The sequence below is a fragment of the Leptonotus elevatus genome, chromosome 6 (genome assembly GCF_054856555.1).
Source record: "Leptonotus elevatus isolate MCC_2025b chromosome 6, RoL_Lele_1.0, whole genome shotgun sequence".
NCBI lineage: Eukaryota > Metazoa > Chordata > Actinopteri > Syngnathiformes > Syngnathidae > Leptonotus > Leptonotus elevatus.
Genome location: NC_141244.1, coordinates 12,007,290 through 12,058,059, shown reverse-complemented (window position 1 = coordinate 12,058,059; position 50,770 = coordinate 12,007,290). Strand labels below are relative to the sequence as shown.

At 36.9% G+C, this 50,770-nt stretch overlaps 2 protein-coding genes across 2 annotated transcripts; both read right to left on the bottom strand.

Moving 5' to 3' along the window:
* Positions 1-748: 748 nt before the first annotated feature.
* On the bottom strand, positions 749-19,339 carry slc6a3 (solute carrier family 6 member 3). Its single transcript, XM_086078312.1, has 16 exons — positions 19,058-19,339; positions 18,222-18,327; positions 15,645-15,855; positions 15,064-15,195; positions 13,054-13,270; positions 11,219-11,357; positions 10,200-10,334; positions 8,799-8,902; positions 7,780-7,904; positions 6,719-6,831; positions 5,895-6,023; positions 5,667-5,766; positions 4,578-4,678; positions 3,575-3,742; positions 3,418-3,489; positions 749-2,381 (listed from the first exon to the last, which is right to left on the bottom strand). The coding sequence occupies exons 2-16, from the start codon at positions 18,276-18,278 to the stop codon at positions 2,358-2,360; spliced, it is 1,827 nt and encodes a 608-aa protein (XP_085934438.1). The 5' UTR covers positions 18,279-18,327; positions 19,058-19,339; the 3' UTR covers positions 749-2,357.
* A 3,059-nt stretch (positions 19,340-22,398) lies between these two features.
* On the bottom strand, positions 22,399-36,465 carry LOC147172043 (lysophosphatidylcholine acyltransferase 1). The gene is made up of 14 exons (XM_086079015.1): positions 36,023-36,465; positions 34,256-34,395; positions 33,364-33,578; positions 31,368-31,480; positions 30,787-30,847; positions 30,528-30,586; positions 29,504-29,538; positions 29,280-29,334; positions 29,071-29,153; positions 27,237-27,362; positions 26,900-27,053; positions 26,631-26,729; positions 26,066-26,207; positions 22,399-25,424 (listed from the first exon to the last, which is right to left on the bottom strand). Exons 1-14 carry the CDS (start codon positions 36,146-36,148, stop codon positions 25,195-25,197), a joined length of 1,638 nt encoding a protein of 545 aa, XP_085935141.1. The 5' UTR covers positions 36,149-36,465; the 3' UTR covers positions 22,399-25,194.
* Between the last annotated feature and the right edge of the window lie 14,305 nt (positions 36,466-50,770).

Here is a 50,770-nt window from a genome sequence, read left to right as displayed (position 1 = left end):
TTGTATGGGGCCTTGTAACAATGACATGAAACTAACGAACAAAAAATATCAAATAATATCAATGAAAATAATAATAATAAGCAGCAGCGTTGTGGTGTGCCCCTTTTCAACAAAGTTAAGTGGAAAAGGTGCACACTTAAAAATGCTGGGTCAACATTTGGACAAAATTTGGATTGATCTGCAACTTGGGTCAACTTGACCCAACTTTTGAGTTGTTTTGTATGAAAACAATCCAACTTTCTGGGTTGTTGTTGTAAAAATAAATAAATAAATAATAATAATAATAATAATAATGGTTATTTTGTATAAAACAACACAGAAAGTTGGGTCAAATCAAGTAGCAGGTCGGTGCAATCTTTGACCAAAATTTGGTCAGAGAGTAAACTGCTGGGTCAAAACCCAATTTTGGTCAAAAAGGTTTGGCTCGGTTATTTTTGAGCCATCATTTTAAAGAGTAAACTGTTGGGTCAAAAATAACAGACCCACAATATTCATGAGGTCATCAAAACCTCTCTGTCAATCAAAAAATTCTGTGTGTGCAGTACACAAAGATAAAATGTCCGACACTGTTCATGTACTGGATGTCTTAAGTATGTGCATGCACACCTGTGCTGTGGTCGTGGAGGGCGGGCAGAAAAAGACAAAATTACAAACAACTAATATTGTTATAAAGTACGTACATGATGACATCGTAAAAGTCATAGAAACTTCACAAGACAAAATACAGCAGCACATGCACGCCGTTCAGGACTTTTGAACCCTTTAATGTCTTGACTGAATGCAGCACAATGTTACACCACAAGTCATTATTGTTGACATACTTGAAACAGGACTCCTTCAGGTTTTGGGTCCGACAAAAGCTTATTTGGATTATACATGGACTGTAATTGTCATTGAGATCCTTAAGGCTAATATGTATCTTCACGGTAACAAAGTAAATACTTTATACATACATATTACATACATACATACATTTTCTACATTGCTTATATTGTGTAGGCTATATATCATAAATAAATACACTTGTCATGTATCATAACTATCATTAAATACAATACCATAAAATCTCCCAACAACACATGAACTCAAAGCTACAATAGGCTATCTATATATAGTTGACCTCATAATACATATCACATCATTCATTTGCAGATTAGCAAAGAGCAGCCATTAAACAGTCTTGAGAGTGCTTTTCGATGAGTACAATTAAAGCTTGATGCTTCTTCTTTTTTTTGTTGTGTGGATTGAAACATAAAACGGTCAAAAATAAAGATGGAATATATTACCCAAGAGAACAAGATAGCTCAGTTAAGGTTAAACCTGGAGTTTTCGAGTCTTTAGTTGTTAAATCAACAGTCTGACTGATTTAGTGCCAATGCACATATAATATTTCATGCTACATTAATGTACATTTTTGTAAGGTTAAGATGACATTTTACTGTGAGTAAGTAAGCCAATTGTAGTCAGTTCTTTCTCAGGACACAATTTGTATTAAACGCCTTACTTATGATGGTGCTGATGTGCCAAACATACTAAATTGGATCTTGACAAGCTCTGCAGCAGTCTGCATCTTATTTAGGCACATAATATGATAACGTCATTTTTGTAAAACTATGTGTTTTATCCCCCTCATAATGTTGCGATTTTATCCTGATAGTTTATTCTCATTTTTCTATTATGTTATGTTAAATAATAGCTACTTTGTGATTCGGTGTTGCCCTAATACTGCTTTTTAACATTGATGATGTTTTATAACTTTACTACTAGTTTGAGTTTAGCTGAGCGTTGATGTTTTTTTCTGTATTTAATGTTAACATTTTTGTAAACTATGTGAAATGAGTTGCAAGTGTTTTAACAATCATTAAAAGAAGAATACATTAATTGATGCAGGCTTGTTGTAGACATGTTTGAATGTTCTAATCAACATTTGGTATGTTACAACCCCAAATTAACAATATTTACTATTTCATCATCATTTGGGGGGGGAAAAAATCGAATGCTTTGTCAGCTTCTTCACCTCACATTTGAGTCATTATACACAATATATGAACTTGAACTATTACATGCAAAGTGAAGATGAGCAACATGCTAAAGTTATGCAGCATCATTTTGAGTATTTCCGAGAAGATGCAGGTGAAACACCACGCACGGTACCAGGTTCAGGTTCACTGATGTCAAACCAAAATGGGTTTACACACAGCTTCACACATGCACAGTTGAAATTAAAATCACACTACGATTTCTGACAAGATTCTTTCTGGCACTTTCAAAATTTCTCGAGCACTCCTCTCATCTCTTCTACATCATATTTCAGACCTTTGCTGTGCATGCATTCATTGAAATGTCCACTTAAGCATTCAGACAACCAGCCAGTGATGAAGCTAAGGGAGGAAACAAAATAAGGCAATTAATTAAACTAACAATATACAACCGACCAATTTATCACTTTTAAGCATGAGAATGTAACTCTGGGGAGAGATTTGTCTCAAAAATATTCACACAAATAAATTTGTGATTTTCACATGTCTTTTCTAGTTTTGTGTGTGCATTGACTATGACTTTTGCTTGCGAGTTGTCTAAAGTGTGTTTGTGGATCGTCGTGCACGCGCATTTATTTTTTAGACAAACATTACACTGTTTCGAGATTCACATGAACAAGCCCTCAATATGTTCACGTGTGTCTAAGGAACGTTCCTCCTCCGTCCACCGGGAGGCAGTGTTTGCTGTCTCCATTGAACGGGAACGAGCCGTTTCTTGTTTAATGTTGGACATTGACAAACAGAAATCGCGCCTTTATCTGACCTTCCATTATGTGTTTATTTTGAGTCAAGAAACAAAATGCGACCTTTGTTTCCCTTGAGCTTGTTTTGCCTTCAAGTGAAAGATACTTTTCTTCTGTTGTTACATTTTCTTCTTCTACGCTACAGAACAGAAGAAGAAGAATGTATTTCGAGTGAAGCCAAAACAAACTTGAGGGAAACAAACTATTTTTTGTTTCCCGATTTGTGCAAAAGAAACACATAATGGAAGGTCAGATAAAGACTCGATTTATGTTTTTCAATGTCCAATTTTAAATGAGAATTGGCTCGTTCCCGTTCAATGGAGACACCAACACTGCCTCCCAGTGGATGGGGGAGGAACGGGCCTTAGACTCATGTGAATATCTTGAGGGCTTGTGTGTGTGAATATCTCGAAACAGTGTGATGTTTGTCTCAAAACGCGACGATCCTCAAGCGCATTTTTGACAACTCGCAAGCAAAAGTCATGGAAAATGCACACACAAAATTTAAAAAAGACATATGAAAATCGCGGATATATTTGTGGATCTGAAAAACACGTGAAAATTATGAATATGTTTGTGTGAATATTTTTTTAGACAAATCTCTCCCCATATATAACAACCAAATCAGTACTTACTGTAAACTGACGAACTTCCCCATTGTCTACCAGATGATGTTCTGTCTCTGGGGTGATGGCATAAGCCAGTCTCTGTTCCAGTAGAAAAGACAAAAATAGTAATTATTCCCCAAACACTACCGAAACTTGACAAGGACGCGAATTGGCTCAGACTTACATCACAGAACTTTCCAGGTAGGCGACAAAGTTTGTAGAAGGCGTAAAGGGGCACCATGGTCATGGAAGAAATGGCCAGGCACCAACCCAGCACGTTAGCCCAAGGAGGAAACATGTAGGTGCCATATTTGGGTGGGTTAAATGTTGCAAAGCTCACTACCACCATAAACTAAGAGATTTTGGGGGGAGAAAACATCAAATAATCAGATAAAATCACATTCCTGAGGACAATGTGAATTGAATGCCAAATCGGGAGTCACGTTCGCTTTAATCAGTGCCAAAGAAGCAGATCTCAGTTTCAAAACGATAGGTCAGCTGAGATAGGCTCTAGCACACCATCACCATCGAAAATGGATGGATGGATATTTAGTCTTTAGGGGGGGCTTGACGTATAAATGGGTGCATCTTCATTTTTGTGCCGGGGTAAGACTAGTCTACGCTGTTTGGGACCGCTTTGTGCCTCTCTGCGGGTGGCATAAAAAAAAACACCCCAAACCAACAACAACAACAACAAACGGGCATCTTGATTTTTAAGCCAGGTCAATTCCAATTTATCGTGTTTGTGTATTTGGTGGATGGACTATGCCTCACTGGGCGATGACACAAGTAGATGACATTTTAGACTCGCAAAAAGTAGGTCTAAATGTTGGCGCAGGCAGACAGATTATGAGCTCCGCGGACATGTGTGATGCGTGCCATTGTTTTGACATCAATATGCGACAATCCCTCTGAATCATTGTAGGAATCTGAATGGATTATTATCATTATCATTTTAAGACTATTCTAAAAGCACCCCCCCCCCCCCAGACTGTGCGACAAAACTCTGTAATTTTGCCTCCACCCATGCACCACTCACTGTACAAAATTACATAGGAATATCCATCCTGTAAATTGCATGTGTCATATTTATTGATTTTTTTTTAATGACTCTTGTGAAAAAAGGTCATTGAAATAAAGCAATAAATGTAATGGCGGCCCAAAACGATGGGATGAGAGATACTCACCAGGAGAAAGCAGGGGCTGATAAATTTCCAGCACAGCCTCCAGTATCTACCTGGCCTCTGACCAATCATCTCCTCGATGTCGTCGCTGAAACGGTCCACCCCTGGAACACAAGTAAACACTCAGAATGCATTCAATTAATTAATTTGTTCAACAAAATCCATTGACTAACAGTGCTAACTCATTTGACCTTTTATTAAAAACTACTGACTTGCCTTCTAAATTCAGGTTTAAAAAAAAAAGTGTCCACAAATTATAAATGGTACATTTCTGAATTGTATACAAAAATACAGTTATAGTCCTAGTTATAATACAATACAGCACAAGTTCACTTTTCAGAGCTTTCCTTCCCAGAAGGCATCTCATGCTGCTGAGGTTTTTATTGAGATGGACACCTGAACGAAAGACCACAGTGGCCAGGGTTGAAAGGTTCTTGTTAAAGCTCAGAGGAAAAGAAGAAAGGGCTCACCGAGGCCGCAGGCTTGATTTATCAGGCCTGCCAAGGTCGAACCCCACCAAAGTGGGCCAATATACAGACCCCTCTGCCTGAGGCCGAGTTAGTATTGAATCCTCCCAATGAGGTGAACGGACATGTGAAAAATAACCCAAGACAGGAGTTCAAGTCGCGCTTCATTCCCGACCTTCAGATTGTTTTTATGATCATTTCGCTTTCAAAATTTTCTGCTGACACGTTCTGGTAAGTGGATAGCGTACGACTTTGCTCTTCATCTTTTCTACATCTCGTTTGCAGTGCATAACTAGCATATTCAAAGTAAGCAGTCAGTATTGATTACAATTTCCCGGATCCTCACGACGACAGTCACAACATGATTATGATCATTTAATAGACAAATTATGCCTCAAGCAGGAGGCACACTGAGGTGGTCGCAGACTGAAGTGGCAAAAACCATTAGTGTGTGTGGACATTTTTGTTTCTTTATACCCGGGCCTAATAGAACTAGGTCACATTGAGTCACAGCACGTCCATACGGACAGATTTCTCATCAGGGCCCTAATATAACATCAACATTGCTCGCCACGATAATATGAATCATCTTTTTGTTTCCTATCGTTCGATCACTTTTTCTCACCATAAAACCACGCAATACCGATAGCTTCAATAAGCACTCCAAACAGAATGGACGTCCCTGCGGCAAAGTGGTCCAACAGAGTAAACACGTACATCCCGCCCTACAGCGACAGAAAAACAAAGACAATGTCACGTTTTAACCCAGTATACAGATTGAAGATCTTAGTTACATAATTACATAACGAGTGGAAATAGCACCACACGCTCTGAGTCTCAGTATGATACTTGCATTTGTAACACACAAGAGAGAGATGAGGAAGGTGGCGGACACAATGAAGAGGGTGAACAGCTCTCTGTGCTTGTGGAGGCATTTGAATTCATCAATCAGACCGGTGATGACAGACTCCATCCCACCCATCTAAAAGGTACAGAAGAAGAGGAGAAATGTCTTTTACACTGCCTCTCAAATGAAATACTAAATTACTGTACATTTAAAACATACATTTAAAAAATCTATGACTATCATATAATTAACATGTCCTGTTCATCTGATTGGTCATGCAGAATGGTGGCTACGTATCCCTTTTAGTGCTGTCCCTATCGAGTATTTTTAGAATCGATTAATCGTTATTCAATCGATTAATCTGATTCATTTTAATTATAATAAAGTGCGTTATAAAAGCTTCCCCCCCCGTCCTGATTACTGTTTATTAACTCATTCAAACCCAAAAACGGGTGACTCACGCCCTCAAGGACCGAATCTTGACACATGTGCTATTAAGTGTGCCAATATGTTTGGCAGGGGCAACGTTCCCATCAAAACAATGTATGGACAGGCATGGCGGCCATGTTATCAGAAGAGAGAGTCCCTTCAAATGTGATGTAAGGATAAAGGTTTGGATCAACTTTAAAACAGTTGCAATTTTTTTTTTCATGCATTTACAATCATTTTGTACTAGGCATTTTTATGCTACAAAAAAACTTTGTACTGTATTTAGGAGTATTTAGGTCATGTATAAAAGTACTTTGATGTTGCATTAAATCAGCTATATGGAACATATATTGTAAAAGGCTGTCAGATGACGTTTTAAAGGAAAGTGACTGTATACTTACAGCACTGTCAATGCCTAATGTCAGGAGCATGATGAAGAAGATGACTGCCCACACTGATGAGCCAGGCAATGTGGCAATGGCTTCTGGGTAAATAACAAACACCAATCCAGCCCCTAAGCAGCAGAAATAAAAACAACATTATAAGTAAATTCACTCTAAAGCCAACATTACGTTTTAGATGTGGTTAAAGGTCGGTATCAAAAAATGCGGTGGTGTCAAACTTTACTATATCTTATTTAGAAGTCATACTCGTCTAGTACAGTATGTTACTTTTCTTGTAAAGAGAAACTACAATGGAAGTAAACAGTATGCAATGGGATTTTAAATAAATACCTCTTTTAGAGCGTCTGTCAACAGTACACAGGCCGTTATTATGTTTATAAAGGTGTAACTTTCAAAACGTTGCTTGTATTGGATCCCATTAGATTGTGCATGCGTACTCACTGTTTGGTATACATTGCATCCAGTGTCACTTCAATATGTAAGATTTGTTGGTAACGTTTATCCATATTACTATTTAAAGAATTTAAATTACTGTACGCTCACGAGTTAATCAGGTTGTCAAACTCATGACATAAAAAGCCATTACATGAAAATAGTGGTATCAGCACCATGGACAGCTCTGACAACCTGTGAATAATTAGCAGAAATAGTGGCAGCCAAATACAAACCCTATTTGTATACATTGCTGAACCTCAGTGAGTTTCTTCTATTATCTAAAAATGGGCATGGATGCACAATTTTTACTGGTTCAGAATCAGCTGTTCACTCTCACAAAAAACAATGCATGAAAATGGTGTCATTAAAAAAAAACATTCCCAGCAAACAATTAAATAATAATAATAAAATAAATAAATACAAAATAAAATAATTAATAAATGATCATTACTTAAAATAAATAAAAAATAAAATAAATATTTTTAAATAAATAATTATCATCAATAATTAAAAATCATCTATTATCTATCTCTAAATTTAAAAAAACAATGTACCAAAAAACTGTGACACTAAAACATCGACTCAAACCGTGAATTTTGTGTATCATTGCAATATTAACATACCGTCTCTCGCGACCGTTTCCAGAGACACATTGTGCTTGTGTGACATGTAACCAAGGAAGGAGAAGACCACAAAGCCAGAGAATAAGCTGGTCAAAGAGTTGATGGAGCAGGTGATGATGGCGTCCCTGCATCATTCAAACCAAATCCGAAGAAGATTGAATATGAAAAGACAGAATGCAGAGTTGATCATTATTAGTCCATCATCACCATCTTGATACAAATGACCAATCAACACATTCACTCCTAATCATTTTCACTGAAGCAATCCCCTTCGCTCCCGGCTGTTTTACTGGATTTTGACTGATTTTGCAACTGATTATGCACAGAATATTGTGTTTTATTGCTATAAAAACATGGAACCTACCAAAAGAAAGATTAGAGTCTCTTCTTTCATCAGGAAAAGTATATTTCTACCTGTTTCCGTTTTGCAGCAATTCGCATTAGAATATAGCTACATTTCATCACTATTCACAAATCTGTTTAAAACAGTGGGGAAAAGAGCTTTTTACAACATGGCCCTGGTCGATCTCTTATTCTCTGTGCCACTTGCTGGCCGTTTGTATAATAAGTACCATTGCTTTAAGAGTTCTCTTCAGTTCAGAGGCTGCATCAAAGCCTTAGCATAACAAAACAAAATAAAAAAAATTTTTTAAACAAAATCATACAATTACGTTTTTGGGACCATGGTAATATTTAAAATAGAACATATTTATACCTTTTTTTGGTACAAATTAGTTAAGTATGTACCTGGTCTGCAAAATGAATGGATTAAGAGTATAAATTATATCCAACATTTTATGGTGAGATTATCAAGATGCTACATCAATACAAAAACACAACATAACACCAAACAACAAACTAAAAAACAAGAACGTTCTAGGAATTATTTTTTAAATAATGGCTGATGCTTATTTTGTGTTACATGACAATATGTGAAACACGAGGCAGGTTTCAAGGAGCTTCAAAGGATTCTGTAACTCACTTGTGTGAGGCAACTCCTCACGCGAGCGTCTCTTTACCTGTAGCAATTGTTGCTGAATTTGTTGTAGCTGGAAAAGGCGATTAGCACACCAAACCCGACTCCCAGCGAGAAACATATCTGCGTGGCGGCATCGATCCAAACCTGCAGGGATGGGTGACAGAAAAGGTGCACTTGTGTGAAGCGGCAAACAAAAGGCACAGGGGAGGAAAGAAGCCAGTATTAGGGATAATTGCAGGAAACTCATTCAACGGCAATAGATGAAAGACGCTTGTGAATACAGGGGTAATTTTGCAAATTACAGCGCCATGCATCTGTCTAATCTAATTCTCAAATTCCCTGCAATGTGTGCGTCTCTTTCTCTTTCTTTCTCACTTCCTCTTTTTTTCTCATATTTGAGTATTTAGTAGCAGATACTTGAAGATGTCATTGGCAATTTTTAATCTTTTTTATTTCTTGCAGATTTTTACTCCTTTCCCACATAAGAACAACATGGAAAAAAATTGGGGGGGATTATCTCATGTTTTTATTTGTTACAGTGGACGCCAGGATAATATGGCTGTAACGTGTTGTAAACTTATGAATGTGTAAACGTGTTGTAAACTTAAAATATGTCATGTCCACTGCAATCATTTATGGGTCCGAAGGGGTTAATTAACTCTATAACCCCAAACGTATGATATTAAATACAAGACATTTTGAGCCCTAAAGATCCTGAAGTATATGGTCTGATACATGCATTGCACAGATAATCCATTAGAGGGCAGTATCACACAGCTGATGGCTTTTTTAGCGACCTTTCAAGATCGATCGCCCAATTGAGAAAGGAGAGACACCTATACTTAATAATAGCGGGAAATGTTCTTTGTGATTTTTGGAAATACTAATATGTTTGAAATGTCTGTTTATTATTATTATATTTTTGACGGTTATAAATGTACAAATGTAAAGCATTGTGACTGGACGTATCAAATATGACACAAATCAAAAGTCATGTGGAAGTTAATTAAAAAAACAATTTTGTTCAAAAGGACCAATAAATACTCTATTTACAAATAATCTGAATTTTCTATCATATGTTTCATAGTTTAGGCTTTATAGGGTTAATTATTTTGTTTTTCGAGTAGTAGGAGTTATTTCATAGTTGCAATTGCGAGGCGATGCCATGTCAAATGTCTCATTATTGTCAACTCCCCAGATTGTAAAAGATGTCTGGACCAAATGTATTCTTTCCATGGCTGTTTATCTATTATTCTACTGTTAGTTTTTATAGAAATACAATTAAGAAAATGAATTACCTTGCACAGCCAAATTTAACAACAAAGCACCAAAACCAATGATTGTATTTTGCAGTCGCAGTTTTTCCCCCAATGCTCCTCTTTTCCCTTTACAGCCAATCTCCCTCCACACTCGGGTTTCCTGCTTTCCACTTGTATCTCACCTTGGCATCACAGAGTTTCAGGAAGTCGACAGACAGGTAGGCCTTAATGCCATCCGTGGCTCCGGGCAGGGTGACTCCTCGGATGAGCAGCACAGTCAAGACTACATAGGGCATGGTGGCTGTGATCCACACAACCTGAGAGGGTCACAGAAGGCAATCGCACACATGCACACACAGAAACGGAGACAGAATAGATGCACATTATAGACACATCAAGATGGCAACAGAAACTACTGTATAGGCATTCAAGCAAGTTCAGTTTAAATTACTCGGTTAAATCCTTCAACCAACTGTACATCTACAGTAGGGGAGACCGAGGCTAGTTGTATCACGGGTAAGTTGTCACATTGCAATTTTCTTGTCCACCAGACGGAGCAACGTAGAAATGGAATACTAGGTTTTTTTTTCCCGTATAAATGGTCAGGGGATGTGTACTGTCTGAGAAGAGAATAGCACATTGTGAGCTGAGATGAGTGCCAGTTATCTGTTTTGCACAACCCAAAGTAAAAAAAAAAAAAATCAACTTCATATATTTTGAAACAGGTGTCATATATAGACAAATTCTAGCAGCAAATCATGTGGACTTGTTAGAGGAGAGATTCAGGCATCTTGTCATGCCTCAATCACTGCTCTGTTTTAAGCTAACTTTAAATTAGAGCACAAATTAGCCAACATGGTAGTTTGGGGCAACTTGTTGGGTTTGTTGTCACATATGCAAAGAATGGTGTGACAACTTACCCATTGGTCGGGCAACATGTCACATGTTCACTCCCTCTCTATTTGATGGCTTAAAACTCTGCACTGACACAAGGATGAAAATGACATGAATACAAAAAATATACCTAAGACTTTGGTCTTTGATCTGGTACACATTTTGTTTATATATGATGTATTGATTCCAAGAAATATATACAATTATAAAAAGTGATACAACTAGCCACAGTCTCCCCTACGTGCAATGTTTGTTGTCCTGCTTTCTTAATGACCACAATCAGAAATGACAGATTTCAATTCCCTACCTTGCCAGACGTCTTGACACCCTTCCACAGACTGAAGTAAAGCAGAACAATGACCACAGCGAGACAGGAAGTCAACTGCCAACGTGGACGACCCAGATTATCGATACCATTGCTGTCCTGAATGTGGAGCACCCCTCGCCTATGGGAAGGAATATTCTGGTAAAAATCAAGTGTATACTGCTGCAAAAAAATGTACACAAAGGAGTTCTTGCACTTAATGCTGGTTTGCTGTTCAGCAGGTTTGTGTCATCCTTGAGTGGTAATATTTGAGCAAGACAGACTTTTGTGCTAGAAAAAAACCAATAACATCTCATTATGTGGTTATTTTGTTGTTTGCTTCAATCTATTTGCAAAATGATGGTCACTGCTTGCTGCAACAATAATTGCCCTGCGGAGACACAAATAAACTTGAACTTTGTTGTTGGGTTAGGATAGTGGATCTTTTATAAATGCATTGAGAAATGTATTATAAAAATGTAATGTATTAAGAGCACATATGTTGCACTTATGCATGTATTTTATAAATGCATTGAGAAATGTATTATAAAAATGTAATGTATTAAGAGCACATATGTTGCACTTATGCATGTATTTTGTCCATATTTAAAATTACATTTTGTCATCTTGTTAGGAAGTGTGTGATCCTATGCATGCAGTGTTGATTTTGACAAGACATTTTAATTTAGTTTTAGTTTTTTGACTGAAATTTACGTTTTTGTCATAATTCAGTCATTTGATAGTATTTTAGTTTTAATCCAACTTTTGTTGACGAAAATAAAGAGCAATTTTACTTCAAGCATACATTTAAACTTTTTACAGAAATTAAACACACCTATTTGTAACTGTAGTTTAACAAGCAAGACACATTTAACACAACAGTGTTTTTATTCAACTTTGTTTCAATGAAACATGTTGAACTGACAATAATATGCCATCTTAAAACTTAGTTTTCACCTAAATAAAAAAAAAAGTGCATAATTGAGTGAGATTAATCTCACAGCTGCTTAACAAACATACACGTGTTTGAACATTAAATAAAGTGCAGTGAACAGTTTCTGAGTGGTTCTTTTCTCCCACCCGCGTTTAATTCTTCCGGCACTTTCGTTTTAGTCATTGACAAAATTGTCAGCCAATTTTAGTTTGTTTAGTTTCAATGAATGGCTTCTATTTAAGTTTCCGTTTCTTTTTCGTCTGAAAATTTTTTTTGTGCTGAAAAATATGACGGAAATTTTTCATCGAGGAAATTATCACTGATCCTATGTGGCCCCCCAAGTAGCACTGATGAAAAATTGTGTTGCCCATCCCAGCATTAGAGCGTGCGGCATGTGTTTATAATAAACAATCAATTCTATGAAATAAAATGAGACATGCCCCTGTGAAGTCCTGGTGATGTTAATGCAATGATTTAGATGAATCCAGATTCGGTTCTGACGGATGACACAAAATGCAGTCCAACTGTCTGCTGGTGGCTCACTGTAAATAGCACACTGCCATTCCAGCTATACTTGATGAAAACCTTCAACTGTCACAACAAAGCAACCCCTTGCTCACTGGAATAGAAGACACCTGGCTCGCACCTGGTCACATGGATTCCAAATGAATATGAATGAGAAACAATATTCACAACATCAACACGAGAGACATCAAACTAAACGACAATATTAAATACTATATAAATTACACCTGGACGACAATGTCAATGAAAATGGATTATTATTAACGTTTCAGTCTTGATCATTAAGGCTTTACAGTATTTATTGTGCTGAAATGTACTATATAGTCAAGTGTATATCCACTGTCACACTGCCGTAAATGCTGAAGTTGAGCCAACTTACTCAAAGTACTCTTGAGCTGGAGTGGCCTTGTAAATGTCACTGATTGTGCCGTTGTCAGCCCAGTCGGAGCAGTTTGGACTGTTCCAAGTGTTGTTGCAGTGCACCCAGGGGAGCTCGGCAGTGAACGAGGAGAAGAGGTAGAAGAGAGCCCAAGAGATGATGACATTATAGTAGAAGCCAACATAGAGGGAAATGAGGATGACTGTGAACCCTACACCTGTGAAACAAAAAAAACAGCCATTCATCACTTAAAGTAAATATTACAACATTTGAAAGTGATATACAAATGAATGTGTATTTATTTATTGAGAATGTAACTATTGCCTAATATCACCCTCATAAGAATTGTGGCTACAATGGTTGTTGCCTTTTACGGTATTTGCGCCACATGCGGCTGTGCCGCCGTGTTCACTGTTTCTCCATCTCCGCTGACATTCATCCTCCCTCCCTTTTCTTCAGATACATTGATCTTGAGAGAAACCGGCTTGTTGATCAGAATAATTACTGCCAATATTGGCATGTGTATGTATGCATTTGAATAATTACTGTTATCCCCCCGCCGAGAGGCAGAGAATGACAGTGTGGGAAGTGTGTGATTAGAACGTCAATGTCTTCTGTGAAACCCTGACAGACAGCACATGTTCACAGACAGGAGGCCCACGCTTGCTTGCATGCACACACACGTTTGTTTTACTATCTTTGTGGGGCCATCTCCCTGACATAATTCATTTCCTAGCCCTTTCCTCTAACCCCAACCAACAAAAATGATTGCTTACCCCTAGTCCTTACCCTAACCTCAACCATAACTCAACTCTAAAACCAAGTCTTGACCCTCAAAAAGAGGTTGAGACTTGTGGGGTCCAGCAAAATGGCCCCACATGGACGGGTGGGCCCCACAACTCTGTGAAATCCTGAAATGTTGGCCTCAGTATGTAACAAAAATAAGACCACACACACACACACTCTCTCTCTCTGTCACACACAAGATGCTTAAACACAACTATGAGCCACCTTCAGCCCGACAAGGACATTACTGAACACAGTATGGATGTCTGGCGGCATGCGGAGAAGCAACAGATGGTCTTAGTGATGGTCTGTCAATTTATTTGCATGTAAACAGACCATCACCTCATATATAAGCAAATTAATTGTATGTATACACATACTTACGCAAAATAGATCAATACATAGATATAAGAAACAAAAGCAAAAAAGTAAAAAGAAAAGAAAAATAATCCAAACAAATTGCATCCTTTGCCTTGCTCATCATTGTTTTGAAAATCACCTGCAGAGATTGTCAGCCACTGGTTGACAAAAGCACTCGGACAATCAGGACATGAGTCTAAAAGCCTAATTTTCATTTGTTTTCCATCTGAGTGCAACCATAACCTGATGTTCTGGGAGGATAAACAATGCCTGTCGACGCTTGACACAGACGAGTGAACAAAAGGAGGACTGGCATGTGAATGGGCAGGCAAGTGGGCAGGCAAGCAGATACATGTGGAGACGAGGGAAGTCAAATAGTTGACAGTGCAGTGGGAAGGTAGATGGACACATGGACAGACGGGAACATTGATGAATTAAGTGGATCAAGCAGGCAAACCATGTACAGTATAATACAAAAAGAAAAGATAATTTTTATATATATATATATATATAAATAAATTAAAAACATTAAAATAAATAAATAAAATATATATAAATAAATAATAAATAATATATATATATATATATATATATATAATGTAAATAAAATAAATAATATAAATACATAAAAAATCATTATTATTATTATTATGTATTTATTTATTATTATGAATATTACAAAGTTTAATGGAAAATTCTCAATTTGATTCAAATTGTTGAATTATTAAATTTTATTTTGACTGTGTCTGTTCAAAATTAGCATTGCCTTTAGAAATTAAACCAAATATCAGCAGTTTTTGATATACCTGTACATGCATTGGATCTAATATGTGTGCGTGTGTGCATGCACCTTTAAAGTCATACCTTTAAATATGGGACATATTTTCCAGACCCCTGCCGCTCCTTCTCTGTTGTACTGTCCCAGAGCCAGTTCCATGTAAAAGAGAGGCATGCCTGCTATCACCATAAAGAACAGGTATGGCACCAAGAAAGCACCTGTACACACAGAGACATGTTTTAGTTATATTTCCAAAACAGACATGTCAACAACGCATGTTTAGAGCAGTTTTAAGCATCCTTCAGAGCAGGGTGTGAGCCTTGACTATGGCTACAGCTTTTAAACCTAATGAGAGCTCTATGTTAAACAGCCATAATTAGTGACCATAATTGTTGGAGCTAATCTATTCAGAGCAGCTGTGGTTGCTTTTTTATCCTTATTTTGATCTCTTGAAAGGCTTGAAAGAATTGCTGAAAAGAAAAAGGAGATGATAGGGGAAACTTCCACCTTCATTTCACCTTTTCCAAATCTCTCTCACTAAAAACGTAGACCATGTCACCCCTTCATTTCCACCTCAGCTATTTTAATAGAGGAAGCTGATTTTATGTCACACCACCAATTCCTCCATATTTCTCCAATTGCACCTAACTTTAAGCTTTAGACTCACCTCCTCCATTTTTGTAGCAGAGGTAAGGGAACCTCCAGACGTTGGCGAGATCCACCGCAAACCCGATCACCGATAGCAGGAAGTCAATTTTCTTTCCCCAGGTTTCCCTTTCCTCCTCACCACTGGGGCTGGTTTGAGACGTGGTGGGAGCCACAAGGGTAGTGGATGTGAACTGGACCCCATTTTGCTCCTTCACAAGGATCAGCTCCACCTGGGAGGTTTCGATTCATGAGTTACTATGTCTGCCCATGTTTGGCTATTTCAGTATCGTTTTCAACATAATCATGATAAACACTGTAAAAAAAAATATATTTTTTTTAAATGTCAAAAATACGGTAATTTTCCAGCAGCTTGGCCGCCAGAAAAAAACTTTTTAAAAAGTACAGTTTTTAACTGCAATTTTAACAGAATTGTATGTAATATAACATATATGACAATAATGTGATCTTTCAAAACATGGCCAACACCTGATGAAAATTTTAAAATTGTAACAGTTTACTGTTAGGGTAATTCATTTATATAGCATTTTCCCACCTTACGAGGCTCTCAAACCGCTTTACATTTTGACTAGTCATTCATGATGACACAGCATTAGGGGTTCAGTATTTTGCTCAAGGATACTTCAACATGTTCACCAAGAGGATCAAATCCACAACCTCAGGGATACCAGACGACCACTATACTCTATCCACACTGCCACTGTTGCTTATAATTTTAGATCTCATGAAATGTATACTTAATAGTGGATGGATGGAAAAAATTATTAATTCACAAAGAAATTATGGTAAAATATATATTTTTTTACTGTTAATTTCTCAGTGTATATATATATATATATATATATATATATATATATTTATATATATATAGAGAGAGAGAGGGACATAGATAGAGACAGAAGAGACCGGGGCTAGTTGTATCAAGGGTAAGTTGTCACATTGCAATTTGCGCCAGAGGGCGCAAGAAAAAAGTGGAATACTAGTTTTCTTCGTATAAATGGTCAGGGGTTGTATACTGTCTGAGAAGAGTTATAGCACATTGTGAGTTATTTGTTTTGTACAACCCAAAGTAAACATTTTCAACTTCATATCTTTTGAAACAGGCGCCGTACATAGACAAATTCTAGCAGCAAATCATGTGGACTCGTTAGAGGAGAGATTAAGGCATTTTGTCATGCCTTAGTCACTGCTCTTTTTTAAGCTAACTTTAAACTAGAGCAAGTATTATCTGACATGGTAGTTTGGGGCAACTTGTCTCAGTCATTTTGGGGTTTGTTGTCACATATGCAAAGAATAGGCCAATGAAAAATGCACTTCTGGCAATTATGTTATGTATGACAGATTGTTCTTCAGATTATGAATCTGAAGAGTGAGGAAATTAGTTTGTTAGGTTTTGTTTCATTGTTTAAAAATTTGATTTTCCAGTTGATGGAACTACAGTATTCGCACATTTCAGGAATGGTCTAAGTTTCTTGATGAACCATCCTTACATTAACCAAAATGTTTTATTTTTTTGAAATTCAATTTAATCTCAAATTTCCAGTTTAAGGGAAGCAAAACAGTCATTTGAGGCTGAGAGCTATTACCTTTATGCTAGCAATTCCTAAGGACTTTAATCTATTTCATAATATTTTATGTTAAAGCTTGCTTGCTCAATGGTACATTTTCAAGATCAATGATAAACAATTTCTCTGGTTGTAAAATCAAACAAACAAAAACAGGAGAACAAGGATAATTGTGTCCTTGTTTTATTAGTTGCAAAATCCAATGTGACATCTTACCCCATATAGTGTGACAACTTACCCATTGGTGGGGTAACATGTCACATGTTCACTCCCTCTATTTGATGGCTTATAACTCTGCGCTGACACAAAGTATGAAAATGACATGAATACAAAAAATATACCCAAGACTTTGGTCTTTCATCTGGTATAGATTTTGTTTATACAGTATATGCTGTATTGATTCCAAATATAAAAATGATACAACTAGCCCTGATCTGGTTTTAAAGTTGAATATTACATTTTATTCCATTAAATAACAGACAAATATTTGTGAAATTACGATACATTTGTGAACGTATTTTAACAATCAATATGCGTATTTCTAATGACGTTTTTTTGTTAAAGAACAGAATTATTGTGTTTTTACAGTTAAAGTGGTTTGACATGTAAAATCAGAGTTTATTTTTGTAAATTACATTTAAAAAAATATATTATATAATTTTATTCTCATGTAAAGAAACCAAAATATAAAAACTACTGCTCAGTGTAATGCAGTGCAGTTCAGCACCACCTCACAAACTTCATGCAGGACATTTTTCTGAACCTTTCTGAATATTTACTGTTATGCCATACATTTTGGTACAGCTGTAATGACATAATTAGATTGTATAGTTGTGCTAATGTACAGTAAAATGTAATGAAAGTAGGTAAACATGATTTATATTAACATTCTCTCACTTTCCACTCAAACTCACATTACGCACTTCATGAACAACAATCATTGAATCATTTCTCTTCCAGTTGAGCACACATTTATAATACGACACAAATGCTGCATGTACGTTTGCACTGACCTCTTTGGGACCCATAGCATTGGAAGGTTTTTTTTCGGGGGCTACGACAGATGACATCAGGCTAATTGAGACTCTATCCTTCAGCTTTCGGTAAAGGCAAATAACCCTGATTATGGAAGAATAGAAAAAATATAAGCAATAAAACATAGCACTATTCTCCTGAAGACCTAAGGTCAACAAAATACACCTATCCATTTTCGAGATGAAACCCTAACCAGTACCCCACCAATACAGCCCAAATATTGTATAATCAGCCTAATGTAATTCACCTTAAACTGTTTAATGCCATTAATATCAAGCATGTTGCTATTTGTTTCTGGCTTTGCACATAAAGAGATCAAGAAGAGAACCGATAGTGATGCAGGAAAAAGACAAGCACGGGAGGGTGTGGGGGTATACGTCTCTCCAAGGCCATCGCTGCACGCTCATTACACTTCACACTTGTTGATCGCCATTTTGATAACAACTAACCTTACTAAGCTCGGCACATCATTCACCTTTGAGATTAAGAGTTTAGCTTTGCTTCACTAAAAATAACTGTGAGTGTAATATTATAAAATAAACTATTACAGGGATTATCACCAGTATAAATCCTCAAATGGTTAGAATTTCTGAAATATACAGTCTTAATTAAATACGTCAACATACGGCAATGTTTTATTTCACCAAAGCAGTTCATTTGAATTTTTTTTTGTTAGTAAACATTTAATCAATATAACAAAAAAACAACCTTTTAATAATACAATAATAAATGTGATTCAATATAAATAAATAATTAATTTGACTTATTATACTACATATGACAACAAGGTAAAAAACAAAAACAAAAATCTCACCGTTGACCCGTATCAAGTGTAAAGCTCCCTCAGTTGACAATTTGGTCTGTCAACTTCCAGTGGTGTTGACGTTCCTCACTTGGCTACAAAAAAAGTAATTGACATATTTACTATAGGTTAGAATTTAGAAACTATTCCAAATGAAACAAACAAAAGTTCAAGAATCCCAGTGACCGATAAGGCTAAAGACAGAAAGTGATGAAAAGAACTGCTAGTGAATGATGAAGTGGTAGCCAGAAGACCGTGTGGTCTGCTGTGGTGATCTGTCTGCAGGACCACTCTTGAAATATGAGGAACAATCAACAACACCCCCACCACCACTCCATCCCTCTGACCCCTCCCATCCTCACCATGCCTTTGTCTATTCCTCCTCTTCACCATCCAAGTCAGTGTACATTTCCTCTCTGATGAGAATCATCCTGTCTCCCTGGAAATTGAGGATGTTAAAACAAAAAATATTCAAGTACTTTCTACTGATGTAATAATTCTTAAACTGTTGGGCAAATTCCACCCTTTCAACAGAAAGGAATCGTTTGCTTTATCACTCCTGTCAAAGACAGCAGTTGGTTTATGAAAAACTCATTGACATTCTTTACATTTAATGTATTTATTGACATTGATTGACATTAAAAAATATGATGGCAGAGGTCCGATTAAAATATGCCAGTCACCAAATTGTAGACTGTATAATGTGGCCATTGGTTATCCTAAATAGTGATAAACGGGCAAAGAAAACAGATCTATAAATATATATATATATATATATATATATAGGAGAATGAGAAGTATTTGGATCATATGTAATGATTTGCTGTAACTAATTCTAAGTTCCAACCAATACTGGCATATTAAAGTATCTTCCAGCCCAAGAAACAGTTTTATGTGATCTTTTCTCTCTTCTAACTCTATCTCAAAATATGTACAAACTTCAATTTCAAAGTGAAGACGTGCAAAATGCATATAAAAACAGAATACAATGACTTTATTCAAATGAATACACTTTTGATAGGCTACATGTTAGTTAATGTACAAACAGGTGACCTCATCATTTTGGCAAATATTCACTCGTGAAATTTATGAATGTCGTGTGTTCCAAAAAGGTGGCGATGTGCAACTTCAGTTACTCAACAATCTGGGGTCTCCGTTGTCGGATTTTGCACGTCATAATGTGCTACATGTTTTCAATGGAAATCAGGTCTGGACTGCAGGCAGGCCAAGTAGGTACTTGCGGTCTTTTACTACAAAGCCACAGTGTTGTAAATGATGCAGAATGGCATTGTCTTGCTGAAATAAGCATGGACATCCCTGAAAAACACATTGCTTGGATGGCAGCATGTTGCTCCAAAACCTGCATGTACCTTTCAGCACCAACACACCTTCACAGATGCTGGCTTTTGAACTTTTCACTGATAGCGATCTGGAAGGTCCTTTTCTTATTTGACAGGGAGGACACAACGCCCATGATTTCCCAAAACTATTTGAATTGTGGACTCGTCAGACCACAGCACTTTGTGCCAGTCCATTTCAGATGAGCTCAGGCTCCAAGAAATGGGCAGCATTAACTTATTATGGACCGTGGATGATGAAATCCCTAGTCCCTAATAAATACCTTGCAACTGTCTTGCACTTTTGGTTCACACAACTGTTCACGAGTGTATTCAATTGAAAGTAGGCTGAAAATGATTTGCAAATAATCCTGTTTTTGTTTACATTTTACGCGACAACCCAACTTCATTGGACTTGAGGTTTGTAACTACGACACAGCTAACCATCTTGCCGACGACAAATATCTTTACATGCAATGACCAGCTGACCTTCATGCAGTCAGTTTTGACACCTCGGCCTCACCCAATTCTGGTTAAACCATAACAAGACAAGAGGCACCAAATAACACAAACAGCCAGCTCCCCACGGACAGATTTATTATCTTTACGTTAAGAATGACAGCCTGTTGCTTGCAAGCCAATCACAATATGATTAATCAGCCACTAAACAGCCACCAAAGCACCCACACACCCTCAAAGTCCAATCATCCATCAAGCCTCAGGTCTCATATCAGAAATCATTGGGTCGATGTAAGCCATGGTGGGTGTATGAGTTTTTTTCCCCCAATGGTTCAGACAACAACTATAATGGAGTGGGTTGTTCTCATAAATGCAACAGCTGTGACCCAGAGAGAGGAAGGGCGGCGGAGGAGGAAAAGAGCAAGACATAAGGTGAAGTAGGACAAGAGAAATAGGAATGGCAGGTGTAATGATGCAGGACAAGAAGTGTTTTCCTATTTTAGTAAATAATGCAATTACATTAATTTACAGCCAAATTTAGCCAAGGCTTACTTTGAAAACAACAATTGGTAGGTAACTACTGTATATAGAACAAATATTTAGTTGCTGACATAAACTCTACATTTAGTTCTCCGCCCCTATCATAACATGTTTTATACACAACCCAGAGGTGTGTATAATGTGGAGAAAGACAAATTTAAGGAATGAGGCCACATTCTTTTTCTATTCAGGCCACTGCCGTCATTTCTAAACAGAACATTGCACCAAAACACAAACTTCCAGATTAGCTGCTGAGAAACCCAGTGGGGGCTCATGAATTTAATGAATACTAACTTGGCAGTTAGTATGCTGGTTAGCGTAACAAAAAAAAATCGTGAAATCTAGTGTTTCTAAACTTTGTGGAGGTACTGAACCCCACTGGTTTCCTATGCACCTTCACTGAACCCTTCTTTATTGAAAAATATACGATTTTTTATTTATTTTTTCAAATTCAAGACATAGTTAACTGGTGAACAAAACGAACAGGGTAGCCTCTGGCTCTCTTCACCTTGAATTCAGTAAGCGTTGTGTTCTTGTGTTCCCCATTCCTCATTCCTTTAGTTTTGCTAGCTAGCTAGCTGTACAAGATTTGCTCAACTTGGCATCGCAAATTATGCAGTTAGGACGCTGATTCCCATCAGTCAACTCAACGACATTTAAATATTTGCTGTTTTCTTAAGATGGAATCCAAGGGGCAGCAAAGACAATGAAAACAGCAGAGGCCCCAGAATTGAACCCTGTGGAACACCATCCGTTAAATACATGTCAATTCATATTACACATATTCGTCCGACCACTTTATTCTTTTGTTCAACAAAGTATGTGAAAGGATTTAAATAATAAAGGAATCATAGGACATACTGTAAGTCGACTACTAAGCGCACCAAATTCCCTGCAGTCAATGATAGCCAAGTGGGGCGTCATCACAAATACCTTGTGTAGAATTCAGTCATATCATCATTCGTCGCACCACAAGCAAATTTCACACAAGCACCCCCTATTAAAAGACAGTTCAAAACAGTTTTCTCTTTTTATTAGAGTCACATCAACAAGTTACATCATAGCAGTCCTTATAGACAAATGCAAAGTAGCTTGCAATAATGACTCCCCATCAAAACGCATTTCTAAAACAAAACGAGTATGAAAAGAGGTGAAGTAAAGCTAAAGAGGAAACAGGTGTTTAGTCCACGAGCAGAGAACCATCAGAAAGACAATATTGCTCTGACAAAAGTACACAGCATCTTTCTTCTTCGGCTCAATGATGGACAAACTGTTTAGCAGGCAGCATAAATACAAGTTATTCAGAGGGTCAGCAAGATGAAAAATGCAGGAATAAGACTGTAAATGTATACAGGTGTAAATACTGACATAACATGTACTCAATAATAGCATTCTCTTCACATCAAAAGTATGATTTAGTAAGTATGAAATAAATAAAAACACAAGGGGTAATTAATGTGATTTCAAACATTAAATTCTTGCCATTGTTTTTCGTATTTCACAGTCATGTCTCCCTCTTCTCTTGACATACAAAATATAGTTTGCATCACATTTACATGGAAATTGTGTAATTAAACACCCGTCAATATGAAATACATTTCCACTGCGCGGTGCAAACATTTCCTATTCATTCAAATCTGTTTGATGTTTCTAAGTTTGCAAAGTCATTCATTCTCATTCATGCTGGAAATGTTCAACAATCCAAGACAACGCATAAAGTTAGTCTAAAAGTTGGATTTTAGGTATGCAAATTACCCAAACTTGGTCTAAAATATAGGGAATGGTGCAGCTTCTTATAAACCTATTGTCACCTACAATGGAGAAACTATTGCTAATAAAAAAAAAACCTAAACAGACATTGCATGCTTTATATGTGAACCTTTACAAAATAAAGAAAACTAAAGTGCAAGCACAAATGCAAACATATTCTAAAGAAATAAAACAAATGTAAAGCAATGCTAAACGTATTGTGATTCAGTATCAACATTTCATTTGAATATGCATACTTTGGAGGATTTTGTGTCTTGTGGCCTGTCATGCGGCGCATACATCACCTCAAGGCCTGACACATTTGTACACTCACAGTAAGTAGTTCAACAAAGGATTACGTCAAAAGGACAAAAATGTAAATTTTTTTGTAAAAAAAGAAAGAAAAAGATTTCAGTTTGCTTGGAGTTGCTTTTGATTGTGACAAGATTGTCTATACATTCTCTTATCAAGCATAACATTTATATTCAAGGCTATCGGTTTCCCTACTAAAACTGCATTTCGGTCGGGAGCAGTCAACTAGCATTAATAGGAAAAAAAGTAACAACAATCTGCAGAGACCATAGGTCGTAATCAGGGCAGTAAAAAAAAAAATCATAAAATAATTCATTTGTATACGTATATCAAAGATTCTCAAAATGCCCCGCATTTGGAATATTCAAAATACATAACAGAACTCCTTAAAAAATAAAAGTGGAACATTGCTTTACTTAAAGCCGTAACAGAAAGACACGCAAGCATGGTCTTCAAACAGTGCTGTAATAATAATAATAATAATACAGGGATTAATAATCTCTCCAAGTTTAACTTTCAACAGTGGTGCTAATATCCCTTTTGTATTTAAAACAAAACAAAACAAAACAAAGGAATACGTACAAAATGAGTTTCCATTTTTGGGCAGTGATCAAAATTAATATCATTGCATCATGCTTTTAGGACTAGCCTCAGGCTGCATGTCATTGTATTGAGAATTTATACAAAAATAAGAACCTTTGCATTGTTTTCCCTTTCCAAGTGATTGAAGCTATGTATGCACTGAATTAAGTAGGAATGGTCAAAAGGTATGGCAATGTAAGGCAGAAAGGGAATTTGGAATGACATGTCTTATAAAATCCACCTAAGCCACCAAAACAACATGTGCTTTCAACAGTCACACCTGAAGTCCCCCCATCCCCCCTTCTCCGTTTTAAAGCCATTACACCACACCAACTGAAAGGGACAGTACAGATATAACAGGTGACATAATCATCAAACACATTTTTGGTCCACATTGTGTCATTTCATCAATGAAAAGACAAACAAATGAAAGTAGGCAGAACAGTACTGCATGATGTCATACGAAGAAAAGACATGCACAAAAGCCAAAGTCAAAAATTATGACATCATACAAGTTTGTCATTTGTGTTACTGAACCCTGAGCTAAATCAAAAATTTTGTATAAATATAATATTTAACAAGCTCATAGCAAAAAGGTAACCAACTCAAGAGACCCGAGTTCACCTCAAATTTGGCTTGAAGCACAAAATTGCTTCAAGTGGTACAATTGTCACTGGTCAACTCGGGTGGACCTTTATGTAAAATACTCCTCAATACTGCACAAAATGCTATGTCCACACACTCTAGCCAAAAGGCAGCTACCATAAAAAAGGGGGGAAAATATACATTTGAAACACATTATTTTCCCAAATGTGTTCCTTTTCATTGTCAAGGCTTTATTTCCTCTTGCTATAAACATGCACAGCCTATTTAAAAATGCAGCTACGGGGAGAAAAAAAAGACAAACATTGCCCCGACCTTTAATAAGTGCCCTTCAAGTATTTATGCATTGTATCTGAAATAACCCCAAAAAAAGTAATAAACAGAAGTCAAACCGCTATCATGTAGAACGTTACTAAAGAAAACTGTCAACATAATACTAGCAAAAAGGTAAACATCTCTTCCCTTTCAGTTAAAAAAAAATGCAACCCACTACACCAAGCATGCGCCACATAACAACCTCTCACCAGGAGAGATGTTTGTTGTTCAACAACCACACTCTTAACTCATTCAATTGTGTTTCTTGAGTCCATGTTTTGTGCTGTCATGATCATTGGGGCTGAAATCAGGGCATATGCCATTAGTTATTTTGGCATTGGCAGTGTCATGCACATTGTGAAAAGACAGTCTTGAATTTGTTTGTTGGTGTTGGCAGGTACCAGTGAGGAGGCCTGAATTTTCAGGGTACAGGTATTCCTCTGCAAAGTCCATGTGTTCTTCCACAAAGCTCCTGAAATTCTCTGTAGACACCACAAGAGGGCGACATGACAAAAGCAGCAGAAAACCTCTTTTAATAAGAAGACTTTGAGGAATTTCATTGCTGTGTACTCCTGTGCTGTGCAATAAAGTAATTTTTATTCATGCATTCATTAATTTACTCACTCATTCCCATAGCCATGATAATATTAACAAAGGCTTAACACAATGCTTTTCTTCTAATAAATAAATACATCATTGTGGGATGCTTTTACTTTTAAACCCAAATTAAGTTGAAATGTATGGAGGACCAAAAAATTTAAATAAATGAACGACTAAATAAATAAATAAATGAATAAAAACGGATATAAAAATTCTAATTCAAAAATTTAATAAAAAAATTCAATATAAATGGAAATAAAAACAACTATCTATATATACAAAAGTAAATATTAAATATCAATCAATAAATAAAAATGCTATTTTTGTATTTATTTTTTCTTTTATATACATAGTTTTTATTTCCATTCATATTCATTTTTTTATTTAATTTGATTTTTAATCTCTATTTTTTTTCTTCTTTTTTCTCTCGTCATTTATTTATTTTTTATTTGGGCAGTTTCAGTCCTCCATACAAATGTTCTATTGTGTTTCATAAATGTAAAAAAAGAGTTGCTTTTCTCACCAAATGTGATCTTTCCTGTGTCTTCGCTGTCAATGGCAGCAAACAAGCAGGATACACTGAGGTGAGTCACTCCCAAAGCGGTCTTCAGAATAATTGCGAATTCTGTTTCTGTGATAGCGCCATCCTCCTCGGCTTCAAACATCTTAAAAATGACATCACAGTATATACAGCACATCATATACTATTAGTTGAATGAACCTACTTGACTTGCTCTATGGTTCTGAGACTAATGGGGAAAAGGAGATTCGGTGCCTATTAAATAAAGTTTATTAGAATTAAGAATATATTTTATTTAAAATATGTTCTGAAAATCTAATGAGGCCCACATTTATAGTGCTTACTCAGCTTTACGATTGATGAAATAGCTGTTCAACTGTAAATGTATATAGGTTAAAGCTTTCATGCAACCACAACAGGAGTTTATTTTTCATCATCAATCTTAAAACATTTAATTAACCCAGTTTTGCAGATTTTTGCTAATTTACACAACAAAGCTCACACTAAATACGATAAACAGTATTCAATTTGGTGCTTAGAAGGGCTAAAAGATTGAAACACAACTTACCTTGAAGGCCAATTTCAGCGTTTCCAGACTTTTAGAAGGTCTGCATACAACAGATAAGGCTATCACATACTCTCTGATATCCACGCTATTATCTTCATGCTGGGAAAGCAAAAGTTATAAAAGACAAAAACAGTCACCATGTTCATCCATGAACTGGTTTCATTGACACAAATGCATTGACATTGCCATTAAAAATTAAGAAACTTTAATTTTTTTTGTCAACCAAATGCATTTTTCAGACTTTAGAGATTAAGACAGAAAATGCTTACCTCATCAAAAAGGGAGAACGTGTCTTGTAACATATCTGAAACGGGCACATCCAAGAACTGAGCAAAGTCATCCAAGGGCAGCTTCTGTCCTTCCAGTTTCCTGGATCTGTTTGCATAATCCTGCAGCACCTTTTCAGGGTTTGGGGGTTTAAGCCTGTAACGGGAAATTAAATTATCATATATAGTGTGCTCAGTAACATTAGGAAACAGAAAACATTTCACGAGTCAGATAGTTGTAGAACTTCATTTCATACACCTTATAGACTAATTTGAGTACTGCTTCTAAATTATTAACTTCAACAACAACGAAGACTACAGTGAGGTTTGATCGACTTACCCTAGTCTCCTGACAAGTTTGGAAAACTCCAACAGGCAGGTGTCAACTGGCAGTCTCAACAGGCCTTCTGCCATGGCGAGCTGGCAGTCCTCAAATGAATAATCTGTGATGGGGACCCCAAGGGCTCTGTGTCCAGGGAGACAATGGCATGTCTTTAGTGTATGGACAACACAAAAATACATTGCAGTCCTTAAGAATCCCCCCCCCCCCTAAAAAAAGCTGTCAAATGGAAAGTTAAGCATAATATGACACTCCCAACAAATAAAAGAAATATGTACACTTTACGAACTATACGAAAGGTCAATGCAATTCACATTCGTTCTCGCAGCTACTAGCTGTCTTCTTCAGCAATGCATGAGCTGCTAATAACACTTTGGGTATGTCAGATGGCTTACGATGTCACTAGCTCAGCACAGGGCCGTAGCTAATCATTTGGGGCCCCGGCCGGGGTAAACAACTAAAACCGACACGGGAAAATATTGTTTCAGGCCTCTTTACAATACACATAACGATACGAAGGCGTCACAATGGATATTGCACATTCATTCATAAAGTTTCCCAATCCATCTGTGAAAGTTGCTTCCATCAAAATGTATGTAATGTAAAACACTTGTGGGCCACTTTAGACTGGGCCACAGTTGAAAGAATAAAAAAACTATACTTCCGGTTAATTGACTAGCCGAGGCTTAAAAATATTTTATTCTGAAAAGTGACCGGATTCTCTCTCGACGCATGCCAAGATGCTAATTATCTCAGTCGTGTACCGCTGATGCTAATCGACAAGTTAGCAAAATGAGAAAAAAAAACTGACATATTTGGAGATTTTCTTTGCAACGAAGGAAAGGCCCAGTGATGAGACAACACAGGAGCCTATGACCGAGAAGAAAAAGAAAAGTGCATGGACTTACAGCTATAGGTGATTCCCACGCATTATGGTGAGTAAGTTACTCATGGACTTTATATTTGTTCTGTGGTGCCTTGTTATGTTATGCCAATATAACATGCCCTCCTTAAATCTATCGATCTCTTAAATGCGCCAGCTTGACACATTTAAGGAGGGCGCTACTAATATAGTTACATAAAAATGTGGCTTCACATTTTTTGTTATATCTACAAATTACCCCAGTTTTTGTGTTGCTCGCATTACCATAGTGATAGTCACCTCACCATAATAAAGCATTGTTCTTACCCTTGTTATAGTGTTTGTGCTGTTAGTACCGGTACATAAAAATACATAGTGGATTTGCGTTTTTTGTTGTAGCCTTTTATTAATCAGCCACCTAAAACAGCCAAGCATCTGCGGCTCTCTAGGACCGAACTTGCCTACCCCTGTACTAAACAAACACAAATGTTAGCTGCTCAAGTGAAGCCAGTTAATGCCTTTTCGATTTAATGCTTTGTCAAAGAAATGCTAAATTTTAAATTGTTTGAATTTGCAGTCACATTAAATATTTATAGACAATAAAACACAGGTTGCTGCTGTGCGAATTGTGGATTTAAATATAACCTGTTGATTACATTAAAAAAAGAAACTCTTTTCTTCATTATACAGCAAAATGTATTTAGTATAAATATTGTTTATCCAAATACAAGACTCTTCTATAGAATTTTCAGGAGGATGGATGGATACCCCCTGCATTGAACCTCTCCGTAACTGATTAAGAAATTAGTAAAACATTAGTCAAATGCTCCTCAGATGAAGTCATTAATAAGTAAAATTGCTCCATAAAGAGGGGCGGGGGATGATTGAGCCATGTAATCTATTACATGTACAGTTCTCTGAGTCGTATTGGATTTTTTACACAACTAAAAAACAAACCATTTCAAAACTTACTTGGCCATGACATGTCTCACATTGATAGCAAAGAGAGCAGGGTTCCTTTTCTCTTCTTCAGAGGGAGTGTAAATGGGAAGAAACTGCAGAAAGAGACACACTTATTTAAATGATTAGGGTAATTTGCCATTCAAAATCCGCCCTCATTATCCCCTGAGATCGTGTACAGCATTACTTCATGAACTATGAGATGCACACATATAACTTACCTCTATTTCAAAGACATTGTGCAGCTGGCATAATGTCAGCCACAAGATCTTAAACCTGGACAGAAAAAAGAAATACAAAATAAACACAATGAAGAAAAATTGACAAAAAATACTTGGTTTGCATGTAGGTGCTGAGGAAATACGCATGTTGCTCCAAGTACCTCAATCATCAAACAAAAGGAGCAAAAACAAGTATTGTACATGGTGAAAGCAAAAATACTTACGCGCCAGGCCCTTGCCATGTCCATGTGATTGTATCCTTCACAAGACAAAATAGACAGGTAAATGAAAGAAACAGTATTTTCTATATAAGAGCATTTTCAGTTGCAGTTTTACAGTTTGCTACAAAGTTCAATACTGTGAACAACATTGATATTGTCACGACTGAATTTTGAAATAGGTTTAAACTTATGCAAAGAACACACGCACACTTCCAAAAGTTGTGAGCTAGTCTTCCAGTATACAATTTAATCATGACTGAGTCAATTAAAAAATAAATAAATCGTAATGCCCAAAATTAGACTGCTTATTGTGCTCTACGCTAATGCTTTGCCCAAAAATGGCCACCAGATGTCTCTAGAATAACACGTTACACAGAACTTCAAAGATTGACACAATTTACTCATCATTAGAGCATTATTGTTTTAAATTGGAAGTGCAAAACCAACAATTGCTAATAGGGACACATTTGTGTATATGTGTGTGTGTACATATACATACATAAATATCACAGATTTGTCACAAATGTGTTAGCATTATTGTTGTAATCTGATCTATGATTGAATGATTTGACTGTTAGAAGTTGTTATAGTGAACTAAAAGACTGCAAGTCGACATGTTAAGTTAAATTTATATTAATTAATGGTTCATTTTGCTTAATTTTAGCATGAGACCAAAACATTTATGTATTATGAATGTGACTGATGTTTATTGGAATATAGATTCGGAAAGTATTCACAGTGCTTCACCTCCCCCCCCCCCTCATTTGTTGCTATAGCCTCATTTTAAAATGGAATGAATTCCTTTTCCCCCTCAAAATATTACACACAACACCACCCACTTTTTAAAAAAAAAACTTTAAAAAATCGTTGTAAATGTATTAAAAATAAAAAAACTAAGAAATTACATGTACATAAGTATTCACAGCTTTTGAATACTTTCCTGATGCACTGAATAGTGTGTTTTTTAAAAACTTTTCAAAATTGTTCAGGCCTACTGCTTACATAATCATGATTTAAAGAATCATACCAGTTTATTTGGGTATCTCATTACAACAGGCTGCACTGGTACCGCTGGGATAAAGGCCCCTACAAGACCAAAATGAATACATGTAAAGGTTTTGGATTACAAACAAAGAACATTCACATTTTAAATATAATTGAAAAACCAAAGTGGACCTCCATTAATACTTTGGTTTTAAACAAAAGTAAAATTTATGACATCATCTGTGCTCACATATAGATACATCTGAAACAAGAATGAAAAAGAAAAATGATGACCCGCTTACCTGGTTTAAAGGTGATTAGGCAGGATCTATTTGTGCAGGTTCCCTCTGGAAATATCATTATCTGCATGAAAGAAATGCAGACATCATAAATAAATAAAAAAAATACCTACATAAAAGCTTGGGTGGCGGGGTGCAGTATCAACGGAAAACAAATATATATAAATGAATGTTGAATTATCCCCCCTTCCATGTTGAAAAGAAAACAAAGGATGGCAACAGACAGCTATTTAATCAGGACACAAACCTTTGAATCAAATCTTACGCTGAAACATTGATGTACAACTTTATTTGTATGACCGTTATGTTACTGTATGATCAAATATAACTTAATAAATTGACCGACTTTGACTTTGGAACCAATGATTCTAAATTATAATCCCAAAGGGAATGATTTTTTTGTTTTGTTTTTAACAAATCAGAAGCCAAACAGAATCAGTGAACAGATTGTGTTCAATTTAGAGGTTTAATTGATGAGTGAAAGCTTTCAAGCTGTCTGAACTGGAGCCTTCATAAGAATGCTCCGTTTAAAACATATCCACAGTGATCATCAATGAACCCCTTTTCGAGGCATGTTCCTTTACCTGTGGCCATTTCCCTCCAGAGTGGGCTCTGCGTTTGATCTCTTCCACAGTCTTCTTTCTTGAATTCTGGTCTGATCGTGATACAAACACTGGCCTGATGTACTTTATCAAAGCTGGGGGGAAAGATAGAGTCAAAGGTGAGAGCACAAAATAGAAAAGGCTCTAGCAACACTCACCTCTTAAGTAGAAGAAAACAGACTAGCACTTTTACAACCGTTTAAAATGCGCTTGTATGATTTCTGCACTGTTGCCAGAAAGGGCTGTATTGGTTCAGTAGATTAATAACTATTTGATTTGAGAAAAAATATGTTTTCATCATGCATAAAACCTGTACCACAACCGTACTGACATGTGACCCAAAAACCGAGGAACAGACCAAATTGTGGGTTACCTATACAGCTGCACCCCTAACATATAATTTGTGCAACAATTATCCATAAAAACTTAAACAATTTACAGGAGGGAACCGTAACCCGATGTAAATCGTTACTAAAACAAGCAGAACAAGGGCAGCATAAGGTGATAAGTGAGGTCATGCAAATAATGTAATTGATTCCAACCGTGATCTGATGGAAAGGGATTACGACTACAACCCTCAGACGCACTTTGTACGCGGCACCGTGGTGTGGTTGATCAAGTCTTAATACCTATTTTGGATTCAACTTGCTGAGTTTGAGCAAAGGGTTCTGGTTCATCCCATACATTTGACAAGCAGAGCAAATTTAGATAGGCAATACAAGATTACATGGACATTTCAGAAAGTGCTGTTTGGTGGTGAAAGGGGCGGGATTTGTATCTTCACACGTTCCTAGGCACAGCATGTTGATATCAATTCCAACCATGCTGTTCTGTAAAAATGTATATGTTAAGTATAAGGGCAATCGCCTGAATTAAAATATCATTAGCACTTATTGGCTTGTATAAACAGTTCTATCATTTTCTGCATAGGATTATGCACAGGACCGTCACAAACCTTTTAATCAATGATCCTATTGACTATTCTATCGATTACTCGGGTAAAATGCAATGTTTATCCCCCGCCGGGTAAAGCTATGTTGGTTTAACAGGTCATACCAAATTATTGGATGTTTTGCTTCCGCAAATTAAATGATTACGGGACATACTGTGACGACACATAAGCTTGTTCAGTACTAAATCCTTCTCTATGGTTAAACTTGTCTTGTCTGAGTTAAAGCTTCTCTTGCTAACTTAGCTTAGCATAGCTTGCTACAAAGTACATCTACATGGCCAAGCGGTGATAAAGTGTGAGTACAAAATTAAGGGCTGCAGCTGCAGATATTAAATATTTTGGTAATCGAAATCAAATATTTGGACAGATTAATATTTATTTTTTGCTTGGTTGAAGAACACATGAATAGAGAAGAGAAAGTAACACAATTCACCTCATGAACGACCATGTGTTTTGTTTTTTAACTAAATTTAAACTTTGCATAGCAATATATTTTCTTCTCTGGAAACAGCCCTAACAACAGCGGAAGACAGTACTCACGTTTCTTACTTTTTATTCCCCCTTGATCTTTGTGATGAATTCTAGTGTACACAATTACAAAGAGAGACTAGCGTTCTTATAAATACGTTCTTTGAGATCAGTCTTACCAAGACCGTACTTGCAGAGTTCAGAAGACTGTACTCTGCGTTCCTGATACTAGAATTATCGAATGTGACTGAGTGCGTCAGTGAGCTGGCCGAACAGGGTTTTGGGTGTTGCAAACATCGATCCAACCACTACCTGAACCGCTAATCCTCACGAGGGTCGTGGGCATGCTGGATGGAGCCTGTCCCAGCTGTCTTTGGGCAGTAGGTGAGGTACAACCTGAACTGGTTGGGGTTTTGAAATTATCAAATATATTTTGTGGCAGAAATGTTTGTGTCAACCAGTATTTGTGGTTGACTTAGCCATTTTCCCCCCTACCCTAATTCTGCATAACCTACAGTATAGGTTTCAAAATCATAAAAATCAGTGATAGTTACTCACTTCCCCACAAGGGTATATCCTTGCTCTCAGCTTTCATGACAATTGAGGCCATTGTCATGGTGACTGGGATGGCATCAAAGTAAGAAGAGTGGGGTGCTAGAGTGAGAATGGGCGCTTCGGCAGGCAACGCCCTCTGCCCTTTAACAGTCATCCAATGGAAGCCACCCGCAAACCACATGACCCGCATGATGATCTTCAAAATGATGTCGACCAGTCTGAAACCAAGAGAATTCAGGTTAAAAGCTTCAGTTACCAGCAACTTACACATGTAGATCAAATGTATGCAACTGCCAACAAGTACAAGTATACAAGGACTATAAAACACTAATGTACAAACATTCAATATGTATTTTTTAATGAAAATGACAAAATGCCCCCCCCCAAAAAAAACATAAAAATAACATAAAATATATCAACTCTAATATGCTAAACCGCTAGTATATATACTATATAGCTCACGTTGTAAACAAAAACTGTGAATAATGTGTAAAAAGGTGCAAAGCAACAAAGCAGCACTAATGCAACTTGAAATAAGATTGCTCACTCAGTTTGGCGATATGGGCCTCAGATATTATGAGTAGGTTACAAGTTCACAGAAGGTGAGAGTGGCTACTCGACGGTCCGCACGCTGTATTGGTTGTCTCACTGCCTAGTAGCGCCACAGTGCATTGCGTTTTGATCAATACAACTTAAAACAAAAAATTGCCCTACATCATATTTTTGTGTTTATTTGCAATACGTAATTGATGAGGTAACTCAGTATGATTTCTCTCAATGATGCAGATTATACAATCTCATAGACCATTTTGCAGTTGTGCCAACCATAATGTCAAAATCCGCTGCGTGACCACTGACCAGTACTTCAAACACTCATTCACAACAGGGCACCCACCTCCTCCAGAGGCACTGGGGTTCAACAGCAGTCTCAGAGCGTCCCGCTGAGGCCAGAAATGCAAAAGGCCAAGCCAGCAGCATCATAAATGCAGCTATGAGTAGACGGATGGGGAATAGCGTGACTGTCATAACTGCCATCTGTAAACAAAGAGAGAAAAAATATGGATAAATAAAACATAACCACTGCATTCAAGCATTCAAAATAAGCAGGCCCAATGTATTCTTAGCTAATTAACTGTAATAACTGAGGAAGTGGCTATTTTGCTGTGACTGGCAACTCGCCTTCTAATGCTATTTTGCTGTGAACTGCGCAAGAACAAGTGTGAACTCTGCGCTAGTGAATATGCCCCGTGAGTGTGACGTCTCGGGTTTGATACCCGCTTTATTGGCAATTGAGTTTAAGTCACAAGTCAAAATGGAGGTCTTGGTGAAATGAAGCTCTCCGCTCATTGAAACGCATTGTGGAACGTGTGAATGGTTTGGACCGAGTACAGCCGTCGATCGCAGTGAGCAAAAATGGGCTAAATGTCCATATGAATGTACTCACTTTATTAAACAAAAATATGTTCTCAGTGCTATCACGTGTTACAATAATGCGCACAGGTCTGTACATGACCGCCCAGGTCCATAGCAAAAATACTCTGAAAGGCAAACCGAAAAGTGACCCATCGTCATCACAGAACAAAGAGGCACCACCATAATACCATTTTTACAACAATTTCTTGAAAACAGCCTATGTTGTGGGGGTTATGGTTAGGCAGGTAAGGCCGATAGCAGCCAAATGAAAACTTCTTGAAAAGACACAGAAGGGGGTAAAGTGAGGCAGGAACCACGCCCAGTCCGGCGATTGAACTATCAGAGCCATTCACGGCAAAATAGTGCTAGCAGGAAGAATTGCCGATCACGGCAAAATATCTACTGTCATAACTTACAATGTTATGTTATTTAGTGTTAGTGATACCCCAAATATTATTCTCCTATTTGGTGGCGATGCATTTTTGAGGTTGCATTTGATTGGTCAGAGTCACAATTATTTATTGCACGTCTTTGCGACACGTCGTAATATTAATTTCACAAGGAAGATTCCAGAATGGATCACACTAAAAAACTTTTATACTGCTGTCTCAAAGTTGAGCAGTTTACTTGAGCAGCGTGACATTTGACATACTATCTTTCTCTCTGAACCTAAATGTGTGAAAACTGTCAAATGTACTTCACGTGTTGAATGGGATGTGCGGAAGCAACAATGTGGGAATAACGATATAACGGTCTACAATAGCGTATAAAACGACATTCTCTAAAGTAAATAATCGATCATACTCTGAGTTCATCTCTTAATGTAACAAAAACTAACAATTGTGTTTCAAGTAACCAAAACATTAGTTTAAAAGCAACAAGCTAGGCCCATCATTGGGGGCTGGCCACGCTCTTTAAATCGTGACATTTTCCCATGCTTTAAGATTCCTTGAACGAGCTTGTTTTATGTTTATTAGCCACTTCTCTACAGCACGATGCTAACAGAGTATTGTTAAAATGGCTAATTTGTTAAGATTATTTAAAAGCTGGCAAATATAGCAGATGAGAGAATGCACCCTTTAGGCAGCTAATGTTAGCCAACTGGCTCGTACTCGCACAGCTGACTGGTATACATGCAGAAAAAAAAGAAAACAAACGTCATTAATAGTAGTGACAGCCTTGCCGCATTATTTACCACAAAAAGTCATAAGAGTCCATTGAAACAAATGTACGCATGCATAATCGTTACCTTAGCTTTTTCAATTGGGGTGAATTTCAAGACATGTACAAAAGGGTTTCTGAACGGAGGCGCTTGGTCCATCTTCTTCCCATCACCCTCCATCGCACATTGTTGTCTCTGAGTCCGTAACCTCATCCCGACAAGTATATGTCGAGGCTACTCTATGTATTAAAACACAAACGTGATAATGATTCCAAATAGAGTCTTTCCACGCGCAACGCAGTTTTCGCCCAATCGGTATCTTGCTCGGCGGCTAATTACGGCGACAGTGCGTGGTTATTAACGCTATCTCCTTTTTATCGGGCACCATGGAGGGATAATGGTTAGCTCAAGGATTAGGCGGAGTTATTTGAAGTAGCCTTTATCTTTACGGCTAGACGCCTTCTCGCAAAGCAATCCGCTAGCTCGGGATGCTAACGGAGCCACGATTCCGCTGCCCTGTCTTTGCGCATGCGCACAAAACGCATCCAACCACAATTAAGGATGGAGACAACATAAATACTGTATTCGAGTATCAAATTAAAGCATATTTGTGCTCGTTTGTTTACGTGTATTAAATCACAAAATATAATAAATTCATTGAGACTGGTATTGGTATTTCTTATTTGATTATCCAGTGCACCGTCTGTAGCCTATGTTATAATGCTGCTTGCTCAGTTGAAAAGGCAGCTCCCCAGTATTTTTGAGACAATTTTGGCTCCACGCACGTTAATTAATTTTACAATCCACAGTTTAAACACTATATATATATATATATATATATATATATATATATATATATATATATATATATATATATATATATATATATATATGTATATATATATATGTGTGTGTGTGGGTGTGAGTGTGTGTGTGTGTGTGTGTGTGTGATGTGAATGTGAATGTATTTATTTGGTTTGCGATGGTGCGTTTCTGTAAATAACTGTATATGGGAGGCAATAAAGGACCATAAAGTTTTTGTCATTTTAATTGACGGTCGGCTACATCCCACGACCATAATGTGAACATCGAATGTAATGTTTTTTCTCTTGTCTCCATGTAAGTAATGAGCCATGTAAGTAACTAATCCTTTGCTTCCCTCTCGTGGCAATAACCTCTCTTTACATAAGTACTGTAATACAGGCAAACAGTGATAAGGGAGAAAGAGCATCCCCTTGTGGTAAGAACATGTACATGTACATCTCTATTGGTAGCTATCTATCTATCTATCTATCTATCTATCTATCTATCTATCTATCTATCTATCTATCTATCTATCTATCTATCTATCTATCTATCTATCTATCTATCTATCTATCTATCTATCTATCTATCTATCTACCTGTCTGTCTGTCTGTCTCTCCGTCAGTCCGTCAGTCCGGCCCATGGTTTGTGGATTGTGTGCCTAATTTACCTCATGCAGGAAGTTGTTCAACTGACTCACATATTCTCACCATCATCACACATTTTGTTGTAATTGCAAGTATACCTCCAGGAACGGACTCTTCAACAAACGCAAAGCGCAAAGACTACTCCCTTTTCATTTTTGTCGAGCATGCAGTCAAAGTGTGCCGTAGGCTGACGTATGAGGTAGTGACATTTGCATTTGACAGGAATCACATCAGACATGCTTAATACTGCAGCGGATGGAGTGATAGGAAAAAAAGCAGAAAAGCTTTCCTACATTGTGCCTAGACCCTTCCTCTCCTTCCCCTTCCCTTTCCCTTCAATCTCATAGCTGAGGTGCTTAAATTAAAAAGGAAGAAATGCAATTTAAAGACATGGGGTAAACAATCACAAAACACTTGTTTCTGGAGGAGACACAATTTGCTGGTGCCTTGTCCAATTTCTTATGGCCTGGAGGGCTGCTACTGCACTTTAACACCTGGTTGTACGCCTCTGATTAAAATTGTAATGTCAGTGTTGAATCAATCCTTATGACATTTTCGAAATACACAAGTATCAGGACATTTTCTACATACAGCATTTTTTTAATATATTGTTTTCATTTGGTAACAGCAAGGCGACACACACTGTGTTTGAAGACCATGCCTTCCAACTGTTTTGTGGGGGAGAAAGGGAAGTTTCAATACCCTAGACAAGTATAAATATGTCACTATCATTGTTGCTTAGTGTTTGTGCCAAAACTGCATGTAGGTACACTGCAGAGAACCTCTAATAGCACAATTAACAATTTTCGTTTCTGCTTCGGAGGCTATTTTAGTAGATAGACCAATAATGCCTTTTTTCCCTTTAACCTGAAATGTCAAAAAGACAAAACGAAATTGTGGACTCCCATTCCAATGATAGCATCTAGAGATTTGCTTGCAACTTTTCTTGTGGATTAAGAAAATGATCACCGGACATTCGAAGGCTATACCGTAAATGTGTTACGAGTGCTTTGGGGAGGTCATCATGACTTTGGAATGTGACTAAATGATGGTGTGCAATAAGAGGAATAGAGAAATATTCAGTACATCTAAAGTATGATTAACATATTGTATTTTGATGGGAACCCTAGTACAAAATGAATTGTTGGACTATAACACATACAAATATGATTCTGTGCTACCAAATAATAACAAAGCAAAAGAGAGAAAATGAAACTGTGAGAGGATGTCCAGGTTTTTCTACCACTATTAAACCCGGATAACCCCTTGGGCCAAACATCTGAGGCCGAGTGACATACGGACCATTGTTTGCTTCGTACCGCAGTAATGTTTTACTAGCCCTTGCGCCCTTGTCAATCAATGGCCGCTGTGTTCCGAAACATATTCAACACAGAGAGAAAACACATTGGCTCGAGGAAATGGATTGTGCGCATGATTGGCAGGCGACCCGGTGGATGTGTCAATCAACTAAAGCTCTTTGTTTTTGCTCCTGTCCCTGCTCCCCAGCCTACAAGTCAAAGAGGTTTACTATTGTCATTTTTACCTTAGTAAACAAAATATGAACACATTTATTAACACAACACACATAATGTATATTTCATTTTAAGTTTATTCTTTAATAACTTTTCTTATTAATCCCATGAGGATGTTTTCATTATATATTATATTTCATAGTGGGGGACTCGAGTTATATGACTTGGACTCGCTGATTTTAATACTTGCAACTTGCTTAGCATAAACTTCTGAAAGACTTGACTTTGACTTGGCATTCATAAGACTCGACGAGTAAAAAAAAACGTACTCAAGACTTTCAGTCTTTAGTCTGAGACTGTGAAAATCGTTTGGTGTAAGACCAGCATAAGCTACACTTGTGACAAGTATCCTTCTCACAACGGGATGATTTAAAAAAGATGGAGAAGTTATGCTAATTGCTAAGATAACATAAGATTGACACAACTTGCACATTTAACAGCTGAATTAAGTGCTTGGTTGATGGAGTACACTATTCACAGACGTCTGGCTCCAACTTTGAACAGCAAAATAGCAGGCAAGTTAATGTGCTTATGTGTGTTAAGTGTCTGAAAAGAGAAATGCTTGCTAAACACAAAGGGAACCAGAAATGAAATAATTCGTAATATTATTTGTGTATTTTCAGAATGAAGTCCTGAATTTTGATTTTAAACTTTGGAGGCCTGTACAATACATGTTCTCAAAATCACATTACATAGGATTTCATTGGTTTTTAAATCAATTTAGATTTGCTTCTTCTAAATACAGTTGCTGCTATACATAATGGGAATTTAATAAAAAAACAAAAACATTTTATTATATATTTGTACATTAAAAAATTGGTTCATTTGTTATGTTGTCATTTTTATTATTTAATTAAACCCTTGTTTCAGGTCACTGGGATTAACCTACAACAAACAAACAAACACAATTCATCAAAATTGCGTTACCCAACTTGCGCCACAACTTAGGCCTATAAGGTCTAGTTTACTTTCAGCCACCAAATTGTCAGTTGCGCCGAGGGTGTGTAAAAGAAAAGGTCCTCAGTCCACCGGAACAGCCACCATGGCGCAGCGCAGTATATTAAATTCCCAAACACAGTAAACTGTACTTGCCCCGAAACATGCACAAAAATGAAGATGTGCCAGTTTTTATGCCTATCAAATGTCTGCTGTTTTCGAGCCTTATGACATGACAAGTCTTTCTGTGTACATTCGGACATCATTTTTTTTAGTGTACCTTTTGTTTTTGAAAGAAATGTTTTTGTTTGTTTGTTTGTTTTGGTGACGTGTTGGGCATTACGGCATCTTCTTTTACATGCTCATCATTGAAGTTGTAACATAGACAGAATACCAATGTCAAAACATGCGCATCATTTGCATTTTTAAAACAAAAATATGAAATATCTCAAAAACTAAAGTAAATACCCTAAAATCATTGAAACTTTCTTGACAACAAAATGTGTGTTGACCAGTGTTATTGTTTCATGCTTAACACTGTACTGTATATGCATTCGTGATGGAGGCAGTATTCATGTGATAATGGTGCACGTGAGCATTAGTAAACTGAAATCCACCTTTTCATACCGACGTTTGAAATCTGAGAGAGCTGCCTGTCTCTTTGCTGGCATCAAATCTAAGCAGCTTCCTTCTTTTTTGTCGTCCCTTCGTCCTTTCTTCCTCAATGATCTGTCCAGGTGCCACGCCATCTCCCGGCTAAGAGACGAATCCGTGCACCACATACATCATTTGAAAGAGGAAGCCCCTTTTCAGATCATGTTTGGAAGACACCCTCCATCATCCGCTGTGTTCCGGCAGGAGATGAAGGGGCTTCGGTTAGGAGAGCTACTTTTGTAACTAAAGCCACATGTTGGGCAGGACACAGACAGTTGTAAGACAGGAAAGATCTTTGTGGCATACACAAGTGCTTGGCTGTCCTTGTGCATGCCCGTCTGTCAGCGCTGCTTTGCTGGACTTGGGCACCTGTACAGCTGTACAATTGTAATAGTCCACTGGCAAACGAAAATACCCTACAAAGGCAGGCCATGTGTGAAGAAGGATTATCATGGCCTGTGTTTGTGTCCTGCTTTTCTTCATATAGTCCTGTTTATGGTCTTCCCCTGAGAGACTTTGTTTGACAGGAACTTTCTGGCTTATACAAATGAGAGCTTCTCGAGAGGTGAGGTGATATACTGAGCAATGTCACAATTTTTGTCCAACACACTGACTGTCCATGAACTTGCATGACTTAGAGGTGACCTGTTAAAAATGTTTTAATAAAGAAAATATAAAGTGCTTACTTTTATACAAAAGGTCACAAGAAAAAAATGTGTATGAAAACATTTTTTTTAATATCCTGCTTCAAGAGAGGCTTGACATGTTTATTTATTTATTTATATATATATTTTATGTATTTTTATTATTTTTATTATTTGACTAAAATCAATACGGAACACATGATTTGAGTAATTTGAAACAGCTTTCATTAGCTTTCACAGTTTCATTATTACAACCAAATACATTTTTATCCTTGTAATGCATTTTATACAAAATAGTAGGGATGGGTTAAAAAATGGATTTGATCAATATCAAATTGATTTTCATTTTCATATAAATCTAATTATATTAATGTTTATTTTTTGCATAAATTCATGAGAAATAGGACTTTAAAGGCCTCAATGTTTTTTTTTTTGTATCTTACTGTTCTTTTTCTTAATTTCATGTTCACAGCAATTTAAAATTATTTTATTACATTTACGAAAGGCCTGATATATTGCACTATAAGACAATTCAGAATATTTGTAATTGACCACTTCCAATGATTGAATTACAATTATGAAAATAGTATTTTGCTCTCATCCTTATTGATGTCAATGTTTATGGACACTTAAGTGATTATTACACGTGTTACTTTCATTCATAAAAATTAACTAAATCCTTTGACTAGTTAGTGCTGCCACATAATTTAATCTGTAATTTAATGTTTGTAGATTGTTATCATGTCCTTGATATTTAGGAAGAATTGATGTAATATAAGTATATGTATATTAATCAATATTGGAATGAATTGAATTGGGGGTAAAAAAATTAAATAAATCAAAATCGAATTGAATTAAAGTCTTGTGAAATTTAATCGATTCAAAAAACAACATACAAAATAAAATTCCCTTACTATCTATTATAACCAATGACAATATCTAAAAAAATATATCATGTCTGTGCAAAATATAATAATTTCCACAGAGGACAACCGCTCAGCTATGATTGGCTGACGACCAGTTCAGGGTTTACCCCGCCTCTTGCCCAAAGTCAGCTGGGATAGGCTCCAGTTGACCCTTGACCCTAAGAATAAATAGTACCGAAAATGATAGGATGGGCAACCGGTCTATTTTTGCTTTCAAATTTTTGGAAGCACATTACTGTGGGTGGTGTGTGCCATTGACATTGGAAAATCAGTTTAAATGTTGATACAATGTTCAACATTTTGCACAATAATTTCCCATCAATATTGCTATTAAATTTTCATGAGAAGACACATGCTCGCACACACGCACACTACACAAACACTCTACTGTACATTCACTATTGTCACGTGTTGAGTGTTAGCTGACCTGTGATGAAAGTGCTAAAAGCACAATAAGGCACAAGGTCATGAGTGACCTGTGTCTTGAATAACACACCACTCCGTTTTTACAAAAGTGACGAAGTATGCAACCAAGTAATAGGAATAAATTCTTCGTATCTAGAATTTCTTGTAACAATGCTCAGTCGATCCTATGCCAGTCTATCACAATACATTTACTCTCTACAAGCATGACTGTGGTTCCTGAAGTATGAAACAACAACACCAACATCATAAAGTGGCAGGTGTTATGCTTCATAATTTAGTAGCAATATTCAATTATGCATATAATTTGTCTAAAAAGCATCTCATTAAAAGGCCCAGCAATCACATCGGCCTGCATCTGTTGAAGAATGAAGAAGCAGTCGAACATTTGAATGGTTCATTCTGTTCCTATTTAGTTGCAGACATACAGTACTGAAATATATAGACACCTATTTTGTCATTTGGTGAAAAGATGAGATTTTTAACTAAAGGGAAACGTCTCCTCCTCATCTGTCTGACATTGCAGCATATGGCTTGTTTCCCGTTTTCACTCCGACCCCTTTAGTCCACCATGTGATTTTATGTTGGGCACAACCTATTAAGTGTAAAAGAGCAGCTATAATGATCTGTTGTTGCCCATAACCTAGCCCCCCCCCCCCCCCCCCCAACACACACACTTTAAGTTACTGTAAACAGTATTTGCATTCATGTAAACATATACAGTACATTGAATAATGGCATACCACCTTAAGTGCAGACTGATTATACCAAATGCCGTACTGGATTGCAGTACTAGTAGTGATCAAATGGAGGCACTCTAGTGATGCTCTTTCAACCACTTGGGAAGACCATGCAGGACAGCAAAGTAACACTGATGGCGCGTGAGAACATCTTTTGGCATGCGGGTGTAGTAGCCTCCAAGTTACAGAATGTGTGTGATTGCATAGAGAATGTGTGTTAACTACTGCACACATTCAGAACACATCATTTAGCTTGTTGTGGTTCGATATGCATGTCCCAACATACACTTTGCAGTTGTAGAAGTGGTGATAATATTTCCATCCGGTGCTTTATTAAAACTGAGTTTTGTTTTTGTTTTGTTTTTAGATTCAGAATGGGCTTTTGAAACATACAATTAAAAAAAAAGTAAAGACAAAAAGCTTGTTCATAGCATCACTATGAAGTATAGCTGAACCATAATTGAGCAAGAGTATTCACTGAAATCTTTTGGGGGGGAATATGATTGGCTTTGCAATGTGGACCCTTAAAATGGACACCACATTACAAACTTACCTTTGGTTGTTTCATTAGAAAAACTGTAAAACATTTGATCACATTGCACAAAGCAGTCTACTATAGACTACAACTGGAATATTTATTTTAGCAATGGTACAATGTACCTTATATAACAACGGTTCCATTAATGCCATTGTGACAAATGAAGAAAAATGAAAATAATGTTAGGCCTATGTTACAAATATGTCAGTTGGCATGAAAGACACATGCACATTTTTCAAAGTGAATCTACAAGTTTTATTTGTGGCATTATGTAACGGCATAACATGATTATAAAATAGGTACATGCCTTCTTTTTTTTTTTAATGCAACAAAAATATTTGCAAGTCAGGAAAAAAGATGGTGGGTTTACTTTCAAATACAATACAAAGAGCTTTATATTCATATCCAGTGCAAGTCTGGCACGTGGCACGGTCTAAATGTGCACATGGGCCGACTAAACCAAGCATTGGTATTTTCACAGACACATACAGCTCAGTGAAGTGGTCTTAAACACAGCCAATTTGCTCAGAAGCCATTCAAAGTGACTCTCTCATTTCCACTCTGCCATGGGAGTGATTTTAAAAAGATAGTAAATATGATAATAATAATAATCATGTTTTCAATAAATGCAAATATGATGACATCCACCACATACAGTATGTCCATGGGGCTCAGAATCGGTCTGCCTGCACTTTCGATCCCATTCACCAAAATCACGATAAACTCTTTGCTCCGATACAGATACCTGGTTAGTGTACTTTCTGCCACCAAATTGTCACGTGCTTTGAGGACAATGAAATTAAATCGTTATAGTATATATATATATATATATATATATATATATATATATATAGATAGATAGATAGTATATATATATCGTTTCACTTTGCCACAGCCAAGATGGCTACGACATCAATGTACGACTCAGCGCTCGAGGCGGAGTCTATATATATATATAAGACTACTGCCCGTATGCGGTTTTGCTGAGGAAATAGAAACAGTAGCTATAGGATCATTCAAAACATGGAGCAAAGCAAACTACTGTTTATTGGGTAAAAACTGTCCACTGGACAAAATAACTTTAAGTTGAACTTTCCCTTTTGATCGTCATTCAAAAGTGAATCAAATATTGTGGTACAATCTTCTTCTCAGCTACGGCCTGAACATGGTGTTCACACTGTCACAGCACAAACCTTGACATTGGTCTTGTGGTTGGGAAAAAAAAATCAGCAAATAAACAATGGCCCTACATGCTCCTATCAAACTCTTCCTTAAATCCCCTCTTTTAACGCGCTTTCATTCGGTGTCATTCTGCCTTCTATCTGGAAGGGACTTACAAGTCTCTGGCTGTGACATAAGGGATTTCATGTTGTCCATTTCAAACAGATTACACAAGGACACGAGACAAAGGGACAGACACTTGGCCTGTGCATTTATTTGCCTCCATAAAGAGAGCGCGACAGGAGAGAGGGGAAAAGGAAAGTGAGCATTTTATACATATGGTCGGCCTACTGATGGTCCCACAGCCTAAAAAAAACCAACTAAATTGAGGAGTAAAAAAATAAATGCATTTATTTCTACTTGGTGTTTATCGCCAGCCCAGGCCAGCATCTTTATTCTAGGAAGAGAAAATGCTAATCATCAATCTCAGGCTGTGTGCTACGTCTCTGTTTAATAGCTGATAGGGAGTCTCCACAGGCTGCTTTGCCTCTTTGTTTAAAATGACATATAATGGGACTGGGCCTTATCAGTGTCTCAGTGCCTTCTCCCTCTCCCTCATTCTCTCTTCCTCACTGGGTTTGTGGTCTATGGTAAAAGAATAAGGGGATGCAAGCCACGATTGATTTTGAGCCAGGGATAACTTAATCTATCAATTTAACATGACATGAATATGCAGCAGCGAGAGGGAGTGGAGCAGGGAAAGTCCAGCCTTCTTCAGCAGTGACTAAAGAGGAGGACAAGCACATGCAGGGAGGGACATAGGGTGAAGTGTATGGTATTAATTGTGAGTTTGAAAAATCCTACTTTTTTCTTTAAGACAAATCCATCACATTCCTGCTCATATACTTCATAATGACAGGTGATATACTATATCCAAAAGCCTTTGCAAAGCATTACTGGACAACAAATTTTGGCTCAAGTCTGCCTCTGATTTTAGGACAATAAACAAATGACAACATTATTTTAAATATGCTATCCACACTCACATATGCTAACGCATTCCAACATGTTGTTTTAGCTATTACATACAATGAAGAATAACTAGTTATCAATTTTTTTATTTATTACCACAACCTAACCTAACCCAACCTATAGTTAGGTTATAGATATTTTTCATTACATCAAACACTATGCTGCTATATTTATGGTATTTCACTATCAATTTCAATCACTGATTGACCTCAGTCACTAACAATAATTACACTACTATTGACATGAATTTCACTGGTTGGTCATTGATATATTGAAATACAGTGCTTAGCATAAATGCGTACACCCCAAGAACACCTTAAGTTTCCTTTCAGACTCAAGATTTTTATGGAATACTGTACTATAAACACTATCACAAATGTAGGCCATTGATTGCAAACAAAATTTGGTAATTAGCACACAAAAAATAGTTTTCTTAACACATTTATTAAATAACATTTTGCAAAAAGTAGACCCTGAGAAAAAGACTACCAACTTGTTAATTCCAGGCCTAGCAGACATGTGGCTATCCATAAAAGTAACAACAAAACACAAAAGTGGTGACAGCGACAATGATCCAACAAAGACTGAACAAAACCAGGAAACTAAGTACAAGCCAACTGACGAGACCACGAGAGACACAAGTGGCTTGGGGGAGATGACTGGATGACACAAGGGAACAGGACGGTGAGTACAGGCGCAAACAAAACGAGCAAGACAGGACACAGAGCCAAAACAACAAACCTAAGCATGATATATACAAATCATAACACATGGAGGTCATCGAAAATACGATATTTAGTCATTTTTGTTGTGGAATGCATTGATTTTTTGCATTAGTTAATTTGATTAAACTAAGGATTTTGTAATCTGTGCATTCTATGATCAACCTTACCTTCATGTTGTGAGTTTAGATCATATTCTAATAATAATGATGCATGCTAAGAAGAAATGACCGTATCCCTGATCTATTATAAGATACTAAACCCACAATTAGCCTTTTTTTTTCTTTCTCAAAGTTTGCCAACTAGAGAGCCTCAAGGGTGGCTAAGTGATAAACAAATAATCTTGCAAGATATTTCAAGGCCATCATGTACTTAAAGATTGGTTGTGTTTATTATGGTTTCGGGTCAGCTGCTTGTCTGTCACATGATCAGGGAGGAAGAAAAACATTAACATGGAACACGGGCTGGAGCAGATGAAAGCTCTTGGCCTGACTGTCAGTGCTCTGAGGTGATGAGAGATGTCATTACTTATTCATGAGCTCTAAATGCAGAGCTGGGGAGATGGGCATGGCTGACCAGGAATCATAAGGGGCTGAATTATGTGTAAGTGTTGGTGGCGGCGGGGAGGGTGAGGGGAGGGGAGGGGAAAGGGGGGTTATATTAGATGATAAAAGTGTGATTGAATCAAACCCACAACATCAGCTGTGATGTGAACTTGATCTATCAGATAAGATAAACGTAAGACAATATGCATTTTTTATTTATTTATAAGACATACTATACCAGTAAACATATGTTAATGCCACTTTACCTACTGGGGATATTTTCAACTTCAGAACCCACTGAAATTATTGACATGACCTAAAAGAGGCCTGGACATTTGACGGTGCAAATTACAGCTGAACATTTTTATCTGGGTAAAAGCATCTGGGAAATTGTGGATTTAATTGGATTGTAGTTTGTCTTAATTTTGTGAGGAAAAATAAGATAAGGGCTAAATTTAATAATAAATGCAATGAATTAATAAATTCTGTATTTGCTATGATTTGGGGATCATTTTCCTATGTACAATGACAAATAGATTAGTGATAGGCCAATATGTTTTTTTCCCAGGGCCGATGCCGATTATTAGTGGGTAAGGAGGCCAATAACCAATATTTGGAGCTGATGTTCATTTGCAGTAAAAGTGAACATAATAGTATAAAACAAAACAAAAACAAAAAACTTAACTTTGTTTAAATGCCATCTCAAAATTTTTTTTATTTTAATTTGTACGTACAGAAACTAGACAGCTTTGGTTTAAAAAATTAAATAGCTCCTTAAAGTTTTCTATAGTTAATAAAGTTTTCCGAAATTTTAACCTACCGATAACTGAAATGTTAGACTTCAACTTATTTTTTTTGTTTAAATTTTGAAAAACAAACAAAAAACAAAACAAAACAAAAACAACAAGTGCAGAGAATTAAGTGAAAATGTAAATATATACATAAATAAAAATGTCCTTGAATCTCTTGATCTCTTAAACTGGTATATCACTGGGTGACAAAAGCTTGTGAACACAGCAGGGTTTTCACCAGGGTTCGTAAAAGATTTCAAAAGATGTTCGCAAATAATGAAACATTGCCTGAACATGTTAAAAATGTCTTTACAGGAAGAAAAACTGTGTCAAGTACAAACTGTCTGTGAACATCTTTGCAACCTTTTGCAACGCTGTACGAATTCACAAAATTTGCTGCTCGCTCAATCAGCTTTATCGGCCTTCAGATTTGTTAAAAGTGGGGTCTTTAGTTTTGTTCGTTTGTGTCTGTAAACACAACTGTTTGTGTTTGTAAACAACCAATTCAAAACTGACTCCTCCCGTGGCTCAACCCCCACTCTTCTTGTCAACATTGCACCTGCCTTCAGCGACACGCCCCCCACACTGTGATTGGCTGGAGGCGTAATCATAGACTTTCCGCCCATAAACGCAACAAAATGGCAAAATACAGGCTGGGTGGTGGTGGATGATGACACAATCTCCACCACATATTAACAGAAGCCCAGAGGTGTTGATTGAGAAGGATTACATGTGTATACATCCAGTGTTTAAGAAGTGTTTATTTCTGAGTGAAAATTAAAGACCTCACCTTTAAAAAGACAGATGCCGATAATTGTCAAAATGCCAAACATTTTCACCGATAATTGGCCTGGCCGATAATCAAAATCAATCAGAGTAGGCTTTGTAATAGAATTGTAAATTCACTTTGTTTTTTTCAGCACATTTTTTTTTAGTATTTAAACATTCAGTAAGACATCAATAGAAAATTCACCAAGGAAACACAATGTAACTCAAGGAAAAAAAAACACTTCTACGACATTCACTTGGAAAGTCACATTTTGCCTCGACAAATAAATATAGCTTACATTTGAATTTTTTGTGTCTTTCATTGACACCTGTTCATGTTTTCTCCTGACACTTGGTCTGAACTCTTCACATCGCCTCAGTCCACTCTATGAGTTGAGTTACGCTTTGGCCAAAATATTCTGTGAACCATATTCAGCTATCCGGTGACTCCATTTCCCGCTGAATATGGCCCTTGTGTGATCGGAGATGTGGACGCAGCTGGGGGAGCTTTTGTTTCAAAGCAGCTGGAAGTGATCTGTCATCTGCGGAGGGAGCACAAGTTAATGGATGAGTATTATGACTCGTGTCAGAAGGCCAAGGTACATCATATACAACACCCATTTAGAAGTTGACTCGAGCTACCTGCGGAACAGGAGAATTTTCGAAACTTTGAAGCAGCTGGGCTGCAAATGACTTTCTTGTTACTAAATTAATAATAACAGAAAACAACATTTAAAATAATGCCTGAAATGTGATCAAAGAGGTAAGCTAAGGTAAAGATAAACCTGAATAGGACCAAAGATTGAACCCTGTGGGATGCCTGTGACATGATCTTTAAAAGTTGATTTTGTTTTATTTATTTTAACACACTGAGACACACACTTTGAAGTCAATTTCATGTAAATCTTTCCTTTTGAAAGATGCAGGTGCAAAAAAATGTGCAAAATTTGAGTCCATGGAGGATAACACCACCGCATTATTATTACTTCGAGCTTGTCACGGATTACCAAAAGGAAATACTAATGCTTGTATAACCTGTACCATATATATTCTATTTAAATATACAGTGGGGAAGAAGTTGAATTGTACCCCAGTGACTCTTTTTTTTCTTTTTTTTTACTCAGTCCTTATCTGCATTTGCAGGTTTCCCAGATCCATCAATGTTTATGAAACCGGGGCCAGTGTAATTCTAGCACATTTATCCAACTGGAACACATACACCAACATGCACATCAAAATGCATCAACACACACGTACACTTGTGTGACTTTTCCATTATGCCGTGAATATCTCCTGCATGAAGCGTATTTTTTAATATCCAGATGCCCAGACAAAAATCTTGAATTATTTTTACAGGAAAAAATTCTAATGTTTTTTAGTAGATCAAGTCGATAAGGCGAGAGGGAGGTTCCTTACTGGGCGTCACATAAAGATAACTCGGCTTTATTAATGACCTGACACTAGAACAGCCTAAAGTAATTAGGCTTTTTCCTGTCTCTTTCTCTCCTCTCCTCTCTCCCGTTTCCCACCTCGATATATGGGTGAGCAAATTTGGGCGATAGTTTGATAACCAAGGGAACACCGGCAAAGAGCAGAATGAATGAGTGCAAGAAAAAGAGGGATACCACTGATGTTATCAAGGTTGATTTGATTTGTGGCTGAGAAAGCAAGGTGCCTATCGGTTGCATTCACCTGTGAATGCTTAATTCTTGTGCAAATGCAAATTGGCGAGTCATTAATAACAGTGGACGAACTAATTCTTCTTTTGTTTTTTTTTCAGTGACCAACTATCAACATTTCTGATATCGCTGTTCATGTATGTAGTATCACTTTGTGTATCCTGTATTGCTGAATTATTAAAGGGGAAGTTAACCCAAAAAAGGTATTTACGATGAAATGTTGTATGTGCCCCACTAGGCTAAATATTCAGATTAATATTGTTTTTGTGGAGTATGAAATAAGCAGCAAAATG

What these genes read in the sequence shown, in the direction of transcription:
- slc6a3 (XM_086078312.1), bottom strand. Translation starts at nt 18,278, where the DNA reads ATGTCATCTGTCGTAGCCCCCGAAAAAAAACCTTCCAATGCTATGGGT. An exon ending in CGGTATTGCGTGGTTTTATG is followed by an intron (nt 4,679 to 5,666) that starts GTGAGAAAAAGT and finishes CTTGTGTTCCAG; the next exon opens with GGGTGGACCGTTTCAGCGAC. An exon ending in TACCTGGAAAGTTCTGTGAT is followed by an intron (nt 3,490 to 3,574) that starts GTAAGTCTGAGC and finishes CTACTGGAACAG; the next exon opens with AGACTGGCTTATGCCATCAC.
- LOC147172043 (XM_086079015.1), bottom strand. Translation starts at nt 36,148, where the DNA reads ATGAGGTTACGGACTCAGAGACAACAATGTGCGATGGAGGGTGATGGG. An exon ending in TGAGATACCCAAATAAACTG is followed by an intron (nt 29,539 to 30,527) that starts GTATGATTCTTT and finishes TGTCTTGTGAAG; the next exon opens with GATACAATCACATGGACATG. An exon ending in ACAATGTCTTTGAAATAGAG is followed by an intron (nt 29,154 to 29,279) that starts GTAAGTTATATG and finishes CTCTTTCTGCAG; the next exon opens with TTTCTTCCCATTTACACTCC.